This window comes from Cebidichthys violaceus, unplaced genomic scaffold (assembly GCF_023349555.1).
Source record: "Cebidichthys violaceus isolate CVI_PGR_0920_01 unplaced genomic scaffold, fCebVio1.0.p SCAF_212, whole genome shotgun sequence".
Classification (NCBI taxonomy): domain Eukaryota; kingdom Metazoa; phylum Chordata; class Actinopteri; order Perciformes; family Stichaeidae; genus Cebidichthys; species Cebidichthys violaceus.
Window position 1 is genome coordinate 27,814 of NW_027176387.1, and position 69,674 is coordinate 97,487.

The 69,674-nt window shown below is 42.4% G+C and overlaps 7 protein-coding genes across 12 annotated transcripts in view; 4 read left to right on the forward strand and 3 right to left on the reverse strand.

Moving 5' to 3' along the window:
* degs1 (delta(4)-desaturase, sphingolipid 1) overlaps positions 1–2,965 on the forward strand; it is a 16,423-nt gene extending 13,458 nt beyond the window's left edge. The window contains exon 3 of the mRNA XM_068717493.1: positions 164–2,965. Within this exon, the coding sequence (XP_068573594.1) occupies positions 164–310 (147 nt within the window). The 3' untranslated portion in view covers positions 311–2,965. The remainder of the gene's footprint in view (positions 1–163) is intronic.
* A 1,391-nt stretch (positions 2,966–4,356) lies between these two features.
* On the reverse strand, positions 4,357–28,468 carry nvl (nuclear VCP like). 5 transcript variants are annotated; one of them, XM_068717488.1, is made up of 24 exons: positions 28,327–28,468; positions 25,628–25,702; positions 24,533–24,603; positions 23,327–23,379; positions 23,119–23,209; positions 22,956–23,016; positions 21,529–21,771; positions 20,824–20,929; positions 20,638–20,714; positions 20,308–20,442; positions 17,421–17,522; positions 17,120–17,237; positions 16,273–16,417; positions 13,288–13,594; positions 12,387–12,608; positions 11,186–11,290; positions 10,735–10,797; positions 10,337–10,456; positions 9,908–10,007; positions 7,561–7,667; positions 7,214–7,290; positions 6,998–7,089; positions 5,135–5,232; positions 4,357–4,538 (listed from the first exon to the last, which is right to left on the reverse strand). In XM_068717488.1, exons 2-24 carry the CDS (start codon positions 25,682–25,684, stop codon positions 4,494–4,496), a joined length of 2,595 nt encoding a protein of 864 aa, XP_068573589.1. In that variant the 5' UTR covers positions 25,685–25,702; positions 28,327–28,468; the 3' UTR covers positions 4,357–4,493. The 5 variants fall into 5 exon arrangements, with proteins under 5 accessions (XP_068573589.1, XP_068573591.1, XP_068573592.1 ...); XM_068717490.1 differs by having other exon boundaries at positions 25,628–25,717; positions 28,327–28,409; XM_068717491.1 differs by lacking the exon at positions 28,327–28,468 and adding an exon at positions 26,572–26,759 and having other exon boundaries at positions 20,824–20,926.
* On the forward strand, positions 27,658–39,028 carry si:ch211-189a15.5 (sodium/potassium/calcium exchanger 1). Its single transcript, XM_068717492.1, has 7 exons — positions 27,658–27,814; positions 28,217–28,587; positions 29,070–29,179; positions 34,871–34,997; positions 35,411–35,521; positions 36,957–37,497; positions 37,893–39,028. Exons 2-7 carry the CDS (start codon positions 28,249–28,251, stop codon positions 38,381–38,383), a joined length of 1,719 nt encoding a protein of 572 aa, XP_068573593.1. The 5' UTR covers positions 27,658–27,814; positions 28,217–28,248; the 3' UTR covers positions 38,384–39,028.
* An 818-nt stretch (positions 39,029–39,846) lies between these two features.
* tk2 (thymidine kinase 2) lies at positions 39,847–47,256 on the reverse strand. Of its 2 annotated transcripts, none has more exons than XM_068717495.1 (10): positions 46,987–47,256; positions 45,990–46,027; positions 45,590–45,664; positions 45,324–45,377; positions 45,062–45,151; positions 44,817–44,890; positions 43,010–43,098; positions 42,304–42,383; positions 41,845–41,925; positions 39,847–41,612 (listed from the first exon to the last, which is right to left on the reverse strand). In XM_068717495.1, the coding sequence occupies exons 1-10, from the start codon at positions 47,159–47,161 to the stop codon at positions 41,526–41,528; spliced, it is 843 nt and encodes a 280-aa protein (XP_068573596.1). In that variant the 5' UTR covers positions 47,162–47,256; the 3' UTR covers positions 39,847–41,525. The 2 variants fall into 2 exon arrangements, with proteins under 2 accessions (XP_068573596.1, XP_068573597.1); XM_068717496.1 differs by having other exon boundaries at positions 45,990–46,104.
* A 3,074-nt stretch (positions 47,257–50,330) lies between these two features.
* Positions 50,331–54,293, forward strand: ppp1r35 (protein phosphatase 1, regulatory subunit 35). The gene is made up of 6 exons (XM_068717484.1): positions 50,331–50,483; positions 51,724–51,940; positions 52,043–52,094; positions 52,875–52,999; positions 53,085–53,175; positions 53,638–54,293. The coding sequence occupies exons 2-6, from the start codon at positions 51,725–51,727 to the stop codon at positions 53,913–53,915; spliced, it is 762 nt and encodes a 253-aa protein (XP_068573585.1). The 5' UTR covers positions 50,331–50,483; position 51,724; the 3' UTR covers positions 53,916–54,293.
* Positions 54,294–57,123: 2,830 nt separating this feature from the next.
* aprt (adenine phosphoribosyltransferase) lies at positions 57,124–62,262 on the forward strand. Its single transcript, XM_068717497.1, has 5 exons — positions 57,124–57,246; positions 57,878–57,981; positions 59,330–59,463; positions 60,223–60,301; positions 60,856–62,262. The coding sequence occupies exons 1-5, from the start codon at positions 57,158–57,160 to the stop codon at positions 60,993–60,995; spliced, it is 546 nt and encodes a 181-aa protein (XP_068573598.1). The 5' UTR covers positions 57,124–57,157; the 3' UTR covers positions 60,996–62,262.
* Positions 62,263–63,823: 1,561 nt separating this feature from the next.
* cdt1 (chromatin licensing and DNA replication factor 1) lies at positions 63,824–69,075 on the reverse strand. Its single transcript, XM_068717486.1, has 10 exons — positions 68,502–69,075; positions 68,101–68,229; positions 67,721–68,001; positions 67,427–67,621; positions 66,365–66,507; positions 66,080–66,180; positions 65,599–65,787; positions 65,297–65,464; positions 64,972–65,173; positions 63,824–64,822 (listed from the first exon to the last, which is right to left on the reverse strand). The coding sequence occupies exons 1-10, from the start codon at positions 68,946–68,948 to the stop codon at positions 64,659–64,661; spliced, it is 2,019 nt and encodes a 672-aa protein (XP_068573587.1). The 5' UTR covers positions 68,949–69,075; the 3' UTR covers positions 63,824–64,658.
* Between the last annotated feature and the right edge of the window lie 599 nt (positions 69,076–69,674).

Genomic DNA, 69,674 nt, shown 5'->3' on the forward strand with positions numbered 1-69,674 from the left:
TATAACAGCTGTTTCTTTTCAGCAGCACCCACTTGTGTGGAAACAAAAGTGAAACTACAAAATGATCTTTCAAACATGAAAGTATTTATAGGCTGTGTAAACTGTGAACAGCTCTTTGAAATGCAACGTAAAGCAGCATTCCGTGTTTCCTCTTTGTTTTCAGGTGAAGAAAATAGCAGCAGAGTATTATGATGACCTGCCTCAGTACACGTCTTGGGTGAAAGTCCTGTATGACTTCATCATGGACGACGCTCTGAGCCCTTTCTCTCGAGTGAAGAGGAAGCTGAGGGGAGACGTCAAACAGGAGTAACTTCACCTAAAGCTGGGGAAAGAAGCTTCAGTGTCCATCGTTTCATCTAGGAGTTAACAGCTTTTGCAAATTAATAGATTCAGCGTGGGAAATAAGGGGCAGGACATTGTAATGATTTCAGAAAGACCAAGACTTTGTGTCAGATTATGATGTTAGATTGAGAATATGAGTTTGTTGGTGTGATTATTGGCAGTACCTATAATAGGCTGGTTGCAAAACAAACCAAACAAACCGGTTTTGCTCTGTATTCTAAGCGAACTATACATGGATGGGTGGATTGTCATACAATATGGTGTCCCCTTCAGGATGAATTGTAATCTCAATGGTGATCTTCTAATTTCTCCAAATATTTTAAATATTCACAATACAAAATATTCTCAATTTGTGCAATACTGTGGTTTAAAACTAACCCGAATGTCCAAAAATCAACAACAATGAAATATGAAGAGACATCTGGAAGTTATTTAATCAGCGCTCTCGTGTCTCTGCTCACCACTTTTCAGCATCTTAAATTGGTCATTCTTTCTTTTATGTGCAATGAGTTCGGACATATTTCTCATTGCTGTAATTGGCTCTGCTCAACCAAAAGTTCATTTTTAATTTGGTGTGTTTTTCAAACTCCTCCCAGAAGGTTTATCAGATTTGTCTCAAATTGAGTTGGTATAACCTTCCAGCTAATGTGGCACTAAATTGCAGAGAAATAGTGTCATAGGTCATGTGACAATATGCCATTTTAGGCACTTTACAGGCATGGAAACTCCTAGAGGATTCAACAGATCCATTTCAAATTTGGTCAGTAGAATTTCAAAACCTTCTCAATGTTAAACTGCGAAGCCTTTGAGTTTTTGTGGAACGGCGTTGCTGTAGCGAGGCAGGCAATGTGAATCTTTCATAATGACATGCAAAGCTGCTGTAACTTCACTTTATATCGTCCAATCTGCCCCAATTTTCACATGCTGTGTAAGTCCAGACCTGAAGGAATCTACACATCCATATTGAGATATAAGGTACATCTCAAGTCTCTTAATTGTCATTTCCTCGATCCTCGCTTGAACCGGAAGTTGTTCTGCTCCTTCATATTGACGGCCGTCCTAAAGCTCTTATTTAGCTCAGAGGAGAGAGGAGAGAGGAGGGATCTCTGAGGAGGACGCACGAAAACAGCCTTCCAGGAAGTGTTTTTATGGCGGACACGCCCCCTCATTGTTCATCAGTTATGTGATTGTACGATGCAGCCGATCGGACTGATCAGATTTTTTTGAACATGTAAACAGTGAAGACGGATCAGATTAAACTAGTTTATCTTTGATATGTTTTCTGATTCAGTATCTGGTTTAAATAGATGTTCATAGACTGAACTACAAAAGGACCACAAACAAATTTCTTCATTTAGTAGAAAGATTTGACTTTTCATGATCTGATATTTCCCTCAATAACTTTTATTATCAATACAATTATAGTCAGAGAGATCATTGAATCAGAAATCGATCCTGCACTTATAAACAGGACACGGTTATTAAAGAGGTAACAGAGAAAACACCTCTACAGTGATGATTACTGTGTCTTTATTAGTATTATTAGTTACTATTATTAAGTACAGTGATCATGTGAACAGACAAACTATCAAAAGTCTCTCCAGCTGTTAAAGCAGACTGACAGCTGATCACAGCTGATCAGCTGTTAAAGCAGACTGACAGCTGATCAGCTGTGATCAGCTGTGATCAGCTGAGATCAGCTGATCAGCCGTCATCAGAAACAGACGTCGCTTCATGTGACGCTTCAGAGGAAAGGACTCTCATGTCTCTTAAAACATTTCCTCGTTTCCTCTCTCCTCGCATGGTTTCCTCCATGTATCCTTGGTGGGAGGGACTAAGACGCAAGGAAAGGACCCAAGTGAGGGAAACGAGGATGCAATTAAGAGACTTGTGATGTACCCATAGTCATTGCAACACCTACTGACAACAGGAAATTGGCAGTATCTAAAAAAAAAAAAATCATCCAATTAACATGAACTTTAAATGTGTGGTGCAGATATGATATACAGTAACATGACATAATTAGTATGTGTTCTCTAGCGTGCTGCCTGTAGCTGGCTGTTCATCAATGCTTGCAGATTTCATTTCTTTCTTTTTTAACTTTGCATTACGCTAGTAAGAACAAAACAACACCAACCCAAACCCACACAGGTTGTTGCACCATCTGTGGTGACTGATTGCAAACCATGTCTAAGGAGTTTGTTTTCTCATTAAGATTCCTCTGTATGAATTGAGTTTGTTGCAACATAGGTAAGTATGATCTGGTGTGTTTGAAAGCATCGATGCTGAGTTGATTGGAAGGCTTGCATTGGTTTACTTTGTATATTACATTTCTTAGAAGTTGCTCTGCTCTTTAACGTAGAACACTTAATGTACCACGACATTATGCAACCTGTTGTCATGCTCCATACAAACTGTGACGAGAACAAGTCACTTTAATGTTGAGCTGTGTGTGAGTTGAAAGTGTAACATTCCTCAGTGCCTTCAGAGCTTTGTTTTAAATTCTGTTTGTGGTGTTGATTTAAATGTTATGAATTTATTCACTTTGATGAAATAAAGTTAATTTTGACTACTTAAAAGCCAATGAAATAAATCAATTAATAAAAAACCTTATGGAACCTTATGAATTTGTCTGGCAGGCCGGATCTGGCCCGTAAACTGAATGTTTATGTTGGAAAACAAAATGTACGAACAATATTGTAAAGTGGAATTCAGTAAAACAAACAAAATATACACTATTTAGGGGGAGGGTGCATCTGTATGGAGGGCTGCATACAGGTTGACACAACAGAACCACTTCCCTTCTGGGGAAAAGTTAGACAGGAGCACAAAGTTAACGGAGGGTCTGATGTGTGCACAGGTTCCCGATGTGGAGCCTGAAATACACAATTCTTGTCCACATCTGTATCATACACATCACTGTTGATTGTGATGGGTTGTACTTTTTTGAGGTATTAATTGAATTTTTAAAAGTCTTATTAATCTGCTAAAAGATACACACCATATCAAATTTAAAGTTCATTATTTACTTTAGAAACAGCAGCTGAAAGAGCGCTCTCTGAATTTGGTTGCTTCTAAAGTAGTGTATGGTGAAGGTCCTGGACAATACCTACATGTTCTGTGTTCTATGTTTCAACGTTCTCTCTGTGTCTTTTTATGGACATAAATAAATACTAATATTCTAAAAGATGCAGGAAAGTAGAGACGAACAACTTCTATCTTTACCTCGACACAAAGTCGTGTTTTATTTCAGCACAGGTAACACTACAAACTATTGAGAAGACTTTACTCCTAACACACCACGTCCAATTTCTCACTTTAATCTCAGAGATTAAAATGAGTTTTATTTTCTCATAAATTTAACTCTTATAAATTATGTGTTTTTCTCGGACTATGCCTCCTGTGTCCTGGCTCCGTAATTAGGGTTCCAACCCCTATTGAGTTTGTTATTATTTGTTGTCTGCCGCGCCAGCTTAAATTTAAGAGAGACCACGCCCCTCACACCATAAATCTGATTACTTGAAATTTGATACGTCCAGCTCAATCGGCTCTACAAAAAAGCTTCTGGGCCGACAACATCACCTACTCTATTGGCTCCCAAACCATAGGTCTGATTGCTACCAAATTTCCTGTGGATCATTATTGGACTAACCTCAAAAAAGTATCAAAAGCTTGTTGTCTTATTTTTATACTTCATATGGGCTTAGCTCAGCACAAAAGTAGACCAATAACTGGGTCAATCATCACAAAACATCCACAAGAGTACCTGAAACATACCCTAAAAATCTTGTATTACTATTACTGCTTTTGTTATTATTCTATTATATAGACTGCTGCTGTTATTATTAGTTGTCAAGATTTTTGTCCACAAACTTCATGGTATTTGATCCTGGATTTCCTATGGATGAGAATTAGTTTCGCTGCATCTCGATCTTAATTTGGCATTCCTCCAAAAGTTTGTACCCTTGAGAGCCTTTGTCTTCTAGCATACACACACATTAATACACACGTAAGTCTGGTTTCTACACACACTTTTACTATAAAAGCAGGAATCAGTATTATGATGCCACCATAATAAGATACATATATTACATAATTATTCACCAGTAACTTAAGTCAGAGTTGAACCGTTGCTGGTTCTGGTCTTGTCGTTATCTGCTGAGGGACTCTCTGAGCTGCTCGTACATCCTCTGGTCCTGCAGAGGGAACACAGAGGAACAGTCTGTATGGTTGTGGGTTTCACAGCTGTGCTGAGTCTGAGCGCCATCAAAAGGATCTAAAAAAAGGACGTCAGCCCCGCCTTTCTCCCTGGCACTCCTCACACCAAACGGCAGCCGACTGACCGACTTACAGGTGAAGCACAGAGGTCTCCGTCTGACACAGTCCGTCAATCAACAGGCCAAGCTCATGTATGTTGCTGTTTCAGGGTGATTTTACACCTGTGGTTTGGTTAATTTGGTCCGGACAAAAAGGGAAAATGACATTGTTGGATTTGAGGAGAAAATGTCTTTTTTCCCTATTATGTCGAAGGCATTATGCGCTCTACTCTGCCCCCGATCTTACTCTCTCAACAGTCATCATTTAAAGGAGCAGCGGTTAGCTCAGGTGAGGAATTTGCTGGATGTAAACGCGGACATGTTCTGCCAGGAGTGAGGCTGCACAGACATCGTACACCCTAAAATACTTTTAAGAGGTGTCAAAAATAACACTGTTATGTTCATGCATTTCAGTCTACACCTTGTTGGCCCACTTCACATGTCGCACAGCAATCATTGTACTCGTTACACTTTACCTTTTTGGACACAGATGGACGGACTTTCTTGAAGGCATCATCAAAGTTCTGTTTGCTCACCCTGATGTCAGCGACTGAGCCAGAAGAGAATGTGTGACCTGTGTGTAACAATGAACATACATTCAAGTCAATGAACACGATCAACTCGTCATGAGACACAGCCTGTTTGGTTTGTTGTTATATTCTGTCAGTAGACCATCTAAATTATGGGCATGGTCTCTAAAGGTCTCCGAACAGCCGCTGTGAAGCTCAACGTAGGTGGCTTTCGGCATCTTAGCGGTGATGACACAGCCTGAGGTGGAGCTGAGGCGGGCCCAGGTGACGCAGTAGAGCAGACAGCGAGCAGCATGCTCTCAATTATGCCTCACTTTAAGCCAATACGTACATATGTCATGTAAAGGGGAATTAGCTATAGGGACCAAAACCTTCTTTTAGTACAAGGCTGTAAAGAAATATTTGTATATCTTCTGTAAAGTTGGCCATTTTAACACGGGGGTCTATGAAATGTAGTTCTTGGCACTTCCATATTCCACCAGAGGTTGCTGCTTGTGAAAGTTACTATACTTACCATTGTCCAACTTCCACTTCCACATTCCAATAACACTTTACAACTGTGAATCATGTTTTCCCCCTTTTCTACAGCATGTATTGTCACTCTGTTAGCCTGTTAGCATAAGGAGTAAACACACAGTATATGATCAAGTCAGAACATTCCCTGTTCTGTCATTTAGTTCAGGTAACGCTTATTTTTCATCATGTGTCTTTGTTCCTCATTTTAGAATGCGTGTAAATACACTGCCTGGCCAAAAAAAAAAGTCGCCACCAAAAAAAAAGGTCACACTAATATTTCGTTGGACCGCCTTTAGCTTTGATTACGGCACGCATTCGCTGTGGCGTTGTTTCGATAAGCTTCTGCAATGTCACAAGATTTATTTCCATCCAGTGTTGCATTAATTTCTCACCAAGATCTCATATTGATGACGGTAGAGTCTGACCGCTGAAAGCCTTCTCCAGCACATCCCAAAGATTCTCAGTGGGGTGAAGGTCTGGACTCTGTGGTGCCAATCCATGTGTGAACATGATGTCTCATGCTCCCTGAACCACTCCTTCACTATCTGAGCCCCATGAATCCTGGCATTGTCATCTTGGAATATGCCCGTGCCATCAGGGAAGAAGAAACCCATTGATGGAATAACCTGGTCATTCAGTATATTCAGGTAGTCAGCTGACCTCATTCTTTGAGCACATACTGTTGCTGAACCTAGACCTGACCAACTGCAGCAACCCCAGATCATAGCACTGCCCCCACAGGCTTGTACAGTAGGCACTAGGCATGATGATCCAGGTGGAGACTTTTTTTTTGGCCAGGCAGTGTATATCAGCCTATCATAGTCAGCCTGTAACATTTTGCAGGAATATTTTGTTTCTAATATTGTATTTTTTCCTTTCTAAATCCAAATGACTGTGCTAAGTAATTGTCGGTCTATCACAATGCACTACAAACAAAAAGACGACTGAATGTGCACCGTTCTGTTGTTTGGACTCGGACTCAACCCTAATGTGGACTTGGCATCAAGTGAATCTTGAAACTTTAGACTGTAGTGCTTTTGACTGCAGCGCTGAATCTAATTAGCTAATAACAGAATTGTACCATCTTATTAAGGTGATACTGGCTCATTAGATCAGAGTGGAAGGTCACATTTCTGGCACTAGTTCAATGGAAAGTGCGAGGATACCGAATCAATCAACTCCACCCCAAACATATATAGCAAGATGATCGCTAATAATATGCGAATCTGAAAAATACATTACTGTTGCATCTTTAAAGACAGTACAGGTATGCAGAGATACAAGTCAAGTTACCAGAAGAAGTAGTTTGGGAATGCTGAGACTTCATGTAGACCCTCAGGGCATTAACAGATGCTTCCCTCACCAACGCAGTCAGGTCAGCTCCACTGGATCACAAACAAACAAACGGCAACACAAGCCAGTTCAACCGTCAGACTAAACGGAGGAGAAACAGTATGAAGATGCCCAGTAAGTGTACGAGGAAAGCTGCCGCTTCCAGCTGGGAATTACCTGAAGCAATCGCAGCGCTCGTCGAAGGCAATCTCTTGGAGACAGACATCCGGCTCCAGCTGAGGTTTGGTTCCTCCCTACAGAAGATCAACAGCTGTGCATTCAAACATGGTCTTAGGTGTGGTTAGCCTAGCTTGACACAAAGACTGCAAGCGGGGGGAAAGTGGTAGCCTAGCGCCTTCAAATGTCAACTAAACTACGACTTTCCAACATATACCTGTACTGGTTTAAAAAAACAAATGAAGTCAAATTGAAAAATAAACATCTAGCTTATAAAATGACACTAGGGGTCACTTTACTGGGGCCCTCTGCTGTACCTCTGGTTAACAGGAGAGGGCCCTGCGTACCTTAGTAATGGTGAGCAGGATGGCATGGCGGTCTGTTTGAGGTGGCAGACCTACATACAAGGTTTTATCCAGACGACCTGGCCTCAGTATGGCAGGGTCGATAATATCTGGCGAGAGACGAGACGAGACATTAAAATAGTGGTGAAAGAAGTATTTAGATATTATTCTTCATTAAAAGTACCAATACAACAAGGTAAAGTACTTCATTACCAGTAAAATGCTACTTACTTTAAAGTACAGATGTATTTTCAGCATAATGTGGTCAGTGTCAAAAGTAAAATGATTTCACAAAAGATGTCCCCTGACTAATATCCATATTTCCTCAAATAAAGATCAAGGCCTTTATTTACCTCAACTGCAGGAGAGAAGAGACGTTTATTTGAAGCAGGTCTATATTAGAGGCAGGCCTGTTCTTCTTTATTATTGCTGGTTTACTGTACGTTACAAAAACAGAGTCACCATCCAGACCAATATGATAACTGCCTCTCCAGTCCCGACCCAGATTAACAAATAAATTATATATACGAAAAGTTTATTTTAGTCTCATCTTTCAGACACAGTTTTATTCACAATAATAATAATAATAATAATAATAATAATAATGGTATTATTTTACATATGACTACATTTTCATTTTTTATTTGAGGATACCAATTGTCTGCAAGAGACTTATCTATCAGGCCGTTATATTAATAATAGTGCTGGGCAACGATTACAATTTTTTATCTTGATTAATCGCATTATTACGCGCAAAATTCAATAATGAATTCAAAAGTAGTGTATGGCGCACTTTTATTTTAAAACTAATATATATATATATATATATATATATATATTAACAAAAGTGCAATATCATTTGGTTTAAAACACTTTAAACAAACCATGTTATTTTTAACAGCAGTGTTCTTTACACAGTAGCAGTTAAAATACAGTTATAATGATTCTGATCATAGATATTCAGTGTTCACAACTTTATCTTCATGTGTAATAGATGTAAATGTCATGTTTTTTTATGTTTGTTAAATTCTCAGTAGCGATAACTAAATGATGCTTATTATACATATTCCAAACAAAAACACTTTAAAAACAATCCAAAAATAATTGAAATTAATCATTTATTTTTTGCTTTTTTTGTATTTTGGTCAGACACATACATACGCTGAGTACCGTGTAATATGTGTAGTATTTGTAATAAATGTACGTTGGTACATAGAGGGTGATAACAAGCTGTACATGGAGGGACTTAGGACCCAGGGGAATGAAGGTGAAGGAAACAGGGAGATGAAGAGATGCCACACTAACAGCTGTTCACTGCTGCCAGGTGTTACTGTTTAACCAATGCCTCTGTTGTCATAGTTACGGCAGCTGTTGCAAATTGACGCATTTGTCTGAAGGTCTCCAGTTAACAGGGTCCCTGGTTAAACCGCAACACCGGTTCTTGCGTTAAAAATGTAAAAAAATAAAATAATTGTCCACGTTAATTAATTAATGTGTTAACGCGATAATAACGCGTGAACTTGCCCAGCATTAATTAATAATAATGATAATAAAATTAATTATTATTATTAAAACTGTGTCTAATAGATAAGTCTAAAATAAACTCTTCAAAAGTTTTGTTTGTAAAAATCTGCATGACCCATCGGCTTTACTGGGGCTGATGGGGCCCTCCTAGCCGCTGAGAGGAAAGCCAGGGGCCACAGAGCACAGGAGGGCACAGCTTATGGGAGCAGTTTAGGTGAAGCGTCTTACCCAAGGACACATCGACACGGACGAGCCAGGGATCAAACCACCGATCACTGAGCCACAGTGACCACAAGAACGGCGAACAATGGCTCTAATTATTCCGCAGGCTGAGGAGGTTCAACTCTACCATTGAGAGAATCCTTAACGGCTGCATCGCCGCCCTCAACCACAAGGCTCTACAGGAGGTGGTGAAAACTGCTCAGCACATTAACAGGATGGAGCTGCCATCCGTGGAGGATCTTTAAATCTTGAACAATGCACTGGTATTTTATAAACTTATACGTTCTTTATGTTAAATCATAACCTGAAACGTAACTAGTAGCTCTGTAATGTAGTGAGTACAATATTTCCCTGTGAAATAAAGTGGATAAAAGAATGAAGTAGGATAAAATGGAATTACTCAAATCAAAGTACATACAAATTTTACTTAAGTGCAAAAAATTGCCCAAAAAATACAATTCCAGCTCCCCTCCCTTTCTGCTGAGCCAATGAGCTGACACCATCTCAGCTTGGTTCAGACCTCAGCAGGTCTCTGGTTACCCTGTGGGGTTCACGCGTGTCTGGATCTGTACCCTGTGGGGTTCACGCGTGTCTGGATCTGTACCTGGTCTGTTAGTTGCAGCCATGATGAAGACCTGCCGTCGAGTCTCTAAGCCATCCATCTCTGTGAGCAGCTGGTTGACCACCCGCACACTGGCTCCTGACTGAACGAACACACGAACACACACACACACACACACACACACACACACACACACACACACACACACACACACACACACACACACACACACACACACACACACACACACACACACACACAACAATGAGTGGGTTGCTCTAGTTGCTCTTGTAGCTATAGGAAAAACATGTTTTCTTCCTGTTAGGAGCAGTTTCTAGTGATATGTGGCAACAGAATAAAGTCGACAGTTTTGGTATTGGTGAAATCTTTTGGTCTTGTATGGTACGCTTAGGTATTGTGATTGATGGTTAAGGGCAACATGCTACACGTCATGAAGTTCATCCCTCTCACCTCGTGGCCTGAGCGGCGAGGACACAGAGCATCGATCTCGTCAAAGAAGATGACACAAGGAGCCGAGTTGCTTCCTCTCTGAAAGACCTGCCTGACAGCCCGCTCACTTTCTCCCACATACTGCCCAGACAAGCAGAGACCCATCAGTTAGTGCAACCACATCATGTTAACAACAGCCTTCAATGACTCATGGTGTAGTGGATGAGGACAAAGGAGATGACCGTATTTTACAATATATATAGTGCAACACAAACTGGTAGGACATGATGAAAACACCAGCTACTGATGCACACTGCCGAGTCTCTCAGAGATAGGTCAGTGTCTGTTGGCTATACTATAATCCAGCTCCACAACAATGCACAGGGAGACCCTATGAAGGAAACAGCTCAGTGACTCACCATGTTGAGCAGCTCTGGACCTTTGACAGAGATGAAGTTGAGGCCCGACTCATTGGCCACCGCCTGACGGGAGACAGCAGAGTAACAGTGAAAAACCTGGCCCCACAGTTTTACTTATTTAGCCCAGATTTTAGGCAACAAAACAAAAACTTGAAGCTTTTTGTCAAAAAATGCTGGAACTATTTCTTCACGAAGAACAGTTCCATCTGCCCAGCACGTCTGTGCAGCATCTCTAGCAGATCGCCAGATAGAGTCAACGAGCACAGCTTTTGGTGTTTTGTCAAAATGCAATTACAATTATAGAATACTAGATATTGTAAGGCTAAACATTCTAGATAACACGAAGACTGTTCAAATATACTGCAGTGCTGTGTTACTCAGTATTAAGTTCACTACCACTAGTACTACTTAACTAGTAGGTATAATTAGTTGTGTTGGTGTGATGGGAGACCTTGGCCAGCAGTGTTTTTCCACATCCTGGAGGTCCAGCCAGCAGCACACCAGACGGAGCACTGAGCCCAAGAGCCCTGAACTGCTCTGGAGAACGCACTGGAGCCTGAAGGATGGACACACACACACACACACACACACACACACACACACACACACACACACACACACACACACACACACACACACACACACACACACACACACACACACACACAAAACTTTGGGCTTTAGTCTTACATAAAAACAAACCTATTGAAGATGTCCAATTTAAAACAAAATGAAATAAATAAATCAAAATAAAACACTGAAGAATCCTCAGCTCTGTTGAGTTTAAGTCTAACATGAGGTGTGTTGACGACCTCGTCCTTTGATCAGTACTGAAAGAAAGAAACAGCCAGTGAGCAGCTTCACTGTTTACACTGAACTGTGAGGAAACAAGTTAGCTCTATGTTTACTTCCTGTCAGGTGATGTCATTCAGATACACAATCATGTTTACACTAAATAATGTTTACATTACTGTGAAATGGTCTACAACTTTAAAATGTTTTCATAAAGATGAGAATACCTCCATGGTCTGTGGAGAGGGTAGACCTGTCTGTGGTGACGGAGATATTACTACTGGACCTCTAGCTTCACTCTGTCAGCACCTGCTCCAGGTGTGTGTGTGTGTGTGTGTGTGTGTGTGTGTGTGTGTGTGTGTTCCTTTTCACAGAGGAACAATCTTCATACTGAAGTGGATTTGGTAGCGTGGCTCAAGCACTTTAACCAGATTTTGAGTGTCCCCCGCCGCTGACAGACCGTGATGGTGGCGCTTCATGTGTGTGGACATGTCCGATGTAATGCCGTTATCGTTCGTCTTTCTCTTTAAACAGTCCCTACATACCGTAACGCTTTTGTCCACCACCATCATCCCGTCATAAGTTACAGGGAAGACAAAATGCTCCCAAACTTGCGACTTAAAAGACGCCGCGGCTTCTCAAGTTCCTCCTCTCGCCGTGACTTTCACCGTTAAATGCTCTTAACCTGCTCCGTTCACGTGAACACACTGCTGCTTTATATGGGTTCACTCTGCATTGATATTCAGGGACTTGTTACTTGAAAAGGGACAGCAGCAGTAAAACTCTATTACACACTATGACAATAGTCTGGATCAGTCTGGATCGAGGATGTGAATCATGAAGAAGCTTGGTTTGTTTACCAGTATGGCCATGGTGAGTTCCTCTCTGATGTCCTGCAGGGCTCCCACATCCTCCCAGGTGACATCAGGCACGGTGGCAAAGCCCTCCCTCTTGGCTGAAGGCTGGACACTGGACAGAGAGCCCAGGAAGTCTGACATGAGGATGGACAGGCCGGCCAGCTCTTCCTCCGAGAGCGTCGCGGTGGTCTTTAACAAGTGCAGCAGGTGCCACAGATCCCCCTGCTGGACACACAACACAACGCATTAGAACAACAGGAACGCAAGAAAGACATCGTAGTCTAGAGGCCCCTCAACCAAAACTCAAAACAGAAGTGGAGATGGCCGTCACTCTCAAACTACCAACATGACATTATTAACAGGATTCCCACGACTTCATCAGCATTAAATTCAAGGACTGAGGACTTTAGGGGCCCAAGTCCCTCAAATTCAAAGACCAAAAGCATGACTTGAAACACAAATCAAGGTAGTAATAATGAATAAGTACGAGCTGGCTTTACAGAACTCTTCACATAGTAAAATGAAGAGAGAGAGGCTTGAATGTGAACACTTCTCGCTTGTGCTGTGGCAAAGTGATGGCAGTCTAAGAAAGCACAGTAAAACCTAGAATTACCGCCTCACAGTTGTAAATACACAGCTTAACTACAGCAAATAGTCTTTCTTTAAAATCATAATTTAATTACTACATATCTAGTAGGTATTTCTTCTATACTCCAACATTACAATCTAAGACTTACACAATCTTTTTTGAATGTAGACTAATCTTCTGAATATTTGAATTAAAAGCCTTGTTTATATGGTTTAAAAAGAAGATTAAACCTTTAAATGATCGCAGAGTCCTGCCACAGGTGTTTCATGACTAACCGTGACGGCTTCTGAAGTGTATTGTTGGAGCTCCTCATACCTGCAGGTTCCTCATACCCGGCTCTTCTTGAGGTACAGGGTTGATGTCTGTCGTTTGTTGCTCTCTGACCTCTCCGTCCGTCACAGCAGCCTCAGTCTGAACTCCGCTTGTTAAAAGCTCTTCGGCAGCGCTCGGGCTTTGGCTCTGTCCTCTTATTTCCAACAGAACCCTGCTTACAGCGCTCATGGCAGCTTCGCGGCACAGAGCCATAAGGTCCGCGCCCACGTAGCCCGGGGTGAGCCGGGCCAGCTGCTGGTAGTCAAAGTCCTCCAGCAGCTTCAGCTTTCGACACAACGTCTTCAAGATCCTGAGAGAGCAGAAGACCTTCTGTTTCACTATTGAAACTGTGTGAGTATCAACAGTCAGAATGCATATAATTTCTGTGTTCACTTCAAAGGAGGACAAATCTACTGGAAACATGATTTAAAGCAATTGTAGTCACAAAGCTAACCACTGCACGATGTGTGCACTTATCATTAGTATGCATTAGTGGACTCTAACTGACAAAATGATCAAAGGTTAGACAGACTTCATGGAGGACTGATGTTGATAAAGAGAAGTCAGAGCACAGTGCCTTTACGCACGGCTGTTCACTTTGTGGACGTCAGGACCAGCAAAGCCTTCTCTGCTGGCCTCAACAGAATCACAAATTTATAGCTATTTTATACTTTTTCATAAATATACTACATGTATTCTAATTATTTTTCCCATTAGCTTATTATCTCATTGCACAGCTACTGTCTTCCTCTGCTGCTCTGCTTCCAGCACAGCTTGTTTTAAGTAGAGCTCTTATCCAATCACATTTCACCTCCATGCTCTCTCTAAGTAAGAAGAGTCCTGCAGGAAACAGGTTACGTAAATGGGGACAATATTGTTGATTGTCATAGTCTTCAAACAATCACACCTTTAGTTTGACATGTTGGGCGTGTTCTTTGAGGTGCCAGAGGCGCCGTATTCTCCAGCCTAACGCAGAGTCAAGGAACTCTGTGTGGTGATCTGACACGGCTTAAAACAGAACTGACTGTAATGGATGCCATGGCTGATCTACTTGCTTTCCTTCAGCAGAAAGGTGGAGAGCGTGCGTCTGGCATACAGGCATGTTAGGCGGTGACAATCCCAGTATCGACTGTCTCTGTCGAGCGGACATTTTCAGCCCTCAAACGTATCAAAACATATTCCAGAAATATAACGGGAGGCTCGACTGTCTTCACTGGCGTCCATGAATCTAGAAGAACTTCTTACTGGACCTGAACCGCACCGATGTTCTGAACAACCGCGTCATTGAACTCTTTGTTCACAGAGAGAGGAGGAGGGACTTTGTCTGTGAGTGAACAGCAGCTGTGGTAAGTGAACTGCTTTTGTGTTTTTACATCTGCAGTAGTGTTACTACTGTGTTCATTTGTCTATGGTGTCATTTTTTATGGTTAATATTGTTCCTCTGATGTAAATAATAGTTGAACGGCCCGAGCTCTTAAATGTGCAGCCTTGCTGGAATGTTTTGTCATACTTCGTTGTCATATGAATACATGTGACTGGTTCTTGTGAGTTTGTTTGTCCTCGTGTTAATTACATTGTTTAGACTCTATGCATCGTCCGTTAATGACGAAGCGTCCCGTCACGTATTCATGTATCTGCACTCCGCAGTTAGTGTATTTGTAGGTGTTGAGCTTCATGTAACATTTGATTTCTCTTGTCAAATGTTGCAGTGTTATGTGAATATGCAGTTTTTACACAAAACAAACAACCCGTAGCTGTGGCGTCATAATGAGGTTATTAGGAGTTGATTCTTACTGTAGTAGGGCAGCACTGAAGGCCCAGGTATGAAACACACCATCACTGGTGAACATCAGCTGAAAACGACCCCAGACTGCTACAGTATCACCATTCAGACCTCGACACACAACAGAGGGAGATGTGCAGTAATTGGGGCTCATCACAGCCTCTTATGCAACTTTATTTTTAGCAAAACTAGCGTTTCATGTTTTATCCATCCATGGTAACATTAATCACTAAACTATGTGACCACGTACAAGGTGAGCTATATTACAATTATAGCTTAAATAGCGTCGTCCGATATGATGATATAAGTGGTTTCACCAACTCACGATGGAAAATAAGAGCTATTTACAAACTGTGTGAGTCTTTTACTGCATCATTTTCTCCAGCTCATGCCCCCGGACCCTAAGCCACCAGATTACTGTAAACAACCTGCCTGTATTTGTTGGGAAATTGCTGTAGATAGAAACATAAAACATCAGATCTTACAGACTAAAAAAACACTAGTCATTGGTGACTTACTGCCCTCCCACCCCTTTTCCTTGACAATCACTTCATATTTTTAAAATGTGCTATAAAATAAACTATTGCTAAAATAGAAATACCAATTACTTCAGTTATTGTTTCATCCCATCCTGCTTTTGGGTCTAAAGGCTGCTTAAAAGCAGTGGGGATAAGGAGCTCGTTTTTCTTTGTCCCAGTGATCGACACATCTGGGTGATGCCGTTTATTCGAATGCCTGTTAGATGCGTTTCCATTTACATACCCTACAACGGTGGAGCAGCGCTGACACTTTTCAACCATAAACTGGCGCATAAATATTCACCAGAATGCAGGAAATTTTGTGTTTGATGCGCAAAATTTCCTGGGGCTGAATTAAAGCAGCGGCAATGCCTCCCGCTATCCCTGCAAGAAAGCAGTCGCTTAGTTGTTACTCCAGACAAACGGTACAACCAGCTTAGAAAAGCTTGCTGGGTTTAGTCCAGTCCGATCACGGCTCATTTGTGAACAGCCTCACAGAGCGTAGGCGCGTCCTGCCTCCATTATACAACCACAACTGGTTGTATTCAAGACCCTTTTGACGAGAATTTATCAGTTATTGGGTTTAAAAAAAGAATTGACACATCTACCGCAGTTGATTGACCAGTCGACTGCTTTTCGGGAGGAGTAGAGGACTACATCAAGCATTTAGAATCACGTTTGGCTGACCTGAGACGAGCCGCTTCATCAGGGATACCGAGGCAGATCTCTCGGTCGAATCGTCCAGCCCTGCGGAGGGCGGGGTCCAGGGAGTCCGGCCTGTTGGTGGCACCAATGACCATGACCTGAGCCGTCACCGTCAGACTGTTCAAGTCTGTCAGGAGGCAAACACCAGTAAAATATCATTTCACCTGTGGAAGTCACATGACGATTTCTTTTTTCTTGACAAATCGCTTCATCTTTTGTATAATATGGAATATCCAGCAGAGCCTCAATCAGCATCATTTAGTGGTATCAGATGTGGGCTGAGTGACGGTGAGGCTATGGTGGTAGTTAAATCTGTGTATTGGAGAATTCATGCGACATATGACTTATCCTTGTGTATTTGATGGCATTCTTCTTACATGGCATCTGTTTACACGCGCCAGAACTTGCACATGCAGCTCTTTACCAGCCAAGTTTAATATGCTGCGCTATGAGCTGTGGTGTCCTGTGTTTTGCTGAGATTTGGCTGGATACTTGAGTAGAGACTGTGGTGGAAGGGAGGGAGGCGGCGTATGCTTATGATGAATAATGCATAAACTTGACTGGGAAATCAGAACTGAACTTTTAGCTGCTGTTCCTCGTGTGTAAATGAGCACAGCGTCTTTCAGCAGCAGCTCTGCTCACCTTTCGGGTAATGTACCTAAATTCATATTTTCCTTATTAATGATGTATTATTTCATCGACCAGCAACCCATCCACTATTTGACAGAATGTTAACTTTTATGACCAGACAGAAGCTGTAATATCACCGTGTCTAGTCTTTCATGCGAGTCTGCTTGTTACAGTATTTACATGTCACTCTGTATCGTACCATCCATGCAAGTTAGCAGCTGGGCTACGATCCTCCTCTCCATGTCTTTAGAAGCCACCTCTCTCTTAGGGGTGATGGAATCTATTTCATCTATGAACAGAATACACGGGGCAGAGATCTGCAGGGGAAAGTTCAGAGAGAAAGACATGGTATGCATATCATCATATCAAAACACCAGTTATACAGTATCAGCAGTACCAGAGGAACATCACTTGGGTATCTGGTTAGATGTGCCGATGTACCTCCTCCAGTCCCTGGTCTTCTGTTGAGAAATCTAGATTGATATTAAACCACTACTAACCACAGCCTGGTCAAACAGCTCTCTGAGCTTCTGCTCAGACTCTCCGGACACTCCAGACACCAGCTCCGGAGCGGACACCTTCAACATGGGTAGCTGCAGCTCCTGAAACGCAAAATCACTTTATTTAACGTGATGTATTGAACAAGTACACAACAAAGCAGCAGTTTTAGCAGCTATTTCTTAGGCCAAAACTGTTTGAAGAATATTGCACTCTTTACCTGAACCAAACATCAAAACCAAAGTCTGACTTCAGAGGATTAAACCTCAGCTCATGTGCAGCGTCTCTCTCTCCACTTGTCCTCTAAGGCTCAACATCATGAGGTTGGCTGTGTAGTACCTTTGCTCTTTATACTACAACAATTGAACACTCAGACAAAATAATAAAATAACTATTCAACTATAGCTCATTTTGTCTAAAAGCTTTTTGGGTGTTCTCTATAGTACTAATAATGGATCAAAACCCTCACATGTTCTTGATGGAGGACCCTCAAACCCAATATCTACCTGTATACCATTTGCCTCAGCTCTGCATGCATACATGCCTGTCTGGCTGGCTGCTGTTGATTCCAGGCTGTAGGCATCCTATAATATACACTGCTCAAAAAAATTAAAGGAACACTTTGAAAACACATCAGATCTCAATGTGAAAAAAATGATGTTGGATATCTATACTGATCTGGACAGTTTAATGTCTTAGGAATGAAAGGATGTCACATCTTTTGATGGAAATAAAAGCTTCAGCCTACAGAGGGCTTCACTTTATAGACACCCCGAAAATCAAAGTGAAAAAATGATGTGGCAGACTAGTCCATTCTGCCAAAATTAAATTTCTGCAACTCAAAATGCTTCTCAATATCTTGTGTGGCCTCACGTGCTTCTATGCATGCTTGACAACGTCGCTCATGCTCCTGATGAGATGACGGATGGTGTCTTGTGGGATGTCCTCCCAGATCTGTCTAAGGGCATCAGTGAGCTCCTGTAAAGTCTGAGGAGCAACCTGGCGGCGTCTGATGGACCGAAACATAATGTCCCAGAGGTGTTCTGTCGGGTTTAGGTCAGGAGATCGTGAGGGCCATTCGATAGGATCAGTTCATTCATCCTCCAGGTACTGCCTGTATACTCTTGCCCCATGAGGCCGGGCATTGTCGTGCATCTGGAGGAACCCGGGACCTACTGCACCAGCGTAAGGTCTGACCATGGGTTGAAGGACTTCATCCCGATACCTAATGGCAGTCAGACAGTAGAGGTCTGTGCGTCCCTCCATGGATATGCCTCCCCAGACCATCACTGACCCACCACCAAACCGGTCATGCTGAACGATGTTGCAGGCAGCATAGCGTTCTCCTTGGCTTCTCCAGACCCTTTCACGTCCATCACAGGTGCTCAGGGTGAACCTGCTCTCGTCTGTGAAAAGCACAGGGCGCCAGTGGTGGACATGCCAATTCTGGTGTTCTATAGCAAATGCCAATCGAGCTCCACGGTGCTGGGCGGTGAGCACAGGGCACACTACATGAAGTCTGTTTCTGATTGTTTGGACAGAGACGTTCACACCAGTGGCCTGCTGGAGGTCTTCTGCAGGGCTCAGGCAGTGCTCAACCTGTTCCTCCTTGCACAAAGCAGCAGATATCGGTCCTGCTGATGGGTTGAGGACCTTCTACGGCCCTGTCCAGCTCTCCTAGAGTACCTGCCTGTCTCCTGGAATCTCCTCCATGTTCTGGAGATTGTGCTGACATCACATCTCCTTGCAACATCACGCGTGGATGTGCCATCCCGGAGGAGTTGGACAATCTGTGCAACTTCTGTAGGGTTAAGAAATCGCCTCATGCTGCCAGTAGTGATAATGACTCTAGCTAAAACCAACACTAGTGGAAAACCAGTCAAAGAGATCTAGAGGGAGAAACTTGAATTGGCCTCCACATGCAAAACCAGTCCTGTTTTGGGGGTTGTCTCATTGTTGCCCCTCTAGTGTTCCTGTTGTTAATTCCATCAACACCAATGCAGCTGAAACTGATGAACAACCCCCTCTGCTACTGACCTGACCACATCATTATCAGAGAAGTGTAATCCCTGATAAAAGATTGTTCCTTTAATGTTTTTGAGCAGTGTATTATATATATATATATATTATATTATATAGTCAGGGCCATAAGTATTTGGACTGTCACACTGACGGCTTCATGGCCAGATGTGGCCTATTCTGTCACTATTACATGACAAACGATGCAGTTAATAAGTCTGGAGTTGATTCAAAATGTTTATTTTCTATTTTATTTCTACACTTCAACCACATATTGACTGCTTCATTTCAAATCCATTAGAGTCGAGTAAAGAGGCAAAATTAGAAAGATTGTGACACAGCTTACAGTCAGGGCCATAAGTATTTGGACTATTATTATATGTTATATAGAGCGACACTATAGACTACAAATAACACAAAAAAAGCAATAAGTAAAACTATTAAACTAAATATAGAAACACACCACTTTATCTCTGCAGTGTTTCAGAAGGAGTGTTATTGGAGTATTAAAGGTCTACTATAGAAGATGCATAGCCCAAGTATAACAATAGAACAACAAAATCAACTGACTCAGTATAACACAATCAAATCTAATTTTGGGGAACACTATCTTGCACAAGGACACTTAGGACAGGAGGAGCCAGAAATCGAACTGTCGATCTTTTGGTTAGTGGACAACCTACTCTACCGAGCTCATACCGTGAAAGCACCAGAATCTTATAAAACACTGGAATAAAACGTTTTGGTCATACCACCCAGCATTACACACGAGACACTGGAACAAAGGGAAGCTGAGCATTACCATTCTAGACCACTTCTAGCTTCATGACCTCAGGAGAAAGGTGTCCATAAGCACCGTCCTGTACTCACCCCAGCCACAGCCTGAGCCAGCAGAGTCTTTCCACAGCCAGGAGGCCCGTGAAGGAGGAAGCCCCTCGGAGGAACCATTCCCAGCTGCTGGTACACCTCTGGGTGACGCATGTGGATCAGCAGCCTACACACCTCCTGTAACAATGGAAAACGATTGCAAGTTAAAACAATACAAATGCCTAACATAACATATGCTGCCAAATAACAGCCTCACTGTGTAGGATTCAAAAACCTTCAGTGCTAGTGACCATGCAGTGCAGCCACCCCCATTTCACTGTAGAAGAACATTTGGCACGGAGTCAAACAAAGCAGCAGGACAAAGGTACTTACTGTCAACGTCTCCTCATTGCCTCCTACGTCCTCAAACTTCACAGTGGGATACTGCAGCTCTGGTGACTTTGATTTTGCTGAGAAATCATTTATACAGAAAGAAATATACATTGAGTGCAAAATAGTTGTCACAGTGGACTGTGGTTAACTTATTCAAAATATACTAGATACTAGACATGGTGGTACCTTTCTTATTCAAGATTCGAGACTCTGTAGCTTCAGAGGATGTCTTCTTCTTTTTTTTGGACTTCTTGTGAGATTTCTCAGGCTCCAGCATGGACACATCTGTCTGCTGGTGACAAAAAAGTTACACAGAGCATGAAACCCTAACCCTAACTGTTAATGAAGATAACAGAAGAATCTCACTGGCAATAAACCTCATTTGAGCCAAATTAACTTTACAATCCTGAATGACAAATGCAGCAGATGAACCTCTCATTGTTGATCTCATCCAAATGAACGTTCATGTTGAACGCTGAGTATTCAGATCAGCTTCACATGCATCAAATCTACTCAACACAACAACTGCATCCATTTCATAACAAGCTCCGTACTTCACTCACTTCACAATTGAGGCGGAGTGAGGGATAAGTTAATTTATCGAAGGGCAGATGCAATAGTAAAATATGTGTTAGCAGTGGTGTGGTGGAAGGTATACGCAGGTGTACAGGGTACACCCACTTATCTTATTGCTGTTTACAGTAAACCGACCCAATAAAGACATTGGAACCTACCCATCTCATCAACACCCCTGTGTATATGTTACATATAGAGCTTCACTGCAAATTCACTGCTAATTAGAGAAAGTAACACAGTTATTACCTACTTAGTTACAATGTCAGCATGTTAACTGTGTTGTTAAGTGCAGTCGTGCCCTCCACTAAAACATACATTTGTTGCTGTATTAGTTGGCTCCTCTTCACACAGGTCGATAAGGATGTTGCTCTTCTCCGGACCTCTGCCTCTATCGATAAACCAGCCTCCCGTGGAAACCAGCGTCCCCGAACTAGGAGGGAGGTTGGCTGTGCTGGCAGTAGAGCCAGCAGGCTGATCTCTCCCAGGTGAGCAGCCGCTGGAGTCAGGGTGACCCTTCCGGTAGAGAGACGCAAGAGAGCTGTTCATGTGGTTGGTGGGCTGTGAATGGCAAAAATCAGCAACGAGGAAAGGTTAGATGTCACTGTCAAAATGGACTGTGCCAGCTTTGCAAAATAGGAAATGTTAAAACGTTCCAGAGGCATAAAGTTATCATATTTGAGGAAAATGATCTTTCGTAAGACAGGCCTACAAATCTACCCACGCTGGGTGTGTTCATTTATTTCTTAAAAGCAAGCTGACGTAGCTACGATGTGTGGAAGGAGGGATGTGTCTGTGAGTCTGACACTTTTTGTAACAGTCTACTATTACAAAAGTTTACAACATGTGAGAAAAGTGCTCGTTAGCCATCTTGCCCAGGGTCAGGAGCTATCACGCACTCGAACTTTTAAGTTTAACGTTCCCCAGAGCGGACAGCCTGCCAAGGCTTGCTGTTAGCTCTGGAGCTAGCTGACACTAATGTTGGGGTCTGACTTTGTGCTTGTGGTCACCATGTGCCGCTGAACAAAGGAAAAAACGTGGGCCTGCTTGTTCAGCCAAAAGCCTGATCTGAGTTGAAGATAACAGCAAGCTCCGAGGAACGTTTAACATCTACGTGTGAAATCTTCACCCAAACGCAACGCTGGCCTCCCATTGGTCAAGGCCCGGGGAGGTCGCGGTGGACTTCCGGTTCTACGACCGGAAGTCACGGAGTTGATAAAACACCAGAGCTCACCTGAACGCACCGCCGTTCCCGTCTGACTTGCGTCAGAGAAGGAGGCACGGATGAGGACTGTTGCTTGTAAAAGAACTGAGGTCAGTCTTAAAGTTGCGGGACGAATAAAGACTTTGTTTTGTTTTGAGCGACCCTGAAAAGATATATGGCAATGTGATAATTTATCCCTCAGTGCAGCTGTATTTCTTAAGGAAACTCAAAAAGGCACGATTCCTGTGCCAAATTGTCAACTTCTACAGAGAAGCAATAAAAGCACCCTGACTGGAAACAGTACAAACTTGCATGTGATGTGCACGGTCCAGGTCAGGAGAGCTCTACAGCAGGTGATTAAAACCACACAGAACATCACTGGTACCCATCTACTGAGCATCACTGATATTGGTGAGGAGAGGAGCCTGCAAAGAGCTTTACACATCCACAGAGAGCAGTAACATAAGCTTCCACCAGTCAGAATTCTATGACCAACATATGAACTTAATCCCTTAAATGTAACCATCGCTGTGCGTCTTACCGTGTTCTCCAGAACGTGGTCATCACTGTCAGAGGACTCTTGTGAGCTGCTGCCGTCATCACTGTGAACACACAGATTCGTAAGGCCTTAGTTGCACATTTAAAGAGAGCACATTAGAAGGAAGGACCGGTGAACCAGGCAGTCAGCAGGGAGGCTCCCATACCCAGTGTCATTGTGGCTGTGCTTGGCTCTCTTAGCCAAGTGTTTGCTCTCCAGATCATTCAGCCCGGAGTCCTTCATGACTGCATCATACACTAGGAGAGAGGATGGAGAAAGAAAAACAATCAGAACTCGCAGATCATATTCCAAGAGATTTTAATCATGAACACTGGACGTTTAATACGGCATCACTCTGCTTTCGCCTCTATTACCTTTCTCCACTTGAATCCTGAACGCTGTCTTGTTTCTCCTGCCATACTCCATTCTAAAGATGCAATATAAACCAAACACATCATCACTTTTATTTAGCATACATGCACATACACTCAGTGTCCAGTTTAGTGAAGACAAATGCAGTCATACCCAACAGCCTGCAATAACCCCCACCGTTATGGAGGCGCAAACGTTTTGAGGTGTTGATTCAACGGTTTGCTCATTTTTAGGGTTGTACTTTGTGCTGCTGTTGAACTTTATTGTATTCTACTGACAGGTGTTTCACCTCATACGTGTCAATAAAGGTAGAGTAAGTGAATGCAAGAAAAAGTACTTCTACACCTGTGATTATATACTTTGATAAACCAGGGCTCAACACTAAATTTTAGAAGTGGTTGCCATGTTGCCCATCAGGCATCAGCTTTTGGTTGCCAAAACTGAAAATCGGGTTGCCATTTTAAGTCATCTTATATTTAGATTTATTCAGATAAAATGCAGTTATACATCAGCTCAGACAAATGTGACATAAAATAAATAAAACTGTCTTACAGTAATCAAAGGAAACATTTTGTAGTTTGTGTTTTATCTGATACGTGGTGTCAGTTAGTGTGTCCGCCCTCATTCCTGGTAAACAAAATAGCAGTAGGTCAGCTGTAGTCACAAGTAACACCAGTAACACGAGTAACACCAGTAACACCAGTAACACCAGTAACACCACTGATGGCAACCAAAGGCCAAGACTGGGTTGCAAATTTCTCAAAATGCTTGCCAATGGCAACCCTTCTTTTTTTGTGTTTATGACTGGAACATATGACAGAACACATTCATCAACATTGGAAAAGGAAGTGTGGAGATCCGATTAAGAGCAACGGACCTTGAGACGATCGGCACCAACGGCCAACCACCCAGCAAGACCTGCCGGACAAAACGCCACCGAAAGCAACTGCTCAAGGGAGAAGAGCCCGAGATGGAAGCTACGCTAACCCAGCTAGAACCTAAGAATACTCCACTACCCAGCATGCTCCTGGCTGTCTGATGTACGAAAATAAGCTAGAGGAAATAAGACTTCAGGCAAACCCAGCAACAGGTCGTCGGTGATTAAATGCATGACAGGAAGGCACTACTGTTTGTTTGTTTGTTTGTCTTGTGTTTCTTGTTGCATAATGACAATAAATGATCCTTGAATCCTTAAATGATGCACTTGCCTGTACAGTTTTTGAAGTTCCACGGCCATAGCTGAAAGGTCCACATATTCACTGGTGCAGGTCGTCATATACTGAAACCAGAATTCAACATCAAACAGGGTCAGGTTTAACTACAACATCAGACATTTAGACCCAATCTCTGATTGGATTGAACAGGAAAAATAACATTGAAAAAGCATCGTGCACTTCATGCAAGAACAAGAGGGATATTAGATTTACATGACATCGCTGCTTTTGTCTCCCTCATATCCTGATGGCCGGCAGTTACCATACACTACATGTCGTTCACCAATTCACACACATTCAGAGGGTTCATCCCAAGTCTCTTTACTGCATCCCCGTTTCCCTCGCTTGCATCTTTTCTGCGTCTTAGTCCCTCCCACCAGGGATGCATGGAGAGACGCAAGGAAACCATGCGAGGAGAGAGGAATCGAGGAAATATGTTGTAAGAGAAATGAGACGTCCTCTTCTCTGTATCGTCACGTGAAGCAACGCCTGTTTCTGATGACGGCGGGTCAGCTGATCACAGCTGGATCAGCTGATCACAGCTGATCACAGCTGGATCAGCTGATCACAGCTGGATCAGCTGATCACAGCTGATCACAGCTGGATCAGCTGACAGTCTGCTTTAACAGCTGGAGTTTGTGTCTGTGTACATGATCAGTGTACTTGTACTAATAAAGACACAGTAATCATCACTGTCAAAGTAGAGGTGTGTTCTTTCTGTAGCCGGTTTATCAAACTGCATTGAGTATTTAATATACTGTTCTGTTTATAAGAGAAGGACTGATTTCTACAGCAGAATGAGTTTGTCCTATTTATGAATTAATTGCATCTGTATGTTTTGAAATTCTGATTGTGACGTCATTATTAAATAACCCAGAATATGATTTTGGTTTCTCTTGAATACTGGAATAAATGTATTAGGCTCAATGTTTCAGGGGAAATTTAAATGACATAACTCATCAAACCCGATCAGCCTCACGTGACTGAATGAAATGATGATACATGACACAATCTTTTTGGCTTGTTTGTGAAATCAATACCTCTGAACTCATTACATACATCCAAAAGCAGAAGAAGGAGGATTCGTACCTGCTCCACTCTCTGTCTGAGCCGACTGTCCAGACAGCCGCCGCTTCTGTTCTTCATTCCTGTGCTCCTCTGATCCTGCAGCAGGACAGACTGCAATCACAAATATAGCACAGCACGTATTCTACACTCCTGTTGTTTGGGGAGCAATGACATCAGCAATACAAAAACAACCAATCAGGAAAGGGTTTTATTGGCATAACCAACTCACTGACCTGATCTGTGTTCCGTATTAAACTGGAACACTGAGAAGGAAAATCCTTCATATTAGGCCGTGATTCCTATTTTGTATAGTTCAGAATAGGCTTGTTAGATTTATAAGCAGCCTCACTGTCTGTCTCTAGGATAGCTGGGATGATAATGATAAGGTAGTAATAATAATAATAATGACAGACCCCCCCATACTTATAGAGAACACAAACTGGGTCTTTGTATAGAAAGAGCTAAAGTCAGGATTCCAAGAAACTTCCTGGAGAGATCGATAAGACTGCAGAACTTTCCCAAACTTCGATAAATATTTCAGCTGAGTCTCTTCATCATCAGTTATTCATCACATACACATCTTCTTATTCTAGCAGTCAATATGAACAGCTCGCAGAAGATTTCAAAATGTACACACATGATTGTTCAGCAGGGATAAAGACTATTAATCAAGAACCAACTGAATGATTTAACAACAGACATATATATATTGGTATTAATAGATAAGTCATATAGTCTATCACATCTCAGTAGCTTGAGCCCAATAATATGAGGGATTAAGGGGGAAATTACTTTGTATGAATACTGTCATCCGTTATCATTTGTTAAATATCGCTTTGACGTTCACCAAACATTCTTTTAAGAAATAACGAACGGAGAATAGAAGGCACAAAACGCCATCACCCGCTGTAATGTGTTAGCAGAGCGGATTCAACCCAAAGACGAAACATAACAAAGTTATTTACCTCAACAGAAACACCACCACGTCGGCAAGTGTGACCAATTCTTGTGTTGTGACGGTAACTTGATTTAACATTTAGCACGTGGACGTATTATGGGTCCACGGTTTGTCAGCGCGACGACCCCGGAAACGAACATTGTTCTTCTTCGTCTGCTTCCTTCCTCTTCTTCTTCTTCTTCTTCTTTAGTTTAATGGCAGGTTGCAACCGTTGCTTATAACAGTGCATACCGCCACCTAATGTAGTACGAGTATGTAGTATTATTGTCACTGGATGATTTTTGCAGGTTTGCAGCCACAATAAGTGCAATCAGTCAACATCAAAATAAGACATAACAATACAAAGCAGTACAATACATATGGGGTCAGATCAGTCTCAATAATTGCAAATGCACACAGAAAGAAAAAAGCGCCAAAAGCGCCGCCCAAACGCGCCCCGCTAAATAAATAAAGTTGATTTAGGATTTGTATAAAAATAATGATTCATTAATAATCCCCTTCGATGGCACCTTGCATAATGACTCCTACCCTATAAATTGGTGAATGACATGTAATGTAAAAAAGTGTCTCCATCATAAATGCTCCGATGACTAGAAAGGCGATAAACACATACAAGTACATTCACCATTTAGTTACCAAGCTTGAACTGAACATACTTGTGTTGGAAGTGCTCAATTGTCAGTCTCACGTTAGCTTGATGCACAGTTCAGTTTCGCTCTGTAATGCTCCGCTATGTGAGTGAAGGTCCGGTACCGTGGTCTATGTTATTGATTGTCAGTGGTATTTCCGTTGACTATTGCAGTAACACGCCGTTGCGCTCATTAACCACTTACAATAGTTTGTTTCACATTGACTGATGCGACTCGAGGATTCAAGGATCATTTATTGTCATTATGCAACACAGGGATGCACAACAAAATGCAGTTGTAGACCAATTGCAACACAAGAGAATCATGACAAATAAAACGAAACAAAAACAGTAGTGCATTGTCCTGCTGCTCTCCATAAATGGATCGCTGGAGACCTGTACTCTGAAGGCGAGCCGTCTCTGTTTCCGACTCTCGACTTCCTCTACTCAACTTTCATTATTAAAGTTGGAGAACGGAACAAGCTGATGTTTTGGTGCTCTGAATTGCAGTGCACGTGTTCATTCAATGAGACAACAACAGACAAAGCGTTGACCGTGATTATCGAACAACGAACTCACACGTATCAGAACACATTTACATGAACACAAGTAGAGCGATGAGGTGAGGCAACACCCCTAAACTGACAGTGTTCATGATACAACGTGAACAATGGCAGATTCATTACACTTCGTGCACGGACCCTCAATCTCGTTTTTACCCAACTTCTGTATTATTATTATTATTATTATAATTATTATTATTATTATATGTATCTTCTAATTTATTTGTATCAAACAAAAAATAAGCTATTTTAATTGTAGCTTATAGTTTCGTTCTGGTGTAAAACGCTTTATTTATTCTTGCTATTTGTTTTTTTTATGTTATTGTATTTGTAAACTCAGGTCTACTTTAAATTGAGAACAAACACCTGTTTAAGAAAAGCGTTGAGACTATTTGCACACACGCTCACTTTCACTTCCTCGTCGGGTTATTTTAGGGTTACTTCCTCGTGTTATGTTGTAGGCCTGGTGTGACGGTGTGACGGTGTGACAGTCATGAACGACGGCCACAGAACAGAAGCACAGGCGGAGGTTTCCCGACAGGAGCTTTATGAAGATTACGTGAACTATTACCTTCAGCCATGTCCGGAGGTTCGGCCGTGCTGCGACCCCTCGTTGCTGAAGAAGGCGGCTCAGTATCTGCTGAGGGAGCCGGAGCCCGGAGACGCTTTCACCGTGTTCCCGTTCTACCGGGCTGTACGGCAGGATTGTGTATCACAGAGCACACACGGAAGGAAACATCTGCACGCTTTTATTAAAGCCACCGAACTGCTGGAAACTCTCTGCGTCAATCTCTTCGTTCAACCCTGGAAGAAAGAGATCAAGACACTGAAGGTGGCCGCCTTCTTCTTCTTCTTCTTCTTCTTCTTCTTCTTCTTCTTCTTCTTCTTCTTCTTCTTCTTCTTCTTCTTCTTCTTCTTCTTCTTTCGTTTGTTTTTCTTCAGCCACTGCCTTTCAGGTCACTTTGATTACCCGTGTTTACGGGTAATTCAACGTGAATTGAGGAATACTCAACATGTAAGCATTGTATCGGATTAAATGATGAAGTTATACTTCAAGTTATACTAGTCAAACCTGCCTTAAACGAGTACTTCGTATTGAATTGGGACACAGCTAGTGTCTCCATGGCACGAGTTGTCCACCAGAGAGCGTTGACAATTATGAAATCATTTTTTAACTATAAAATGCCCACTCACTACATCATCTTGGTCACAAATCTTTAATAACCGCATTTTAACGATCCTTAATAATCTCCTGTTTCTTTATTTGATAATGAATAATATAAATGTATTTCTTTTTCTCTGTGTCTCTTTCAGACGTTTACAGGTCCATTTATTTACGGTCTCCTGCCAGTTCTCAGCAGTTCTACCATTCAGTCGGTCCTGGGCTCTATTGGCTACCTGCCCCATACTGATGCTCCACAAAGGTAGGGGACAAGGACAATAAGAACCAGAACAAGAGTGACGGTAAAGGCTTTAGACATCGAGCAATAAGATGGAGCAGGGTGTCTCCCTGCCAGGAGAAACACACCACACACACACACACACACACACACACACACACACACACACACACACACACACACACACACACTTGTAGACAGTGAATTAGGCCTGAACTTTGGTCAGGTGAGTTAGACTTAAGATGTCTTGGCAAAGCATGTCAAGCACCTAAGATATAATACGTCAAATGTACAAGTGTTCATATCTTCTCTTTTCAATTTTTAAAAACAGGAAGTAGATTGCTGTTTAGTTAAAAATATATAAATATATTTTTCTTAATATATAAGTCTGTGTTTGATACTTAAGATCTTCTCTATAAACTCAAACAGACAGTTCGTGGAAAGTTTAAAAAGTTTTATTTTTCCAGACTTAACGTTAGTTACAGCGCTGTGGGTCTCTCTCTCTGTCTCTCTCTCTGTCTCTCTCTCTCTCTCTCTCTCTCTGTGTGTGTCTCTCTCTCTCTCTCTCTCTCTCTCTCTCTCTCTCTTTCTCTCTCTCTCTCTCTCTCTCTCTCTGTGTCTCTCTCTCTCTCTCTCTCTCTCTCTCTGGTGGAGAGCGTGGTGGTAGAGAGCGTGGTGAGCGTTGCTAAATGTTTGGTGATTTTTTTCAAACGTTTCATCTTTTTTTCATACATAGTTCACTGTGTGATTGACTTGTGGTGATATTTTTGTGTGATCAGTGGTATTTTGGCGGACAGAAAACCGTGTTTCTTGTCGGGGATGGCGTCCTCTGAGACGCCGTCCCTGTCGCTGAGACATGGAGTTCGGGTTCAGCCCGACCCGTGTGTCCCGGTAGAGGCGGTTCTCCTGGCTGTGGGGGACCGTGTGGGACACGTTAACCTGAGCTATGCCTCCAGGATGAACAGAGGTGTGGTGGTGTTTCTAAAAGAGGAGCGTTTTGTGGCGGATTTAATATTGAGCGGCGTCACGCTCAACGGCGTGTATCTGCAGGTTTCCCCGCTCGCAGTGCCCTCCACCCGGGTCACCGTCTCCGGTGTTCCCCCGTTCATCTCCAACCAGGTGTTGGAGCGGGAGCTGCAGCGCTTCGGGAAGCTGGCGAGCAGCTTCAAAACTGTGGGTCTGGGCTGTAAAGACGATAAACTGAAACATGTCCAGTCCTTCAGGAGACAGGTGTTCATGTTCCTTACCGGTCCTTCTCAGACGCTGGAGGTCTCCTTTAGGGTGAAACACGGGGAGGGACACTACATGCTGTACGCTAGCACAGGTAGCATCAGGTGCTTTGAGTGTGGGGATGTGGGGCACAAGCGGACCGCTTGTCCTCGCAGGCCGGCCGAAGGGCGCCCCGAGCCGGGGGCCGTACCGGCGGAGGAGCTCGATCACACCGGGGCTCCGCTGAATGACGAGCCGGCGGAGGTCGCTGCTCCGGGGGGGGGGGGGGGGCGATGATCCGCCGACCGAGGAGGAACACAGCGGGCAGACAAACAATCAGGTCGGGGAACAGAGAGCTGATTCAGGCGGAGAAAAAATGATCGATGACAACTCAGCTGTTCTGAGTCTCACAACAGAGGGAAGGAAAGTAGCAGAGGAAGCACTGACAGCAGGAGAAGACGAAGGAATCAGGGAAAGTGGAGCAGGCAGCAGTAAAGGGCCGACAGCTGAAGCTGACCAAGGTCAGGCTGCTGGTCCAGAGCAGGCTGATGTTGCAGAGGACAGCAGCTCTCGGACTGAGCGACCGGAGCCAGAGGACAGCGTGGAGGAGGCAGCCTCCACACGTGATGAACCCAGTGGGTCCAACAGCCAGGTGTCCGGTGGGGAGGACATGGAGGATGACTCTGAGGTAAACATGTCTGCTAGTGGAACCTCCAGCATAAACATAGACCTGTATACACTGGAAGAAATCAACTCATATCTGGATCAAACATTTAATAAGAAATCTGTCAGAATAAGTGATTACTTCAGTGATGTCACCAAATTCCTTCGATCAGTCCACACATGGAGGCACCTTCTGGAGGAGAAGAAGCGTTTCCGTCTTAAAAAGCAGATCACTCTCCTTCACAAAGCACAGAAAGGTAGAACTGTTCAACAGACGAAACCCTGATGATCATGGTCTCCACAGTGTCTGTGTCTCTGTCCTGCTCTCTGTCTCTCTGCTCTGACCCCTCAAAGCAGAGCCTCAACATCACACCGTTGAACATCACCGGTGGAGAGATGGACAGAACCGGGCCTCAGTACCTGAAGTCTCCACTGAAGTCAAAGCCACTGAGATGCTCTGGGCAGCGTCTCCTCATGGAGGTGTGAGCGTTGCTTTAAACAGCTGCAGGCTGGAGTCAGAAGAAGCTCTGGAAGCTGCTTCGCTCCATCCAGCTCAGATTCTGGGGGTCGTCTACAAGACGGGGAACCGGACTACGGATCGGACGCAGACCTGGTCTTGCTGGACGACGTTAAAGAAGAAGAAGTCTGCTGATGGGAACCGATGAACCGCGGTGCCTTCAGGGGACGATCCGGTCTAACGGATTGGAAACTATTGGACATATGAAATCTAAGACTTTTTCTGAGTCTGTTGTACTTTTTGATCTTTAGTTCAGGTTGAAAGTTCAACTTTGACTGATGACTGAAGTAAAAAGATGAGTTTCATGTTTGATATGTATGTTTCTGTGGTTGGAGGAGTTGTTTTATTTCTTATTTATTTGAATTCATGACGTGACAGTAATCTGTTCTGGATCAATAAAAGGTTTTTTTAAAAATCAAAAAAAATCTCTCTCTGTCTCTCTCTCTCTCTCTCTCTCTGTGTGTGTGTGTGTGTGTGTCTCTCTCTCTCTCTCTCTCTCTCTCTCTCTCTCTCTCTCTCTCTCTCTCTCTCTCTCTCTCTCTGGTGGAGAGCGTGGTGGTAGAGAGCGTGGTGAGCGTTGCTAAATGTTTGGTGATTTTTTTTCAAACGTTTCATCTTTTTTTCATACATAGTTCACTGTGTGATTGACTTGTGGTGATATTTTTGTGTGATCAGTGGTATTTTGGCGGACAGAAAACCGTGTTTCTTGTCGGGGATGGCGTCCTCTGAGACGCCGTCCCTGTCGCTGAGACATGGAGTTCGGGTTCAGCCCGACCCGTGTGTCCCGGTAGAGGCGGTTCTCCTGGCTGTGGGGGACCGTGTGGGACACGTTAACCTGAGCTATGCCTCCAGGATGAACAGAGGTGTGGTGGTGTTTCTAAAAGAGGAGCGTTTTGTGGCGGATTTAATATTGAGCGGCGTCACGCTCAACGGCGTGTATCTGCAGGTTTCCCCGCTCGCAGTGCCCTCCACCCGGGTCACCGTCTCCGGTGTTCCCCCGTTCATCTCCAACCAGGTGTTGGAGCGGGAGCTGCAGCACTTCGGGAAGCTGGCGAGCAGCTTCAAAACTGTGGGTCTGGGCTGCAAAGACGAAAAACTGAAACATGTCCAGTCCTTCAGGAGACAGGTGTTCATGTTCCTTACCGGTCCTTCTCAGACGCTGGAGGTCTCCTTTAGGGTGAAACACGGGGAGGGACACTACATGCTGTACGCTAGCACAGGTAGCATCAGGTGCTTTGAGTGTGGGGATGTGGGGCACAAGCGGGCCGCTTGTCCTCGCAGGCCGGCCGAAGGGCGCCCCGAGCCGGGGGCCGTATCGGCGGAGGAGCTCGATCACACCGGGGCTCCGCTGAATGACGAGCCGGCGGAGGTCGCTGCTCCGGGGGGGGGCGATGATCCGCCGACCGAGGAGGAACACAGCGGGCAGACAAACAATCAGGTCGGGGAACAGAGAGCTGATTCAGGCGGAGAAAAAATGATCGATGACAACTCAGCTGTTCTGAGTCTCACAACAGAGGGAAGGAAAGTAGCAGAGGAAGCACTGACAGCAGGAGAAGACGAAGGAATCAGGGAAAGTGGAGCAGGCAGCAGTAAAGGGCCGACAGCTGAAGCTGACCAAGGTCAGGCTGCTGGTCCAGAGCAGGCTGATGTTGCAGAGGACAGCAGCTCTCGGACTGAGCGACCGGAGCCAGAGGACAGCGTGGAGGAGGCAGCCTCCACACGTGATGAACCCAGTGGGTCCAACAGCCAGGTGTCCGGTGGGGAGGACATGGAGCATGACTCTGAGGTAAACATGTCTGCTAGTGGAACCTCCAGCATAAACATAGACCTGTATACACTGGAAGAAATCAACTCTTATCTGGATCAAACGTATAATAAGAAATCTGTCAGAATAAGTGATTACTTCAGTGATGTCACCAAATTCCTTCGATCAGTCCACACATGGAGGCACCTTCTGGAGGAGAAGAAGCGTTTCCGCCTTAAAAAGCAGATCACTCTCCTTTACAAAGCACAGAAAGGTAGAACTGTTCAACAGACGAAACCCTGATGATCATGGTCTCCACAGTGTTTGTGTCTCTGTCCTGCTCTCTGTCTCTCTGCTCTGACCCCTCAAAGCAGAGCCTCAACATCACACCGTTGAACATCACCGGTGGAGAGATGGACAGAACCGGGCCTCAGTACCTGAAGTCTCCACTGAAGTCAAAGCCACTGAGATGCTCTGGGCAGCGTCTCCTCATGGAGGTGTGAGCGTCGCTTTAAACGGCTGCAGGCTGGAGTCAGAAGAAGCTCTGGAAGCCGCTTCGCTCCATCCAGCTCAGCTTCTGGGGGTCGTCCACAAGATGGGGAACCGGACTACGGACGGACGCAGACCCGGTCTTGCTGGACGACGTTAAAGAAGAAGAAGTCTGCTGATGGGAACCGATGAACCGCGGTGCCTTCAGGGGACGATCCGGTCTAACGGATTGGAAACTATTGGACATATGAAATCTAAGACTTTTCTTGAGTCTGTTGTACTTTTTGATCTTTAGTTCAGGTTGAAAGTTCAACTTTGACTGATGACTGAAGTAAAAAGATGAGTTTCATGTTTGATATGTATGTTTCTGTGGTTGGAGGAGTTGTTTTATTTCTTATTTATTTGAATTCATGACGTGACAGTAATCTGTTCTGGATCAATAAAAGGTTTTTTAAAAATCAAAAATCTCTCTGTGTCTCTCTCTCTCTCTGTGTGTGTGTCTCTCTCTCTCTCTCTGTGTCTCTCTCTTTCTCTCTCTCTCTCTCTCTCTCTCTCTCACCTCATATTTACTTTAAATCAACACTTACACATAATAGTGTACTAGATTATGGGTCATTAATGTGGTGAACACTCGTCTCTCATCGTTTCCTCTGTTTCGTTGTTTCTGTTCTCACTCGTAGCTCTGCTGTGGCTGAAGTCTCTGTCCTACTGGAGAGCATTTACTGCTTTTGTTCCTTTACATTTTATCTGCGGACTTCACAATAGTTGTGCAGAACAAAATAAGCATTAATAAGGACAGGAACAGAAGAAGAGCTTGATAGCTGAAGGCTCTGGCTCCCATCGTACTTTTTGAGACTCTAGGAACCACAAGTAACCCCTATATCCTTGTAAATGTTTTCAATCTCATTTGATCTTAAATGTTCACATCACATTTGGAAACTGGGGGGTTTGAGGTTGCACCAACTAAATCAGGGAGTGAATCTTGAAGCAAATGGGGAAAGTTACCAACAGGTTCTGTCATTTGGTCCGCTCGTCTCATCACCTTTTGTCTTGTTCTCTTTAGTTGTCCTCTAAACTGTTTGATGTATTTCAGTGAATACAGACTCAGTGAGGATGCTAACCCAGACAGGGCCATGCTATTGGGCTTCGAACTGCTGCTGGCCAGGGTGGAATGTGACCATCTCCTGGAGATCTTGGAGAAGGACCAGCTGGGACCACAGGTAAGATCACAACCATGTTAAATATTTGCCTTTTAATGACATACGTTAAGTTTTAGAAATGCAATTAACAAAAGAAACACTTAGATCACACATTTGGAGATATATAAACACACACATTGTCAGTGTATCTCATTAGCATGGAAAATAAACACACTGATAGTGATACTATGTATCTAATATGTTGTACTCTGTTATTTTATTGTATATTTTGTGCATTTTTCATACTTAATATTTTTATTTTTACTCTGTTACTTTGTTTGCTGAAGTATATCTTTGCTGCTGTAACAAACAATAAAGTATCTACCAGTCCTCCACCCAACACCTATATGTAAATGAATGGCAGCCATAGGATAGGGTTTACAGTAGATCACTGTCATTTCATGGCTTTCATGTGCTGTAACCTTACACTGCAGGAATTTCTGGAGGTTCTCCAGAGGAGAATGGGGTCTACAAAACTGGATGAACCTACAGAGAAGAAGACAATAATAGGACAGAAGGAAGAGGAGAACAAGAAGATGGAAGAGGTATATATATATAAAAGAGGAAGGGAACAGTGCAGACGTCTGGTTGACTGTGTTGAGAATGGGGACATAAAGAAAGAAAGAACAGGAGTGGGACCAGAGAGCTATGAGAACTGTAATGTCATTTCAACATGGCAGCACACAATGAGAAGAACTAGACAGCTTTCACTTTAAACTCTAGTCCATTATGATTCAGGTTTATGATTTAGATAGAAAACATATTCAAATTATTTTCCAAAGTTTTAAAAACTATTTGAACAAAGTAATGGGATGTAAACAAATGATATTTAAAGGTGCTATCAGTAACATTTTAAGTGGTTTTAAAAACAGCAGTGTCATTAAATACATGAGTTGAAATTTGATAAAACTTTACTAAATTTACCTCACATTTTACTTGAGAAAGGAAACACTGCTGGATGCATACAGTTTACAGATATACAGAGGAATCAGCTTGTAATGATGCGCCTGAGTGCAAGAGTTTTTTTATGTTTCCTACTCGCGTAAACACACACACACACACACACACACACACACACACACATACATACAGATGCGCGATAGCACACAGTAAGACAGACAACTTGGATTTTTTATTTCAGACTTTCATACTATTTTGTATGAACAAGTGATATAAAACTAGATAAACTTGGGTAAATTATTGCAATATTGTTAAAAAATAGGCTTTTCTTTTTTTTTCGGGCATATTTGAGTATTTATTTTTCTTTCTGTCACCGCCCCCATAACTGTTGGATGGGACCTGTTGGGGCCGGGCTCCGCCCCATCCCCGGTAGCTAGAGCTCTATTTGGGTCACTCTAACTGTTCCCTTTTGAGCAGGCGACATGGGGAAGGAAGGATGGGTCACCAGTAACTAAAGGTAAAGGGTCTGGGGGCGTCCCAAAGCTGGACCACTCCGTCAAAAAAAGAACAACCAAACACAAATTGTCAATAACTACAAAATGAAACGATAACATGGTTGACCCTGCAGTACTGATCCTGCTGACCCGTTCTGGAGCTCCCTGAAGGTGCTGCCAGGGGACTGCACCTTATTTTATATTATCATTACTATTACTATTATTACTGTTGTTATTGTTATAGTGTATAATAATACGCGTATAATGATTATTGATATTATTACGTCATTTATGATATTTGCTCTTTTATTTATTTACTATTTTTTTTTTTTTAATTAGTAAATAAATAAAGTGAATAAAGCTTTTACATAGCTTCATTCACTGTTCCTATCATCCTCTTGTTGTTCTGTTATTGTATTTTGTCTAGCAATAAAATAAAGAATGATCAGGTGTATAATGCATGTCAGCATACATCATCATGACCCAGCCTGACATGCCAGACTGAAGAACCAGGATAACAAACATAACCAGTCTTAACAAACTAACTGCACCCTGTACTGAACTCAGCTTTGTTTTATTTCGCCAGGTACCTCTGTGTTTGGACATCAGGCCTGCAGTGAAGCCCCAGCCCAAGCCTCGAAGCTGCCGTCTCAGTGGCATAGACCAGTCCATTATGGAGATGCAGATGACCTACCCAGACCTCGCCTTCAGGGGCCGTCCTCTGCTACCGGACAAACCTCAACGAGCAAACGGCAGCAGTAAGGACGTTCACACTGTTAGCGCCAATGATAACAGTGGCGACGGTGAAGCTGCCGAGGTTCCCAAAATAGAGTCCATCAAAGGCACCAAAGTCTCTGCTACAACTATACGCAGTAAAAATGATGGCGGCAAAGCTGATGAAGTTTTTGGTGACGATCGCAGAGGCAGTGGTTGTAGTGACAGGAACAGTGGCGGATCCGCCGCCGCCGGAGATGGAAGCAGAGATGATGGTGAGCTCAGGGGTCCTCAGGCCATTTCTCTGCACATCACACTGAGAGCTGCATCCACAGCAGAGCAGAGCCTGAAACATGGAGAGGCTCGGCCCACAGCAGAGCCTCCTGCCTGGACACAGCAGCAGACGGTAGCAGGTAACACACTCGCGCATCTAAAGCACTACATTTCAGGTAACATATGGACACAATTTCAAATATATTGAGCACTGAATACCAGAAGCTGTAGCTCAAATTTCTATTCCATGAATGAGGAGTCCATTTATTTAGAAGTGGGCTAAAATCCTCCTATGACAGGATACATAATCTCATAATAATGTAACAGTTTATGGATAAAACAAGAGAGAACCAGAGACATTGAAAGGATAGCTACCACAGTATGAACTGTATGGCAAAATGTCAGTCTACTGTTATTACGGACTCTCTTTTCGAAGAAGAAGAGTCTCCCTCTATGCACTTACGTTTCATTTGTTGATTATTTTGTTACTTGCTGTACTGTCACTGTCATAAATATGAAACTCTGATTTTTACAGACCTACAAAATAAGAGACCGGCCAACTCAAAGCTTCCCTCTTTGAGCTCCATGGACGAGGAGCAGGAACTAAGGCAGCTGGCAGAGAGCATGTGCCAGTTCCACGTGCAAGAGACCAAAAAGGAAGTGAAGAGAAAAGAAGAAAACAAGAGGGAAGAGGGAAACACAAATAAAGAGAGGAGCCAGACAGAGAGAGAGGCAAACACAGAGGCAGAGGAGGAGAACCTCGGAAAGCCAGTGATGACAGGTCCAGCCCTGAGCCATGCTGCAAGTAGATCCTCTCAGTTTGATCCTGCAGTGATGGAAGAGCAGAAGCAGCACACTGTGTGTCACCACTCAACACTGGCCGTCGGTACTAAAGATTGCCAGAGCTGTAAAGGAGGAGACGATACAGAACAGCAGGAAGTAGAGGACACTGTGAGAGCAGAAACAGGCAGAGATGAGGAGCAGCTGACAAAAAGCTTTGTTATAGTCGAGCATCACAAGAAATAACATGCTCTCAGGGCTAGTTTACACGTACTGCGTATGGAAATGATCAATAACAAAACTACTGAGCAAGTCAAGACCAATACAAGCTGTTATCAGTCTATAAACCAAGAGTTAACGGTGCACTAAACGAGTCGTTTTAATTATTTAACGCTCATCCTTGTTGGCTTGACTTATGGCTGTAAAAAGATTGTAGTATTCTAAAGAAAACTAAAAACTGTTAGTTACAGTGAAGGAACATCCTGAGTTTATGGGTTGACAGCAGTGAAGTGGGTAATGTTGCAGTGGTATCTGTTGTCATTGGAGTCCACTAGGATATAAGGTCATTATAATATAAGATAATTGGAACTCACCCCAGTCACTGCTCCTCATAAGGGACAAAACTAACAATTGTTTACCGCCACAAGTCAAGCCTAAAGGGAATAGACTTTCGGTAGAGTTGTCCAGACAAGATGCTTTCACTGGCACATTCTATAAAAACTTAATAAACTTGTTTGAATAAACTCCAATGCAAATTTGACCTCCTCACTTGTACTCATACGTGTCTTACTTGTAGAAATAATTGAAAGGAGCAATGTATAAATACACAAATGACTAGCCAGTCAGCAAGTTCTGTAAAACGTCTTTCCCAATAAATGTCTTAGTACGAGCGACGGTGTCCCTCTGTGTGATTTCACTTGAGGGACTGTATTTGTGTTCTTGTCTTTTCTCAGATCGACGTCGGTGGAGCTTAGCTGAAAAAGGCCGATGTCTCATTCTTCCATGGGCCGTCACAGCTGAGCAACATTACAAGTAGAATCTGATAACACTTTGGTAGAAGTTTGCTTAAGTTGCCAGTACTGTCAATCAGCAAACCACACCCACATAGTCCTCCTGAAGCAGATTCGTGTTATAAACGTGTTCTGTGGTTTAACTGTCGAAATGTACTGCTATAAATAAATATTTGATCTCCGCGGGTACACTCTACAGAGTATTACATGCTGAGATCTAATCTCATGTACAGCTTCAGTTTAGGAAGTCTTCATTTCATTTGAATCTTTTTCACCTTTCAGTTAATGGACCTTAAAATAGACCCCATGGATAAATGACCAAACAGGCGTGGAATGACTGAGCAGTCTTCTCCGTCTCTTAAGAATAAGCTGTTGTGATTGTGGTTAGCTATGGGCTTCTCATTGATCTGCTGTGGCTTGGATTATAACTCACTATGGACAGAAGCATCTGCCTAATGAATGAATGTTAATGTCAAATCACAGCGCCGATTCGTAAGTAGATCCTTTAACATTTAGTACATATATGTTTTTCTTAATTTTTCCATAACACTGCAGATTTAGCCCACATTAAGTTAAGCAAAACAAATACAAAATATTTCACAACAAATGAGTTGTGCCTGAAGAAAACAGAGCCTCACAGGTTTCTTTAGAAGATATTCTTCTAATAAGTTAAGATTCATGATTCAAGTTGTTCATTAGTACAATCGTGAAATGCTTTTAATGACAAATTGAAATCCTTATAAAAGGAAATTGTTACCAAAACTGAATTGTTGTATTACTGTGGGTCATTTTAAATACATACATTGGACAGTAACAGGAAAAAAAATCGCACTCAAATAATGGCCTAAACAGGGTTACTCTATCAGCACAAACGCATCAGGACAGGCTTGCACGGTGGCCCCTGCTGTCAGTGTATGAATGGGTGAATGACGACGTGTAGCGTTAAAGCGCTCTGAGTGGTCGGTTTAGGTCCAGTCTATTTACTAAGAACAATGTTTTGCAGACTGATGACATAGAAAATTATTCTTTGATGGACAGAATCAGCAGAACAAAATATATTCCATCATTGTTACCATGAGCGTCTCTGGTGGTGAATGAAGCAGAGAGACTTACATTACATTACAGCTCAAGGACACACTGACATGAGACTAGTAGAGAAGGAACCGGGGATCGAACCGCCGACCCTCTGATTGACAGGCGGCCCTGCTCTCAGCTGCATTGAAGGCAGCTCTTGAATCCGGTTTTGCACATAAATATAATTTTTTAGGAGTTGTGAAATAAAACAAGGCCGATTAATTTCATTAAACCAATCAATGAGTCCAAGAGAATTAGTAAATAGTTTGGGAAATCAGGTGAAAGAACGATGTCATCAAGTATCCTGCCAATGACTTTCAAAAATGCAGAAAAGGCAGTTTGTGATCAGTTCGTCTCTCGTGTCAATGAAGGGGAAGTTACTCTACACCCAATGCAGTTTGGTTTCCTAAAGCATCATTTAGCCATCAAACAGCAAATAGACTTTTTTTAATAAATCAAAAGATTTGTTGCTGTTGGAGCTGTGTTTTTAGTTTTTAAGATGTTTTTATAATGTTTTACTTTCATAAAAAAAAAAAAAAAGATCTCTCTGCTGAACAATCATTGTTAATTTCCTTAAAAGAGCAATGGGAACATTACAATATGTGTAGGAATGAAAAAACTGCACTTCAAATTAATAGGAATATTCTTTTTATATATGGTCCTGAAAGCGTGTGTCAGTAATCAAGTGCCACTTCACCCCTTGATCTCTAAACATCTGATATTTGATTCTTCAACTAACATCTGACCACACAAAGGAGCAGAATATGCTTAAAATCAAACATGAGGATTACAGATGTAAACAAAGTTACCTTCCTTAAAAGGACACATTTAAACCCTACACGGTCGTCATCGTGACATTTTTTAAATTATAATAAATATACATAATAACTGTGTAACAGGTGGAATGGTGGTAGTTACTGACACGTGTACTGTCCTGAGGTCAAGAATTTCAATCTGCATTGACCACATCATGTGATCCGACTCATTGAGGTTTAGAACCCAAAACGCATCAAAGACAAGTTCTACGGATAATCTTTGAGTGCATCACATTACAGAGTGGAATAAACAGAACTTATATATAAAAAGTTTATATGTTTGTAATTAAAAGCTACTTATTTTGAGAATTAGAACACATCTTCGCTATGCTGTAGGTGCAACGTTGTCCCATGTAGAGACAAAATGATAATCTAAATCTTAGAATTCTGTGTGTGTGTGTGTGTGTGTGTGTGTGTGTGTGTGTGTGTGTGTGTGTGTGTGTGTGTGTGTGTGTGTGTGTGTGTGTGAGACTATATGTTATGTATATATCAGCGATAGCTTGCAGCTAAAATCTTTTCACGGTTTTCCTCAAATTGGTGCAGCATCTTCTGGGGGTCATGGTCAGCAGGAATCACCTGTGTACACACACACACACACACACACACACACACACACACACACACACACACACACACACACACACACACACACACACACGATTACAGCAGGACATCAATGACATTGCGTAACAAGAGGGATGAGGTGGAAACACATTTGGTCAGAGCTTGGTGGTAAAAGGTTAATCTGTTTGTTCAATGTCTACACAAACCAAAGCAAACAGCTGCCAGGGTGTGAACTGTCACTCACCAGCACAGGAGCCGGTAGAGGGGCGGAGCTACGCTTGATGAGCCAGTCCTCATACAGCTGGTGGATGGACTCCAGATACTCCTGGTGAACGGAATCAGATCAGGATCGGTTCATTTGCATTTATGTTTAATGTCGGCACACACAAGGAACATTTCAAACATCGACATAAAGAAACACTTTTCAAAAGGCTACATGTAGTTCCACATTGGCTACATGCCAATGTTGATTCCAATTACTTTCTGGTCAAAGTGCACCTTTCACCAGAATGCCCAATATTTTCCTGATGATTACAGAAAAGGTGGGAAGTAAATCCACTGGAGTTGTTTCCTTGATGTTTAAGAGCTCATCTCTAGTGGACGAGCTATCAGAGGTTTATCTTCACACTGATTTCCCTTTAAGTTAGTTGACAATGTTTCTTCTCTGTGAAGTGAAACCATACGTTTGAATGCGTGTCCTCACCAATGGAATTACTTTCTCCTCCTCTCTGCATCTCTGCTTTAACCTGTCGTGGCAGGTCTGAGGAGACGTCTGCAGGTAGACTGGAGCCAGAGGAAGAAAAGAAATTCAACCCGACGTGATTGTTGAACAAATTCAAATGAGACCGAGGGAGTACATCATGTTTTCATGAGCTGGAAATGACTTGTTCTGTGTAATTTCTGTGGAAGATGACCTTTTGTGGCAAAAGACTTGCAAGACAGGATAGGATGCCTGTAAGCACTCATCATCTCTTCATTTAAAGTCACATCCACAGTAGAATAAACCAACTTTAACTCAGACTCTGCTTCTGATTCCTGAACAAACATTTTGCCAATATATGCTTTCAGTCTAAAAATGATGGCAACATAAAAAACAAATCAAATTATTGTTTAATGTTATAGTTGGCATGGTTGTTATGCTGCCGTCATTGACAGACGACAGTGTGCGATTGTCAACCAGACAGGCGTAACAAGACAGACCCGATCTACATCAGAACAAAGTATGAAAACACCACCACGCTCCACCATACAGGTGGATAGCGATTATCATCGTTTAAAAAATACAGCTTTCAGTTTCCAGTCAATGTTCTTATTATAATGTAATTGTATTCTCTATGTTTCTATGAGTCTAAATTGTATAAACCTTAATCAAATGTGTGTTTGTTTTTCTTTGCAATGTGTAATCTCACCAATCAGATCAACAGGAACGGAAATCTTAGTTGTGATCCAATCAAACCACTCGCTGAGAACAGCATAGTCCACCTCGGGCATTTTCCCACTGAAAGAAACCAAACGATTATAGCTGCTGCGCAGTGAAAGAAGAAGGATTAGTAAACCTTGAAATCATGCGTCTCTAACTCACATAGCACAATGCCTGAGTACGCATTAGCATATTTACTCTACACCTCCAAACGCTCAAAGGTAGGTACAACATTCTCAGAATTTGTGTTCTTCATCTAGACAACATAGAGATGTCTGTATTTGATTTTCATAAAGATTAATTACTGAAAAACTGATGTTTAAAGAAGACAAAATGTTGTCTTTTTTTCATGAACATTGGATATTTGCAGTAGCTGTTCACAGTATCGTTTACAGTAAAGCGTTTTGATGCATTGTGGGCAAAATTTTTGATAATTGTACAAATCTGGCTGGATCGTTTGTGGAGGACAGTCTGGAACTGCAGTGGAGCAAGTTTGGTGTCAATTAAGAAAGAAAAATGTGGGATGGGATGGGTTTAATTAGTTTTACAGCTTTTGAGATGAACTTAATAATCCCTACCAATTTAAAATATAGAAACATTTCCGGTGGTGAAAGCACATATGGTTGTTTTGTAATGAATTTTCAAAGTTTTAAACTTTAGACGGTTGTGGTAGAAACATTTTCCATGTCAGTATGCTGTCAGAGTAAGTAATATGACAAAATGAACAATCTAAGTTTGCCAGCGAGCACAACGACTGTATAGACTGTTTAGGTTACTTTGGGCAATGCTATTTGTCAGGTGTTAAATCCCTACATAAGCAAAGAACACAGGAATTCAGTCTGCTTAACAGCGTTCCTACTGAGGTTTGACAGAATGAAATATATTGATATAGAATGAGTAAACCGTGACAGATAATGTTGATGTATTGCCCACGTGTAACGGTGTTCAATGTCCATAGTTCAGTACGTAGCTCAGTTTTTGGGTCACGGTTTGAACGTTTTTGGTTTGATTTATTTATTTTGTAAGTAAGTGAATAAGTAATAATACACTTATTGTATTCGTATTACTTATAGCACTAACTGTTTCTCTTGTTTCTGTACTTTGGCTCTGAGTTATGCTCCGCTTCATGCTCTTAGATGCTTGTTTGGAAAAGGAAATGTACTTATGACTTCTGGTGACTAGTAGTTCTTTTGATTACCAACGTTGATGCACTTATTGTAAGTCGCTTTGGATAAAAGCGTCTGATAAATGACTGTAATGTAATGTAATTTTGAATAATCAACATGCAACAGTTAATCATTGGCCTTCATTTTTACTTTAACAGTTAAGGTACTCAAATACTGGCATATTATCAACAATAAATAAATAATTAAACAACAAAAGTAAGTAACAGAAATGTCTAATGTAAATGCCTGTTTTGTAAAAGTATTTCTGATTCTGCAATGCTCCATCAAAAGACTCTAACCAGGTCATATTTCCTAAACCGGGCTGTAGCTGATGCTCGTTTGTACAGGGCAAGCACAATGGACTGACTCAATGCAAACGTGAACTCACATTGTAACGGACCTCAAGCACTTTAACCGTCTGTATGCTTTAAATCTGTATTGTCTACGATGGAGCATGAACGTCCCGTATGTTGTTACACCCCTGGTATTATATAGACATGAAGCTTGAACTGTTCTGCAACAGAATCCATCAAGCATGAGAGGTAAGCTGAAATGATATTCTATACATGCATTGATTCATATAGTGTTTTGTTCTGATCCAGGAGTGGACGTTTCTCAAACCACAGATACCTTCTGAAGAGGTTCTCCACAAAGATGTACTTGGCACTGAAGATGGACCTCTCAATCATCCTGACAGGGGCTGTCTGGAACCCACAAGAAACTACATGCAGTACAAACAGCTGGTTTTCTGATGAGCTCATACGTTTTGCATCGCCAGTCCACAACTACCAATGTGTCAGCAACACAGGTTGACATTGCGTATATTAACTAGTACACAATAAGACCGGTGTGTTTCTAGCGAACAGTGCACTCACCGTGGCTGACAGGTGTGTATCCAGCATGGTGAGTTGAACATACGTCTGCAGGGTGATGCCCCAGCGCTCAGGATCTTGGTACATCAGAGCCTGCATTGACAGAAACACACAGCTAACAGCTAACACGACCAGCACGGAAGATATACAGACGATGAAATGACTCCTGGTCAAACCACATAATTCGTGGTCTGATCGGATTTAAAAAGTCTGATTGTCAGGTCAATAGGATAACAAAAATTATAACGACACCGTCATGTAATACCAGAGGGTTGTGTCCACGGACGTTCCTCCATTTAGAGATTGGCTCTGTAAGGACCTGGAACCAAAAAAAGAGAAGCAAATTCATGAATGAACATTTCCAATGTCCAGGGTTGCCCAGTCAAGACTCAACAGTAACATTGCTGTACTGAAACAGTGGATTATAGAATCTAATTTTCATCTGAATGTGAAACCTCCTGGTGGGAGATTGCGCACACAAATCAACATTGTGCACAATATAAACTGTATAAGGACTTTGTTTTGTTGTACCTCTACATTGCTAGTTTTTTCAAAATACTCCAGACATGTCGTTTTCCCGCTGGCAATGTTCCCCTCAATGCAAATCTGAAACCAGTGACAGAGGAGACATTTGTTAACAGGCTGGTCCACAGAAACGATGAAGAAACGGGACATAGCTATGATATGAGCATGTGTTCTGGTATGTGACGCGTGAGGATTAGTATTTAAATCACTGTAAAATGGGTAATAATTGAAAACTAGAAACGGCAGCCATCATTATGAGTGTGTCTGCTGGTGAAAGGTAGAAAATGCGACCATGTGTGACTGTTTTGTTATGAATTTTCAAAGTTGCTGTTGTCTGCACTGTGAGGAATGACTCCAGGGGGGAAAAATAGATTATTAGATTACAGATCATACAGTGAAGACTCACCACTGATTTCTTATCCATCCCATTCTGCACCAGCTTGCCTTGGAAGGAAGACAACATAGTCAGACAAGACTTCACTTCCAACAACTCCCAGTGCTGCCTCTCTCAGATCAGTAGGCTACAGCGACGTCAGAGGAACAGAACAATGTTACAACACACAAAAGGTATGGTACGGTGTAGAACACAGTGAAGACATCTTTGTTGTGGCATTGGGTTGGAAATGAAACAATGACTGTGATGTAATATGAGAGCTTTAACATAAGTTTTTACATCTATATTTTACATATATGTGCATAATTTGTTGCCCTTTTTCTTCAAAAAAAAAAAAGTAAATTTGCTTAACTGGCTTATGTAGGTACTAAACCAAGTTTTGAAGAACCTCAATAAATAATAATTAAGGCTGGACTATCATTGTATGGGATGTACATAGACTGGTTAATCGCATAACGCTACTATTCACTTGCAATACCGGAAGTGCTGGAATAAAGGAAGAGCAACTTCCTGTTTCAACACGTAAACAACACGCGACGTTTCAAACTCGAGTGGACTCGTTTTCTCAAAAGACTCTCCAACGTAGAACCCGGTGTGTTTTCACCAAAGACTGTAAATGAGAAGGTTTGACGCCGTAATGCAAAACTAAACAATGCGCCATTCACGAGGACGGCTACGTGTTCTCTTCCGGTTTTCAACAGCTGCCCCGTAACTACGACAACAGACGCATCGGCGCAAAGTCGCCAGTTAACACGGTCCCTTGTTAAACCGTAACACCGGCTAACGACCGGCTAGCTCTTGTTTAACTGAAACATGATCAAATGGAAATAGACAAAAGTACGCTGCTAGGGCTGGGTATCGTACCTTTAGTTCGACTTCATTCAATACACATCACGTGAAATGAATATATATGTGTGTGTGTGTGTGTGTGTGTGTGTGTGTGTGTGTGTGTGTGTGTGTTGCATGTTATATACTGTGTCCCAGTACACTAACCACACGCGCCACTGACCTGTAGTCACGTGCGACGGGCTGCTGTGAGCTCGGCTCTGGATCAGTCTGAAGCACCCGGCAGATAAATCTCTCCCTCTATATCCAGCACCACGAAACGATTTAACCAGCACGAGTCTAACACACCTGAACATTAACGTTACACTACTGCCAGCCACCAACATAACGCTACACATTCATCGGCAGACCTTTTGTCGATGGCATGTCAAACAGGACTACTACTACTACTTCCTATTTTTCTTTTTCTTTTTCTTCTTCTTCTTCTTCTTCTTCTTCTTCTTCTTCTTCTTCTTCTTTCAGTTTATTGGCGGACTACAAACCAACGTTTAAGGTGCATGCCACCACCTACTGTACCGGAGTGTGTAACATCATGACTTTATTACAGTTTATTATTCATTTAAACACAATAATAATGTTTTTTATAAATTAAAAATGAAAACACCCCCCCCCCCAAAAAAAAGTCTGGATATTAAACCCGTTCCATTAAAAAAATGAAATAAAGCCCTTTTAACCTTAATGTACTGAAAGTAACATCTTCTTTTCTACTTTTACTTCTATCACTTCTCACTCTGACGGACGTCTGAATTTTGTTATAATTTCTACCCTTATTGTCATTATTCCATATTTCCTGCCAAGATGTAATTATTCCGTGCTGTATTACTGATTTTGCTTCTGCCCTCCCAAAACAAATTTCTAAAATATCATTTTTGTTTAATGCTCTTTTGTCAAGTTTATCTCTAACCTCAGTTCCCTCTATTCCAACATGAGCCGGTACCCAACAGAGATGCACATCTATTCCTAAATGTTGTGAGTTCAGTAATGACGTATGAACTTCAGTTAAAAGATCCTCTCGTACTGTTTGACCGGATTGTATACTTTGTATTGCAGCTGCAGAATGTGAACATAGAACTACTTTCATTGGTTTGACCTCCTCCACCCACTGAAGACTGATGATTACTGCTGTCAGTTCAGCTGTGTACACTGATAACACTGTTTGAAATTATTTTAACAGTTCCTTGTTGAATTCTGGAATGTATACGCCCACTCCTACATGATTATTATCTCAATGTTTTCATCCATCTGTAAAACTATTTATATAATTACAATAGCTTTTATTCAGGCAATCTTGAACCAAGTATTTAATGTTAACGTTCCTCTCAGTCCATTCTCTTCTCTTTTCTAATACCTCTAGATCTACCTTGGGTTGTGGAAATATCCATGGAGGAATGTTGCTACTAATAACTGCTGGACGATGCTGTCTGTCTGGTATCTAATTTGAACTGTTTCACTTTCCTGTTAATGTTACATCCAAAGCTTTTACCAGAGAATGTCCAGTACTCCCAACAGTCGATGCTATATTTCCGTTAAGTCCACCCTGAACTCTATCCAGTGTGATAGTGCTAACTTAGATCTCCTCAGATGTAATGGCACATTGATTCCACCAGCAATGCATTAATGGCTGTGGTTTTGACTGCTCCCAAGCTAAGTCGTATGGCTCTGTATTGTAGTCTATCTCATTTTTCAAGATGACTTTTTACTGCTGCTTCGTTTCAAGATGACTTTTTACTGCTGCTTCGTACACCATGCGACCATAGTCCATATAAGTTCTCATCAAAGCCCATATATACTATATATATATATATATATATATATATATATATATATATATATATATATATATATATATATATTGTATGAATGTAGCAATGCTGTACAATGTTAACCCCTGTCCATTACCCATTTTCTTTTAGGTAATCAGCATATAGCAGAACCTATATACAATAATTTTTCTCCATTTACATAAGTGGGAGGTCTGTAGTTTTTAGCATTGGTTGCATCTTTCCCTGGTTTAACGAATGGTGAAATCACTGCCATCTTCCACTTTTCAGGTATTCTTCCTTCAGTCCATATCTTATCAAAAAGTTTCAGCACTAATTCTAGAGTTCCCTCTGGCAGTTGTCTGAACATGGCATAACACTATTGGTCTTGATCCAGAGCAGAATATTTGCTTCCGTCTCATTTCCCTGAAAGTAAATTCCATATCCAGAGCTGAGCTGATATCTCCCTTTTTATCATAAACCTTTTCATTAACTTTTAAGACTTCTTCTTTCCTTAGTGTATGTATGTCTGTAAGGTGATCTCCACTGTGGACACTAACACTCGTCAAAAAAAAAGTTTGGCTTTTTCTATATCTGTTTTTGCTAAATGTTTTCCTTCTAGGACTGGTATCTTACTGGTTATCCTTCTTCCACTCATGTTTTTAATCATATTCCATACCTGTCCTACATCTCTCTCTCTCCTATTGAAGAACAAAACTGTCTCCAGGTATTCTTTTTAGCTGTTTCAATGATTTTGTGTGCTATGGCTCTCTTTCTTTTATAGTATTATAATAAATGGTCCACACTCAAGTTATTTCTGAGGTTTCTGAGAGCACTGCTTTTTTCTTTAATTGCCAAGTCGTCATTCCACCATGGCACACTTTTTTTATTCCCAGTTATCACAGTTTTTGGTATACTTTTCGATGCAGCTTCAGTTATCATAATTGTAACTTCACTATTACACTCATCCACACTCCCATCCATTTTAATATTGCTAGCTCGCTCCCTGCAGCATTCCTGAAGTATTTCCCATTGCGCCTTCTGAAAGCACATCTATATGTAGGAATATTTTTTCTTAAGTGCATTTAGGAAAACAAATTTCTTTTTCTTCTAATTCCTCCTCTTTTTCTTCCTCTTTATATAAAAGTGGCAACTATCGTTAAAGGTGCATTACCTCGAACTAGGCGAAAACAAACAAACTAAACAAACAAATATTAAGAAAGTAAAAGAAACACAATTATCTTCATTAATTCAGTTTCTTTTAAAAAATCAAACAAGGATTTATATGTTCCTTCCTCAATGCTAAAGATTAAATACACGCCAGATCAGGGCCTAAGGTCTTGTAACAGTAAGCCCATATAAGTATCAGAGGAAATTAAAAAGTGGACAAACTAGCCAAACACAGTACACATGATAGGAAGCATCCAACCGGTCTCTGTGAGCACTGCCCGGCATCAGAAACTGTTCAACACGGTATCACCTCCTGTATTAAACATAGTTTAGAAATGAAGGGCATGATGGGAGAAATGCAAAGACTAAGGATGAGAGGAAGAGAGCTGAATAATATACTGGAGTGGGGATCAAGTAATCTGGGAAGAAGGTGCTTTACAAACGTCTTGCGAGCAACGGGACTGATGGGGAAAGTTTAGTAGTTGGGAACATAGGAACTGACTGAAACCGGAAGATGGCAGTAATGCAACAAAACTGATGCAAGCTGCCGTTAAACACCACTGAAGAAGAAGAAGAGTAGTCGGTCAGTAAAACCAAAGAAGAAGAGTGCGAGGAGGGTAATTTAAAAGATAAATCTTCGGATAATAAAAACGTTTAACGTTGGATCCTCTTCAGAGATGCTCTGTAGGTCTGGTGTTTCTAAGGATATTTTCCGATCGGACTAAATCAGGTAACACACGAATATGTTAATTTTACAGGCTAACTGTATGAGCTTCAATGTATACTCTGTGAAACAAATAGACAAGCTAAACAGTCTGATGAACACTAAACGGAGACTGACGTTCAACTAGTAACTAAAAACTAGCGTCAACGATTAAAGGCTGGTTTAATGTGCTATCTACCAAGCTAACTGGTTTAATGTGCTATCTAACAAGCTAACTGGTTAATGTGTTATCTAACAAGCTAACTGGTTTAATGTGTTATCTAACAGGCTATCTGTTTTAATGTGTTATCTAACAAGCTAACTGGTTTAATGTGCTATCTAACAAGCTAACTGGTTTAATGTGCTATCTAACAAGCTAACTGGTTTAATGTGCTATCTAACAAGCTAACTGGTTTAATGTGCTATCTAACAAGCTAACTGGTTTAATGTGTTATCTAACAAGCTAACTGGTTTAATGTGCTATCTAACCAGCTAACTGGTTTAATGTGTTATCTAACAAGCTAACTGGTTAATGTGTTATCTAACAAGCTGACTGGTTTAATGTGTTATCTAACGGGCTAACTGTTTTAATGTGCTATCTAACAAGCTAACTGGTTTAATGTGCTATCTAACAAGCTAACTGGTTTAATGTGGTATCTAACAAGCTAACAGGTTTAATGTGTTATCTAACAAGCTAACTGGTTTAATGTGTTATCTAACAGGCTAACTGTTTTAATGTGCTATCTAACAAGCTAACTGGTTTAATGTGCTATCTAACAAGCTAACTGGTTTAATGTGCTATCTAACAAGCTAACTGGTTTAATGTGCTATCTAACAAGCTAACTGGTTTAATGTGCTATCTAACAAGCTAACTGGTTTAATGTGCTATCTAACAAGCTAACTGACTACAGTGTAACGTAACTGCTTATCTAACGTTATAGTTATCTGTAAACCAACAGATTACATTTGACTTACGGTTTATTGACCTAAATATAACGATACAAAATAACGTAACGGGATCAAATGACAACGATATTCCACACACCATTGGTGAAAAGTAACAAAGCATCGTTACACTTAACTAGCTACTCAAATACTGTAGCTACTTGTACAATTTTGAGGTAATGTTACTTGTACTTGATGGAGTATTTCCATGTTATGCTATTCTACTTATACTCCTATATGCTATACTACTATATACTGCACAAATATTTTATTTTTTGGGCGCATTCCACTGAAAATCAATGTGTCTATTGTTTCCTGTCAGGATGAGTTCTTCCTCCTTCCTCTCTCCTACCCCCTCTCCTCACCCTGCCCCCTATCCCCTTTCCTCCTCCTCTCCGATTCACTGTCCTGAGCTCGACCTGTCCGTCACACTCGGCTCCGCTCCCAAGACCGGCCCACTGAAGATATGTCAGCAAAGTGACCAATCACAGCTGAAGCCCTTCCCCCAAGGACAGACGGGAAGAGGGACGAACATACAGGTGATGACATCATCTTTTAGTCCTAATTTGTTTTTGTGACGTCGCCCTGTAGTCCTGGTGTGTGCGAGGGTGTAACGACTTCATTCTGTGTTTGTTCTGCAGGTGTTTTTTGAAGAGCCGGTGGATCTTGCGGTAACACCGGAGCAGAGCAGAGGTCAGAGGTGGAGCCGAGGATGTCACCACTGTAACCGGAGTCTGACAATTATGACGAGGGCCCTATTTTACACTCGGGATTTAACCTGTTGATTCATCAGGTTATCGTTGCAGCTGAGCGGCTTATTACGCTCCAACCGAAGAGCGGTTAACGTCACGTTGCCTTAGTGGTATCGGGTGCAGTTGTATCCGAGTAGTTTTAGGAGTACGAGTACATCAGCACAGTATCGGACCCAATACCCGATACTGGTATTGGTGCATCCCTAATCGTTCTCATGTATCAGGGCACAGCAGACATTCCTATCTAACACATTTAACAACGTTGTGCAGCTCCTCCACTAGAGTTTGAACCGTTATTCAGATGTAATGTCAGTCTTTGTTGTCTAAGTCGTCCTTTATCAAGCTTATTAAAACATTTAAAATGTGTTCTGTCCATGCAAAGTTTAAAACCACCTCCCAACAACAGAACCATATCTATCTATCTGCAAATAACCAAAGGTTCCTCTACATTAAACTAACGTAAAGATTGCTCATATGCGACTGTGAGCATGTGTGCACCTCTGTGTCTGTCCGAGGCTAATCTCACATTCTGCCGCAGTGAGCTGCATAATATTTTGGGTGTCAAGTAGAGGTGTAATAATACACAGGAGTTGCTGCAGCTTCCTGTACACAAATCAATCCATCATTGTTCAAAGTAAAAACTATAGACTGTAACAGAGCTAACACTGCTCGCTGGTCAATGGAATAATCAATAACTTCTTCCTCTTCTCTCTTTATGTAGCCCCCAGACAATGGGTGGAGTCCCGTGGTGGCAGATTGGCAGTTTCCAATCAAGATCCAGGCTTTCTCGAGAGGGTGGGGCTAAACACCACTCTGGCTCTGAAGGCGGAGCTTCAGTCATTGCAGGTTCACACTTTTTTAGCAGCACTATAAATCACAGCTGAGCTAATTGATTGTTGGTTCCCACGGTAACCTGTCTGTTGTCCTGCAGGGCGCTGAGTTTAACTCCCAGAAGGCCGTTCAGGAGACTCTGCGTCGGTCAGAGAGGACCAAAACCTTGATCAACACCAGAGCTACTGAAGGTAACGCACACACACACACACACACACACACACACACACACACACACACACAAGGGGCGCTGCTCATCTACCTTATTTCAAGCAAGATTAATGTGTTAGCAAGGTATGTTGAGCCTAAAGTTAGAGTTTGAAAAGTCACGAAGGTGGCACTAAAACACATTTCATTAAGAAACACACATTTTTACTGCATGGAACACATTGTTTTGTTCAAAACATCCTATTTTAGTGATGCATAAATGAAGTATAAGTGATATAGCGTGACCTGTATTTTATACAATGTAGCATTTCCTAAAAACAATTTTTAGAATCATAAAACAATAATTCCTCTCAATTATGACTTTGTTCGTTTGTGTAGACTTTTGGTGTTTAGATTTCATTTTAACTCAGTTAGGGTCATACACATTTTCTATTCCTCAACCTTGTTTAAACTTCTACGTCCTCTGTCTCTGTCTTTGCCTGTAGAAGTGAACGTCTCTCGCTCTCAGCTTCTCTTCACTTCACTGGTCTGTGTCGAGGTGAAGGAAGATCAGCTGATCAGCCAGGTGCTGCAGCATAGGCTGCTGCCGCCCTGTCATGGCAACAAGACAGCAGATGGGCCCTCTCTCCTCCTCTTCAGGACCTCCGACCACCTTAGACAAAAACCTGTCCTGCTAGAGGAGGAGCCTGTCAACTACAAGCCCTGCCCATTGCCATGTCCCACCTGCTCCACCTTTGACCTCCACAGAAGAGGGAGATGCTGAGAGGCTCTGACACACACACACACACACACACACACACACACATGGGAGAGCTCTGATTGACAGTAAATACTGATTTTTAAATTATTAATATAAACTGAAATCTGTATTTAGATACTTTTTGTTTTTCCAATAAAGTCTTTTCAAACATCCCAAAGTCTGTTAATTGCATCCACGTTTTCCTCACTTGCGTCTCTTTTCCTGGAGGAAAGGAAACCATACAAGGAGAGAGAGGAAACGAGGAAATGTGTTTTAAGAGAGAACTTCTGTATCGTCACGTGAAGAGACGTCCATGTCTGATGATCAGCTGTCAGTCGGCTTTAAAAGCTGGAGAGACTTTTGATGGCGTTGTCTGCTCACTTGGGTACTGTACGAATACTAATAAAGACGCCCACCTATCATGACTGTATTCATACTGTGTTCTGTACCGGTTCATAAGCGCTCTCTTAAAATACAAGTTATTAAGTAAAAGATCATAAAAAGACATATTTCTGTCCCTTTGTTGTTCAGACCTTCAATGAACGTAGTATTACCAGATGGTGAATCAGAAAACATGAAATATAAAACTTGAGTGATACAGAATAATATGCTTGAGTTTAACCTGTGATCTGTCTTCACTGGTATGAAACGTCAGTGATCAGTCGCATCGTTCAGTCAAATACCTGATAGACAATGAGGGAGTGTCACTAAAAGACTTCTGTGAAGGCTGCTCTCGTGTGTCCTCGCTCATGGCTAGTAACGTGCAGCAGAGTGTGTGTGTGTGTGTGTGTGTGTGTAGCAGACAGTGTTCAATCTGTACGTTTCCGCCTGTAATGGAATACTTTCATGATGTAACAAGTTCTGTGGCCCTTGTTGTTTAGACTGATGGTATTGTTCTGCAGGAATGCTAAGGGCTGCTTTGAATGAGGACAATCCCAATGTCCCCCCTAAAGCCTCAAACCCTGAACCCTCAAGGACTTACTGACGTCACCTGTGGTTGAGTGTGAGAGACTGTGAGGGTTTGAAATGGTGTAAATACGAATGGGACAGCAAACACTTGATGATGTGACAGAGGGACAGAACTAAACCCTCACGGACTTTGCGGGAGCGCGCCTCAAAGTCTGTGAGTCCGTAAGGGGGGGAGCTTGGGCCGGTATCTGTTTTTTGTTGACACAGGTTCAGCTCCAGAACTGTGCAGCATAATACAACTTGTATGATGGGTAGTTCCACAACCTGACCCTGTCTCCTCCTCAAAGTATCTATCTTGTCCCACAATTGTCCCTTTGGTATTTGCCCTCTACTAGTTGAAGTTGGGCACGGCTAGTGTCTAAACTGACAATGGTGTCCCATGATGCACAATGGTCAAGTCTATTTAGAAGTGACATAATTTGTAAAGAACTTGGTAAATGGCCAACAGTTAGCCCGGGACACAATGATTTAGGTGTTATGCTTTTGCAACTGCGTCCTTAAACTCTTTGTTCACAGAGAGAGAAGGAGGGACTTTGTCTTTAAGTGAACAGCAGCTGTGGTAAGTGAACTGCTTTTGTTTTTACATCTGCAGTAGTGTTACCACTGTGTTCATTTTTATTATATGGTTAATATTGTTCTCTGAAGTGAATAATATTTGAATGGTGCCTTTGAGTGTGTGGATGAATACGTGTTTTAGCGCGTGGAATGTGCAGAGGCCTGTTGAATCCTGTTATTTGGGTTTAATGTTATTCTACCTGCTTTGTTGTCATATAATTATACGTGACTGGTTCTTGTGAGTTTGTTCTTGTTGTTGTGTTAATTACATTGATTTTGACGATATGCATTGCCTGTTAATGACAAAGCATCCCGTCATGCTGACGTCATAATGAGGTTATCAGGAGGTGGTTTAACTGTAGTAGGGCAGCACTGAAGGCCCAGGTACGAAACACACGGCTCACCACTGCGTTTAAGTCATCTGATGTAGGCGGGCACGTCATTTAGGGAGAGTCACATGAGGTGGAAGGAAGGTTTGCTAATTAAGCTGCACAATTTAGGTATTGTTGGGAGAGTTTATAACTGGGTAAAGGATTTTCTGTTTGGAAGAAAACTTCAAGTACGGATTGGGCCAGACATGTGAAATCAATACTTGATAATGGTTCGCCTGAAGGCACCGTGACTAGTCCTTTGATTCTTTTTGATTCACGGTGATTCACAGCAGTCAAATCTTACCCGGTGGAGGCTTCATGAACGGGTGTGTTGCCTGATATAGACTGGTATTTGTTAGAGGTCAAAATGAAAGAAAAAGATAAAGTTGATTTGGTAAGTGCATTTGAATATTATGTAATGAAAGAGTAGAGTGATTTTACACAGATTTATACGAAGAAACCTGAAACAGGAGTGACGGAATATGGGGTGGCAAGACCAGCTAAAGGAATAACAATCAGCAGAAGAACATCCAACAATCTCGGGGTTTACACGGTGGAGATGCTGGCGGTGCTGGTTGCTCTACAATGGGTGGAAAAAACTAGAAAAGGTGTTGATATGCTCCGACTCATCTTCAGCCCTGGAAAGTTTAAGGTCTTTTCAAGATAAACTGTATGAAGTTCTTCAGTCAGCCACAAGAATAACTCATCAGGGAGGTCAGGTTACGGTCCTGTGAGTTCCAGCACATGTAGGGGTGAGTGGGGATGAGAGGGCGGAGGAGTTGGCAAAGAGGGCTTTAAAGAAAGGAAATATGCAAATTAATATCAGTAAAGCAGAGGTCAACCAAATGTGGCAAAAAAGGTGGGACAGAGAGGATAAAGGGAGACATCTATATCATATTCAAAAGAGTGTCAAAGTTACCAGGGTAGGTAGTAGGAATAGGAGAGAGGAAACAGTGTTGACAAGGTTACGGTTAATAAACAATAAACAAAACACTGAAAATGATAGAAAACACCAGACAAGGTTGTGTGAAGGATGAGCACGTCGTTTTGAGTTGTAGTTGAGTATGAGATGCAGAGAGAGATGAAGAGGAATAATCTGAGGGAATTAGTGGTGCATGAATGCACATTAAAAGGAGTACTGAGCATGGGCGAGGGAGCACAGGTTAGGGTACCATTCTCTTTCTTAAAGAACAGATATGATAGGATATGATGGAAATGCAGGGATATGGTACGTTTTTGTTTCGGCTGAACGATTGTAAGTATATTCTCTGATCCACACTCCGGAGCAGAAGGTGGCGATAACGCACCAATAAGATAGATGCCAACCGCCGTAAAAGCAGAAGAAGCGCTCCGGCGACACACGCAGCTAGAATGGCAGCAGATCCAGAATCAAAACTCCAGCTGGTCCATAGACATATCCGAGCTTTTCCAGACTTTCCAAAGAAAGGCATCCTGTTCAGGTAAGATACTACGTGCTGTTTAATTAAAGGCCCGTCTCCTCCTCCACGCTACCCAGAGAGAGCTCGTCATGCGGTAGAACGTGAGCTGCTCCACCCAGCAGGTGAAGCAGCTGTGGACCGAACGTGTCTTAATGTGTTGGTCACACGCTGCCCTGTGAACACAGTAGATGTGGGTGCGGAAGTGGGCTTTGATTTAAACAAACAAACATAAAAAGACTCCGACATGGCAAACTTCCGGATGTGTTGCAGTGCAAAATGATCTTTAAAAAGTAAAAAAGTACTTTTTGGTGACTCAAAACGGCCTTCTGGGTAATTTGTTGCATCAGTGTACATGTAATATCTTAAATGTCTTCAACACATTTGAAGACATTTTTGGACTGAAGGATTCATTAAATAATTTAAATTTAATTTCATTGTTTTAGTTACTATGTTAATCAGGTGTGCTGATGGAGGAATACATCAAATATGTGCGAAGCAGAAATTCATTAACAAATCACATGTGATCTCACAATCTGTTTCACAATGACTTCCATTTGAAATGAGCGGATACTAGTGTGTGTGTGTGTGTGTGTGTGTGTGTGTGTGTGTGTGTGTGTGTGTGTGTGTGTGTGTGCGCGCGCGCGCGCTGCAGGGATATTTGTCCCATCCTGAAGGATCCAGCTGCTCTGACAGCAGTGATTGACCTGTTTGAAGAACATGTGAGGAAGCATCACCAGCAGGTCGAGCTGATAGTAGGTCAGAAGCCAAAGCAAAGCGCCTTTCTATATATATATATATAGATATATATATATATAGATATATATATATCTATATATATATATATATAGATATATATATATACACACACACACACACACACACACACACACACAGAGACAAAAAGTTACAAATAAGGAAGTCTTTATCTGCCATTACTTTGTCTCCTTCCTCCAACAAAGAGTGAATCCCAGACAACTTTGTGATTTCAACTAAGGACTTGGTCGTTCTGAGTTCAGTACTTTCAAACTGGCCCTTTGTCCATTTAATTCTGTACCTTCTAATATCACTCTTATTTGTGGGAAAGTCTTTTTGAAAGACGGAGGCATAGGTCTTCTTTACTGACCTGACTTCATCCTACCATGTTTATGCTGTGGATTGCAAAGCCATAATTTCAGCCATGACATAATCTTAAACCCTGTGTACAACATATTTAACCGTCATCACATTGAAGTCGTTCAGGAAAGAACCGGTGGTTTCTTAAGCTTAGTTTATATTCGCCTTTGTGAAGCCGGCGTGCAGAAAATGACGTAATCAAGGCCGGCACGAAAGCCGTAACTTGGTACATTTGTCACAAATAGTTAATTGATAAAAGCTCAATTTACACGTCTAGGGATTATACATATTAGGACAATTTGTTTTTAAACGCTTTAGAAACAGGAAGTCTTAAAAAGCTTCATTTGAGTACATATTTTGCAGCCAAATCAAATTGTTTACGGGATATTCAATCTTTGTTTCTTTAAAATGCTTTTAATACTGGACTTGTTTCCTTACAGGGCTGGTACAAAGGCAATAAAGTAGTCCATAAATAGAAGATATATGAGTTTACAGATAGTTACAATCCCTCCTCGGCTTTGTGGGGCTTGGTTTATGGCTTTTACCAGTTACTCCTGCAGTCTATGGGCATATCTATGAGTCGCTGTCTTTTTGATTTACAAAGTTCATTTTGTTTTCATGGCCTCTGCTGTTTATAAGAATAATGCAAAGAACAGTGCACGGAGTATAAATGCCTTAAAGAAATTAAGATTTTTTTTTTTTTAAATGCACTTATTTTTCAAAGTGAAATGATTTCATGCACTGTGGGTGGCTGTGGCTCAGAGGTAGAGCGGGTCGTCCTCCAGTCTGCATTTCAAAGTGTCTTTGGGTGAGATAACCCAAATTGCTCCTGAAGGCTGAGCCATCCTCTAGTTTCGACCTGATGGGCTGTTGGCACCTTGCTTGGCATCTCTTCCATCCGTTATATACTTTGGGTCAGGGCAAAACTGCCTCTTCAATAGATGAGGTTCACATACAACGACGTGTAAAAACTGGTTTTCGTCGCATTCAGGTTTAGATGCTCGTGGGTTCCTGTTCGGTCCTCTGCTTGCCCAGCGGCTGGGTGTTGGCTTCGTCCTTGTCAGAAAGAAAGGCAAACTGCCTGGAACCACTGTGTCTGTGGCGTATGATTTGGAGTATGGCAAGGTAAACTACACAAATACACACACGCTAAGGATTTACTATTTGCTGGCCTTTGCAGTTATGTTGAATGGTAATTGGGGAATACAGACATCTAGAGAATAATGTTTTAATTGATATAAATGTTCACACAAACTGTTCTTAAGCCAAAATGTCTTGTGTATACAAGTCTACACATAAGAACAGAGAAACAACATGTACTAATACAGTACAATGCGTACATAGAACAGCACATTTTACAGGTATGACAAAACACGAGACACGAGTGTACATGTAGGAAAGAAAAGGAAGAAACCGCAGGTAAAGCAAATGAGAAGTGATCCCTCTCCAAGGATGGACAGAAGTACAATAGCTGTCATGTGTACAGAATAAAGAACATAATACAAGTACAACATAGTCAATCCATAGGACAGAAATTATTCATATGATGGGAGTAGTATTAGCACTATTAGCAGAAGTTATTACTAGTAATACACCCACTTAGCCATACAAATGATATTCTCCCTCTTCTCTGTAAATTAAGAAGGACATGACTTCAGGGAGATTTTCTGCTAGTGTCTAACATTTCATATTTGTGTCCTGAAAGCACCCCAGCATTGCTTCAGGGTATCATCATACTGGAACGTGAATCTTTACTCCAGTCAAAGGTCATGAGCACTGGAGTGGCCGTTCCTCTCAAAATCTCTCTATTCCTCTCTTTTTATTGTCTTCAGCTTTAGTCTCCCTCAGCACAGTGCTGATGCTGTTTTACTTCTGATCCTCCAGGCAGAAGCAGAAATCCAGGAGGATGCTGTGGCTCCAGGACAGAAGATTTTACTCATTGATGACCTTTTGGCTACCGGAGGTGAGAGTTGTATAGCCATCATGTTCACTGGTTGTCGGGCTAGGGAATTTTTACAAAAACAAACTACATGTAAAATATCAAATATTTCTCCTTACTGACGCTTCCTTCTGCTTGCGTCAATGAGAGAGTATACTGCTGAACTTATGGATTTACATTGGCTGTCAGCTGACGAGACTCAATATTCAATTTTGACGAAGCACTTCTATTTGAACCGGCACACCTTTTCTAGCCTTCACAGCACTCGTTTAGCGAGTCAGAGCAAACACACACACCAATTACATGCGTTATAAATCACACCACTTGATGCTACTCGGCCAATCAAACATATGTATTCCAAAAAGCATCAAGGCTTGAGTGAGATGAAGCACACATTTTTTGAGCAAATGTACAAATCCGAAATGAAGGCACAGAAAATAAACAATCTAAGGTGTGTGTGTGTGTGTGTGTGTGTGTGTGTGTGTGTGTGTGTGTGTGTGTGTGTGTGTGTGTGTGTGTGTGTGTGTGTGTGTGTGTGTGTGTGTGTGTGTGTGTGTGTGTGTGTGTGTGTGTTGCAGGGACATTGTATGCAGCCTGTGAGCTAATGAAGAAGCAGAAGGCTGAGATTCTGGGCTGCCTGGTGGTGATCGAGCTCAAAGAGCTGAACGGTGTTGACAAACTGAAATCCCACTCTGTGTTCTCGCTGGTGCAGTACTGAGGACGCTGCAGCCGCCACAAAGGCTGGAAAACCACAATTTGACTCGTTTTCCAATCAGGTGCTTCTTAAGTGTAACCAGCACCAAAGAACCCTCTTCAGCTCACGCACAACTTTACAGTTTTTGTCATTTCATTCAAGTACTGATTTGTTATAATTGTTAACAATGAATTGTTATTAATTTTGTATTATTCATTCATAAATCTGTTAATTCTCTGATGCCGTGGGTGACCGTGGCTAAGAGGAGAGCAGGGCCGCCTTTCAATCAGAGGGTCAGTGGTTCGATCCCCTGCTCCTGCTCCACTAGTCTCATGTCAATGTGTCCTTGAGCAAGACACTTAACCCAAAATGTCTTCCGTAGCTGTGTCTACAGTAGATAGATACTGAACTGTAATCTCCTAAATGACTGTAATGTAATGTAATGCTTATGACAGGGAGACGGCTGGGATTCTTAAAATGTCTTTTCTCTTACTTGGGATCAGTCCTTGAATCCCTGAATGCCTGAACAGGAGGAAGCATAAAGGAGAGATGGAGTGATATAAGGTAGGAAGGCATAATTAAGAATACATCTGTTGCAGACTGTATGACAATGGATTTACTTTTTCATTTATCGTATTTTATATCTATCCAAAAAATGTTTCTCCATGTATCAGTTTATCTTACTGCTGTGCTATCCATGTGACTTGGTATGTAATGCTGCCTGCTAAACAACAAAATACCTTCTTTTTGTCACTAAGCTTTATTTTATCGTATTGTTCATATTCCACTGGTCTCAAAGCCTTTACTTTTGTACTCGCAGTGGGCCTCATTCACAGGAATGTGCGTAGAAACGTTCCTACTTTATTCACAAAATGACCGTCTGATTGGTGACGTGTGAAGATAATTCTGTATTCGTGCTCAGTGTTAGACGGATCAGGCTACACTGATAACATTAGTATGAAACCATTTGTAGATTTAGATCCTTCTGATCCAAACATTTCCTATAAATACAGAGCATTGTTGAGATCGACTTAATCATTTCCAAAATTCACAACATATTTTTTATCTAACGAAATATTCTGCTCCAATCCATATTTCAAAAACCAACAAAAAAAAGCTGTCATGTTGCTGTATTGTTTGGGCGGTCTAGCAGCAGTCCGCACCATCAATTACATTTCTATAGCCTCAACACCGTCGGATACATTTTTTATTTTGTGTATGATGACGTCATAAAATATGACAACCGTTGAAACTTTGTTTGAATACCTCAATAAAAGAAATGTGGAATATCTATTTGAATGACTAATTGATGAGAATGAAAGGTCCATTCGGCCAATGCATTAGTTAACCAACAGTTGTAAGTATTGTGAAGTAAAGCATGTTTTAATGAATGGTTTTAATATGAGATGCATTTAGTTAAAGGGCCTGTTTACGTTCAGATCCTTTGAGTGTAGCCATGGTCTGAGAAAGTACTACAGCTGTTCCCAGAGTAACAACAAAGTCAGCTCAGAAAGAATGGATGAACTCCTGATTGGTGCGGAAGACGTTTGTACACACGGTTTAATTAAGCACTGTTTGTGAACGAGGCCCAGTGTGCATTTGATGGTCACTATATTTGACCTTTCTGGACCATATCCCAACCTGTAACCTTTCAACACAGCAACAAAAGAAAGCCAGTTTAAAGTTGAATAAAAGCCAAATAACAAAAAAATGCAGTATTGATAGATGCTTAGGTTAGTCTTTCTGTTGAGACCAGAGTGTAATCTGAATGGTGGATTGCTCTCTGCCGTACTGTTACCTTAAACTTCTACTCCACTACATATCAGAGATGAGTTCTTCTTACTCCCACACATTTGACAGTTGTTGCTAGTTTATTCATCCTTGTCCTACAGACAAGTGCCATTTTAAAAATAGGGGTTAGGGATAATGGATGGATGAAATACTGCCTGTCAAAGGTACGTCCTCACTCTCTCTCCACCAGATGTTCTTGTGTCAGACGAGGTGACCGTGTACACTAACGAGGTGACCACTAACGAGGTGACTGTGTACACTAACGAGGTGACCACTAACGAGGTGACCGTGAACACTAACGAGGTGACCATGAACACTAACGAGGTGACCGTGTACACTAACGAGGTGACCGTGAACACTAACGAGGTGACCACTAACGAGGTGACCGTGTACACTAACGAGGTGACCACTAACGAGGTGACCGTGAACACTAACGAGGTGACCGTGTACACTAACGAAGTGACCACTAACGAGGTGACCGTGTACACTAACGAGGTGACCACTAACGAGGTGACCGTGAACACTAACGAGGTGACCGTGTACACTAACGAGGTGACCACTAACGAGGTGACCGTGTACACTAACGAGGTGACCGTGAACACTAACGAGGCTGACACATCCCCAAAACTCTTGTAGTGATGTTTATTTCATTGTCTGATTAAATATACATTTACATACATTTTATGGGCTTATTTATCGACACCTTTATACATAACTAGACTTGTAGAGACAGTTAATTAAAAGCACACACGCACTGTGGTGGAAAATATTCCTACAGTCTTTTAATGCTGAAATAAATACCAGGAACCAGGTTGTCTTTTAAATATATTCATCACACCAGAATGCTTAGTCTCAGAGGACGAACCAAGAAAAAAAGGGAACGCGCTTTTATACAGAATGAGCAACGATGGGGCCGACGGCCAACGTTACATTTTAGCCTCCGACTGATAGGATAGTTTCAAATTAGGATTTTCTAGATAAGAATTATATTTTGATTTGTAATGTAACTAAAGAATCCTTATATCAAGAAAACAATGTACATCCAGTGTCCTGTGCTCATATTTTCAGACAAGATTCCCAAGGAGTGTTGCCTCCTTTAAAAGGTATGTACCTGTGATGAGGTCATCATAAACACGAGTCCACAGCCACGTTAGTGGCTCTGAAGGTCTCGAATGGAAATCCATTCAATAGTTAGTCTAAACCATAAAACATCACCCTCATGGTGCTACAGGAAAAGTCTCTGCCTGCCCAGATGATTTCTAATTCTTCAGATTATATTGTTGCGTTTCATTTGCCTCGACAATGGATCATAAATATTCTCTTAACCACATTTGAAATCCCACCATCTCCGTTGTGTTGCGTGGGCAGAAACCTCAACATCTATTTTTTTCCCCCATGACTCCCTCTGTTGGGTTCATCACATATGTAAAGCAATCATTGGCTTTGATTTGACTGTAATATTTAATAACAAGTGGGGGCCACAGAACTTGGACAGATGCTTGTATTTCTTAAACATTATCAAACAGTGACATCAAAAAAAAGTAAACATTCATCAGTTCTACATTGTAGAAAATTGATCCCTAAAAAGACTGGAAGTCTACGTTGACGTTACACTTTCATGGAAGGAAACAAAGCACAGTCACCGTTACAGAAATGTGGTTAAAACGACCTCTTTACAACACCAGGACCAGGTCTGGTCGTACCTTCAGGACATAGCGGAGCGCTGGAGCTGAGCTCAATCTGTAAGAACTCGACAACAGCAAAACCCTCCTGTTTAAATGTCACACATTCGGTCCACAAACGAGTGAAGTTCATTGAAAAATATTGCACTTTAAAGCAACTGGACTTCGGTCTGCTGGAGACATTCACCACTTCATCATTCTGTCGTTCTGCATCTCAGACTCTCTCCTCCTCTCGGAGTCTGCCGCTCAGTTTGTCCAGAACGACGTTGAGCTCCATGTTCTTGTTCAACTTCAGGTAGAAGTCCTTCCTTATTGGATGAATAGTCAGCCAATCGGCAGCCACCTCTGCCAGAAGACGGATGTGTTTCTCCATTTCACCTGTTTGATGGAGAGGAGGAACACCCAGTCACATTGCAGTTCTTTTCCAAAACGCTATTAGAAGACAGCAACTACTTCCCTACAGAACATGATGTTGAGAGCTACAGTTAGCTGGTTCTCAGCTGATGTTTCTCATCCGTTGAACCAACCTGTACTGAGAGCAGATCTGTAGCTGGCCACCATCCGGTTACAGGCCACTTCCATAATTAAAGACGGTTTCTTCTCTGCAACAAAAACGTTCCGGAGAATCCTGGCCAGCTCGGGAAGCCGTGACATCATCAGCAGACGGCCCTCTTGTGTGGGGTTTCGTGTCATGACGGCCTGGAGCTTCTGGGCCTCTTTGGCACGAATCTGAAACCGCCAACAAAACAACACATGGATTAAATCTCAACAGGCTAATAAAACACATCAAGTCAAGTTTAAACTGCCCACCCCAGCACTAATATACCCCCGCCCTCCTCCCGGTCCACCTACTCTGTCCAGCAGTGACTGGGACACTCCTTTCAGGGCGGTTGGGACCTGAGCTGCAGTTGATGGGGCGGACACTCGGGGGACCGTTGGGTTCTGAGGAGGTGCTGGCTCTTTTCTCTCTGCAGCTTCATCTTCTGTCTTCTGAGCCAGAGAAACCAGAGCCTTCTCCATCTAACCGCAGGACAAGAGAATAAGACCGACGATGAATTCATATATTGAACAATTCAAGTCGGCGTTATAAAAATCAAGCCTGACATTTAGACATAATCCACATCATTCTTAATGCCAGAACATTGACGCGGTACCTTGGGTGTGATGAGCGAGCGGGCCTTGTCGAGCACCTCCTGAGCCGTGGTCACTCTGCCGCTGTCGGGAGGCGGAGGCAGCGAGTCGGTGAAGACGGCCGGCACGGTGTCCACGTTAAAGCGAGGATGCCAGCGGGTCAGTTTGTCTTCTGGGACAGACACTGGAGGAACCAACGAGGACAGGAAGCTCTGCAGACAGAGACAGGGTTCTTAAACATTTATACCAGCAGTTCCATGACTTTGATGAAAGTTTTATGAACATATATGTACTTTAATTACACAGGTACTTCTGAAGCAAATGTACGTTACTTTTCCAAAACTGTCTGCAAGGTTGTGTTGGAAACAATAAACCCAGAAAGGTAATATGCAAACTCGTGAGCAGAAATTAAGACTCCAAGATGTATTCTCCATGCATTGAAACTCCTCCCCATTTGCTGCCGATGCCTAGTTGTGACTCTCACGATATGAAACAGCTGCTGACCTTGTGGTGCCGTTTGACAATCGAGACCAGATTCAGGTGGAAGACGCGTCTTCTCTCCAGGAGGCGAGAGGCTGACAGGACAGGCCGAGCCTCATTCTGGTCTGAGGAGGACAAAAACACACCGGTTAACAAATGAATAAATCTATAAAAAGACACTTGCTATTACACCCACAGTTTATATTTATATCCTATTTAACAATGTGTTTAAATGGTGAAGTGAACAGAGTTAAAATAAGACAACTTCTAACATTTTGAGCAGAAACGGTGGTGATGTACTAAACTAACCAGAGAGCAGGACGGGCTCCACGGTGAGCTGGCAGCGGTCCTTCATGCTGCCGCTGAAGGCCGGGACATTCTTCTCCTGTCGAAACGTGTAGGCCTCAGGAAACACCGTCTTTATCTGACCAACGTGGCTCTCCTCAAAGCGCCTGCAAGGAGGACGAAGAAAAGAGTCAAACATCGGCTTCTGCAGTCTGACGGCCGGTCCTGAGCTCAAAGACGTCATGAACACGACTGATAAAAAGATTTGAGGTTTTTAAATCCCACAACTTCTGGAAAATCCCGTGTGTAGAAGTTTTTTGTTTGGTACGAGCTTTGAGGAAAATAGTGCCAAACTCCAGTGCTTTGGGGTAATTGGGCCGCTGCCTTAGAATCACGCGTCTCATTTAGATCCGTTGACTACATTACATTACAGTCATTTAGCAGACGCTTTTATCCAAAGCGACTTACAATAAGTGCATCAACATTGGTAATCAAAAGAACTACTAGTTACCAGAAGTCATAAGTACATTTCCTTTAAACAAGCATCTAAGAGCATGAAGCAGAGCATAACTCAGAGCCAAAGTACAGAAACAAGAGAAACAGTTAGTGCTATAAGTAATACGAATACAATAAGTGCAACAAGCTAGTATGAATACAATAAGTGGTGAGTGGAAGGCTCAGGGTAGCACTTCCTGAAGAGGTGGGTCTTCAGCCTGATGAAAGATGGGCAGCGACTCCGCTGTCCTGACGTCAGTGGGAAGTTCATTCCGCCACTGTGGGGCCAGGACAGAAAACAGACGTGACCGGGTCGATCGGCCGCCGGGACCTCTGAGCGACGGGGCGACCGATCGCCCGGAGGCAGCAGAGAGAAGTGGTCGGGCGGGGGAGTAAGGCTTGACCGTGGCCTGGAGATAGGAAGGAGCTGTTCCTTTCACTGCCCTGTATTCTAGCACCAGAGTCTTAGACTGGATGCGAGCTCTTACAGGGAGCCAGTGTAGAGAACGGAGAAAGGAAGTTGTGTGGGAGAACTTGGGGCGATTGAACACCCAGGCCCCAGCCAGGCCCCCCCTCCGTCATTCCACTTACTTGTGCATCATGTCCTGAACTCCCCGTTTGATCTTGGCGAAGGTGGCGGTCTCACAGCGGTTGTGCAGCATGGCGACCACCGTGTCCATACTCCTGAACATCTCTGCCAGCACCTTGTACTGGAAAGGCAGGGACAGGCCCGGAGGGCCCGCCTGGGCGAGAGCGTGGTACCGCTGGTATGCTGGCTGCTCGGTACTATGAACAAGAAAAAAAACACACGTTGGCTTCTGATTTGGGCTTTGGTTAGTGGTTAGTGTCCCAGCTGCACCGTGCTCATTGGTCTTCACAGCTCACCTGTCCTCGGTGTGGGTCTCACTCAGCTTGCTCTCCTTGGCCTCTCTCTCCTGCTTCCTCCGCTGAGCTTTAGCTGCAAGCTCTTTGACTTGAGCTACAGTGAACTTGAGGGCCTTAGCACCAGAGGCGGTTTTGGGAACAAGCGGGGTTGTTTTATGAGGAGCTGAACCGGCTGGAGACGAGGAGGACGAGGACGCTGAAGCGCTGGATGTTTCCTCCGCATGCTTCTTGATCCTCTGAAGGCGAGACTTGAGGGTTGCAATGCCCTCTTTACACAGAGCCTGGCAGAAAGGGGCATTTCCACGCTGATGAATTTGGGACTTTGAGGATACATTACATAGTTGTCAAAGTCATAATCTGCAGAAAATCCAGCGCGTTACCTCGCTTTCCTGTCCTTTAGTGATCTCGCTGTTGGTCTCAAAGTGATGATGGTTCTCAGCATTCTGTCCGGGGACTGCCGGAGCCGAGTGCTGCTGGGTCAGATCGCCGGACACGGACTTGACTGCAGCCTGGACACACACACACACACACACACACACACACACACACACACACTACAGCGTCACTATACACGAACAATTCAGGGCAACAAAAAGTAGGCACACAGCGGTTTAAGGTCGCCACCTCATCTTTAACCAAAGCATGAGAACGAGCCTGTACATGTGTACATTGAGCCCGTGCGGATGAGGAACAGCCTCGAGCGTAACTTCACAGATTTACTCAAACGTGGAGCAGCCATTAGCTGGATTCCACCAGAACAGAAGAAGAAACGTTACAGAACCTGCGGGGTGTTTTGAGGGAGGATCAGTTTCTTCCTGGCCTTCGTCCTCGTCGCTTTCTCCGGAACATTAACCTCAGCGTCTGTGATGACCGCCTCTCGCCGTCTCTTCTTGGCCGTGCTGTGGTCGGCGGTGGCTGAAAACACGGCGGCTCCGAGGTCAAACTGTGTCTCGGCCGAGGTCCGCTTCGGTGTCCGGGGACTGGTGGGTCCGTCAGAACAAACTCCGTCGTTGAGCTCCACCGCCTCGTCGATAACTCTGACAAACTCTTCATGGACGGAGGACGAGTAGAGGAAAGCGCCTTTGTTTTTGGTGGATCTGGTCCTCGTACTGGCAACGTTAGTCCTGGTCTCAACAACAGCGCTCCTGCGCGGCTTGGTCGGTTTGACCGGACCGGCGACACCTTTCTTTCTCTGGGAGAAGAAATCAGTCACTCGAGCCTGAGACATCTTCCTGCTGAGTGAGGTGGACTCAGAGCCGCGATGTGAAAACAAGTCTACGAGTCTGTGAAGACGGTAACGGTATAAATACTGTCCACCGACAACAGACTTCCGGAAACATTCAACGCCACACAGGAAGAAGAAAGGAAATTCGCGCGAAATTACCGAAGCTACGCCCCTCTGGTCACGTGGTAGGACAATAAACGAGGGATAGGCCATGTTGATTAAAGACGCAGTCGTTTTACATTTAAACCAGTTTTCGACATTTTGTTGAATCACAAAAACACCAGTAAACAGCTCCGCTGTTGACTTGATTATTTGTGTGTGTTTGTGAATAACAAAGCCCAAATAAAGACGTGTATTACAAAATCAGACTCATGTGATCATTTATTAAACTGTCATATAGAATGCTGTTTAACACAATTGAAAGACAGTTTGTAAAGCAATAATAAATCTTCATATTCTGTCAACTTCTAAAATGTGAATGGTTTGCAAATGAATGTCTTCTTCTAGGTCTAGAAGACACAGAGTCTTGAATCTCATTTAGACTTGTTAATACATGCAACATGAACAGCTTTCATCTTTTATTTACGCCCCAACCTGGCAACATATCATTTTGTCTTTTCATGTCTCAAACTGTCTTATCTCTGTGAGAGTCTGCAGGTCCAGTTCACGGCACAGAACACACTAGATTACAGTGTGGAGGTATCACACGGCACGTTGAGTAATATTGCT

Bases quoted from the DNA above. Each gene is read 5' to 3' on its own strand.
- nvl (XM_068717488.1), bottom strand. From the start codon at position 25,684: ATGAAGAACAGAAGCGGCGGCTGTCTGGACAGTCGGCTCAGACAGAGA. The intron at 13,595-16,272 runs GTCAGCCAAACG...CTGCTCTCTCAG, and splicing joins GATGAAGCGGCTCGTCTCAG to GATCTTGAAGACGTTGTGTC. The intron at 4,539-5,134 runs GTAAAGTGTAAC...TTCCCTCTGCAG, and splicing joins GTCCATCTGTGTCCAAAAAG to GACCAGAGGATGTACGAGCA.
- si:ch211-189a15.5 (XM_068717492.1), top strand. From the start codon at position 28,249: ATGAACGACGGCCACAGAACAGAAGCACAGGCGGAGGTTTCCCGACAG. The intron at 34,998-35,410 runs GTAAGATCACAA...CTTACACTGCAG, and splicing joins AGGACCAGCTGGGACCACAG to GAATTTCTGGAGGTTCTCCA. The intron at 37,498-37,892 runs GTAACACACTCG...TGATTTTTACAG, and splicing joins ACAGCAGCAGACGGTAGCAG to ACCTACAAAATAAGAGACCG.
- tk2 (XM_068717495.1), bottom strand. From the start codon at position 47,161: ATGTGTAGCGTTATGTTGGTGGCTGGCAGTAGTGTAACGTTAATGTTC. The intron at 41,926-42,303 runs GTGAGGACACGC...TCCGTTCACCAG, and splicing joins AGGAGAAAGTAATTCCATTG to GAGTATCTGGAGTCCATCCA. The intron at 41,613-41,844 runs GTGAGTGACAGT...GTGTGTACACAG, and splicing joins CTCTACCGGCTCCTGTGCTG to GTGATTCCTGCTGACCATGA.
- ppp1r35 (XM_068717484.1), top strand. From the start codon at position 51,725: ATGAGTTCTTCCTCCTTCCTCTCTCCTACCCCCTCTCCTCACCCTGCC. The intron at 53,000-53,084 runs GTTCACACTTTT...GTTGTCCTGCAG, and splicing joins CGGAGCTTCAGTCATTGCAG to GGCGCTGAGTTTAACTCCCA. The intron at 53,176-53,637 runs GTAACGCACACA...CTTTGCCTGTAG, and splicing joins CAACACCAGAGCTACTGAAG to AAGTGAACGTCTCTCGCTCT.
- aprt (XM_068717497.1), top strand. From the start codon at position 57,158: ATGGCAGCAGATCCAGAATCAAAACTCCAGCTGGTCCATAGACATATC. The intron at 57,982-59,329 runs GTCAGAAGCCAA...CGTCGCATTCAG, and splicing joins GCAGGTCGAGCTGATAGTAG to GTTTAGATGCTCGTGGGTTC. The intron at 59,464-60,222 runs GTAAACTACACA...CTGATCCTCCAG, and splicing joins ATGATTTGGAGTATGGCAAG to GCAGAAGCAGAAATCCAGGA.
- cdt1 (XM_068717486.1), bottom strand. From the start codon at position 68,948: ATGTCTCAGGCTCGAGTGACTGATTTCTTCTCCCAGAGAAAGAAAGGT. The intron at 67,622-67,720 runs GTGAGCTGTGAA...TCTTGTTCATAG, and splicing joins GAGACCCACACCGAGGACAG to TACCGAGCAGCCAGCATACC. The intron at 64,823-64,971 runs GTTGGTTCAACG...TCCATCAAACAG, and splicing joins CAGATCTGCTCTCAGTACAG to GTGAAATGGAGAAACACATC.